The 72,089-nt window shown below is 40.2% G+C and overlaps 1 protein-coding gene across 2 annotated transcripts; it reads right to left on the reverse strand.

Moving 5' to 3' along the window:
- Positions 1–1,174: 1,174 nt before the first annotated feature.
- On the reverse strand, positions 1,175–54,093 carry LOC117554623 (anoctamin-9-like). 2 transcript variants are annotated; one of them, XM_034229071.1, is made up of 24 exons: positions 53,901–54,093; positions 52,110–52,175; positions 41,987–42,109; positions 41,654–41,793; positions 39,771–39,820; positions 39,563–39,621; positions 38,126–38,205; positions 33,713–33,847; positions 31,301–31,394; positions 30,798–30,858; positions 30,579–30,661; positions 29,191–29,295; positions 23,788–23,952; positions 22,621–22,657; positions 21,024–21,135; positions 6,971–7,025; positions 6,768–6,865; positions 6,461–6,657; positions 5,055–5,207; positions 4,405–4,549; positions 4,198–4,317; positions 4,021–4,114; positions 3,811–3,923; positions 1,175–3,316 (listed from the first exon to the last, which is right to left on the reverse strand). In XM_034229071.1, exons 1-24 carry the CDS (start codon positions 53,919–53,921, stop codon positions 3,283–3,285), a joined length of 2,340 nt encoding a protein of 779 aa, XP_034084962.1. In that variant the 5' UTR covers positions 53,922–54,093; the 3' UTR covers positions 1,175–3,282. The 2 variants fall into 2 exon arrangements, with proteins under 2 accessions (XP_034084962.1, XP_034084963.1); XM_034229072.1 differs by lacking the exons at positions 41,654–41,793; positions 53,901–54,093.
- Between the last annotated feature and the right edge of the window lie 17,996 nt (positions 54,094–72,089).

Below are 72,089 nucleotides of genomic sequence, written 5' to 3' on the forward strand. Positions count from 1 at the left end.
TTCTAATGATGGTGTACAATCTTGTGGAACTGCACATCAGTGTGAACGCTAAGAGTTCACTGTCTAAATTTCAACAATTTATCCTGAAACTAATGAAATTAAGATTAAACCAACCCCTGCAAGAGTTGGCTTATAAATACAACACATCCACGTCTACAGTATCCCGTGTGTTTACCTTAATTATCGACGTCATGTTCAAACGTATGAGTTTCCTTTTGAAGTGGCCATCTCGGGAGGAACTCCAACTGACAATGCCTATGGATTTCCGCACTCATTTTGGTACTAAAGTGGCTGTTATAATAGACTGCTTCGAAGTTTTCATTGACAGGCCATCAAATGTAATGGCACGGGCTCAGACTTGGTCAAACTACAAACATCACAACACCATAACATTTCTGATAGGAATCTGTCCGCAGGGTGTTATATCATTCATTTCAAGGGCATGGGGTGGCAGGTCCAGTGATAAGCATATTACAGAAAATGATGGCTTCTTAGATAACATTTTGCCTGGTGATTTGATTTTGGCAGACCGAGGTTTCAATATAAGTGACTCAGTGGGTTTCATGTGTGCTGAGGTTAAGGTGCCTGCATTCATCAAAGGCCGGAAACAATTATCAATGAAAGATGTTATTGACACAAGGAAAATTGCTAACGTGCGAATTCATGTTGAGCGTGTCACAGGATGTGTAAGGCAGCGATATACCATTTTGGGAGGACCAATTCCTATAGATTTTTTTACTTTCTAAAGATGTAGATGGGATTACATTGATGGATAAAATAGCTGAAGTGTGCTGCGACCTGAATCATTTGTGTGACACTGCAATACCCGTTGATTGAGCCTTTATATTGTTACATCCCAATCAACCCATATCAGATTTAAAAATATTACATGTTTGTATTATAATTATTATTGCATTATTGTCAATGTTGTACTTGGTAGATTATATTTCTTGATAATCAGAGCAGTGATTTGGGGGTTGGTTGTGTAGGGGAATGTTTGAAAACTTATTTAAGCTGTTTTCAGGCATGGAAGATTAATGTTTTTCTCAGGTTTTCTATTGTCAGATTGGACACATCCCAAATTGCTTGAATGTGGTTTCAGACCTGCACTGCGCACTGGAATAGTACTGGTAGAATATTTAAGCTTGGGTAAATACATTTTTGAAAAAAACAATTGAAAGGGCAAAGTATTATATTTATTACAGGTTTCCAATGTACCCAGTGAAAAAGGGTGAAAAACAAGTACATGCTCCTTTAACTGTAAGCTGCAGAGATCACCTCACATAACAGAGATAGATTAACATTGTGTCCATATTACAGTTTTTTTCAATGCTATAACACATTTTTTGAAAGCAGGGCTTATTTTCACAAAACACTAAACACAATTCACAAAACCATACACACAAAGTGCAAAACACCTGATATATACTGCAGAATGAAGCACTGCACCATAAACACTTACCAAAACCAAACTTTTGCACCAAATGGCACACACTTCATTCATAGCACAAGACATTTTGTAAAACCAACTACACACCATCGTGCTCAAGCACACTCATCTTTTATGGCGTTTGATATAGAGAATTCTGCAAATAAAGATTGTTCAAGTCTCCAAAATATGTGCAGAAACACAAATATACTGTTGTTATACTTTTACTTTTCTAAAAGTGGAAAGTTGAATTGCAAATTGGGTGCAGAGCTGAACATGTGTTTAGAGTTTTGGATATTTGAGCTGAGGTTTTGCTCTTTGAGTGTCAGTTTAAATAATGATGCTTTTTGTGTCATTTTAGTGTGCACAACCTTTTTTGATTGTTACACATTCATGTTCTTTATATAGATTTGATGTAAAAGAAACATGTTCAATCAAATACATATATACACTGTCATTCAGATTGATTAATACTTCTGTTTCTTTTGAGAGGGGACATGCTGATGACATTTGTCACAATACTAGCTTCCTTTGAGGGCAACTGTTATACCAACACATTCAAAATGAAACCAGGTAGTTTCACAATTTGTGTTATCACATCCTATCATGGGAAGCTTTTCCTCTCCACGACAAAGGCACCACTTGGGTATCAGTGGTTGGGTATCGGTTGGCTGAGTCAGAGTGGCACATAGAGCAGGGTCTGGTATCAGGCAGAGAGGCCTTTTTGGTGCAGTAATGGAGACTGGTGTAGTTACACTGGAAATTCTGGTGAAGAATTGCCCACTCAACTCGAGGAGAATGACCTTCTGAAAGAATTAATGAGCTTTGGGATATACCTTCTCCCAAAAGTCAATATCTGGGGTTATGCGTTCAAGATGAATCTTTCCATTCACCCACAGAACAAAGTCAGCATATTCAACATCACATAGAAATAACTGGGTCTGCACTTGATAGAAATAGACATGGGTCTTCTTCAGCCTGTCCTGTCCATCACGTGATTCCAGACATGTATGGTCTGACGGTGCAGCAACACAGTAGAGGCATTTCATTTCCAAAACCATTTCCAATTAGTCTAATAAAGTCCATAGTCTCGAGAACCATTTAAACTTGTAATTTTCATTCTACGTTAAAGTATGCGGAATCTGTATGGGGTCAAAGTGGGGTGTTTTTGAGCTCTGTTCAAATGGATTTCCCATTCATTCCTATGGGGCAAATGATCGCAGTTTTCTGCGATTTGCGTGAAAACGGCTTGGCAAATCTCTTATAAAAGACACAGCAACCCGATCCCGGTCATTCCGCACGGTTTGATGGGTTTTTTGTGTGTTTCATGTCAACGCTGCCGGACGAGTAGCATGACAACATTTGTGGCGAAAGAAGGAGAATAAGATGAGATAAGTATGTCGAATACTATACTGTGTGGCTTCGCCATCACACAGAATTACACGGGAGCATGTACAGTACACTAGGTTTACAGTACAAAACACATTGCATTTCATTTTTTCAACGGTTTCTGTCTGATAAAGATTTCAAGTTTTTTCTCATGATAAAACAATACATTATTTGTTAGTATAATAAATGCTTTAGAATGACTGTTCATTCAGTGCATTTTTCATGAAACCTGTGTTCTTTCCGGCAGTCCATGTATCAAGTGTAGGTTTTCCCTACGGAAGACATTCTTCTTGAAACAACAACAATTAATGAACAAAATAAAATGACAATACATTTACTTTCTTACACACATAAAAAACATCACATGACAGTTGTGTGTAGTGTGATGGTTGTGTAGTGAAATCTTAGCACGAGTATCACGTTTCCTATGATACTGGAAGCAGTGCGGACTCAGCTGCTGCAGGTCAGACATCTGTCGTTTTGCTGCGCTTGCTTTCACTGAAATAACAACAAAAACACACTCAGTTAGGAAAAGGAGAAAGGCCACACTATTGTGTCCAGGGTTGGGAGGGTTACTTTTAAATCTAATTAGTGCCTGTTTATTTGTTTTACTTGTGGGTTGGGAATTATTTTCATAGCATCACTTTGACATAATGTTCCATTCAAGGTATATTTATCTGGGTTCAGATAGCTTCACTGTTCTAAGTATGCTTTGTGTTGGTGTGAATCTGAATCTATCAAATGCTTCCAAAAATTAAGAGGGGAAATTGTCCCAGTTCTGCTCTGCAGCCATGGTTTGGACAGATTCTATGGACTCTCAGTATGTTTTTACAGAACTCAAGATACACTTTTTCAATTTGGTTTGAGTCCCAATGCTCTTGTTTTAATCAATCTCTCTCTTTCTCTCTCTCTCCAAAATGTATTCACTTCAGGTTTACGAAAGTAACTATAATCAGATTGGTTCATGTGTTGCTCTTGGGCACGCTGCCTACCGTAGCTCCTCTTTCAGACGGTCCAGTTTGTCGTGCAGCCGATCATTCTTCACCTGAATGGGGTTGTTGGGAACGAACCAGGCAGCAATGAACTTACACACCACCACTACATGCTACAGGAAAAACAAAAGAGAACATACACAGAAACTATTTCACTGCGTTCTTCAGTTCATATTCACAGCACTGACGAAGAAATGATGGAGTACACACCTCAAACAGGATTACGAAGGCAAAGCGCACAGCCAAAACCAACCAGAACTGAGAAGTCAGATTGTAGTCTTCATCACTCCTATAGTCTCTGTAGCTGCAGGCACACACCACACAGAGAGTCCCGTTTATCACATCTGTGACAGGTTTATATTTAATAGTTGGATTAAATCTCCTCACCTGCACTGCGTGACATTAAAGCCGCCTGTGATCATCTGATCTGGAATAAAGTCAGTTCTAACTGCCTGGTGTCTTACATAAGCCGTGGAGAGAGTGTCATTTATGTAGCCCTGCATGCAGCTGCAAAGAGATCACAAACAATCATGGTGACACACTATACAGTTGGCCGACGTGTAAACATACATTAGTCCCAGTCCCAAAACTCACTGTGTGGAAGTGCTTCCATTAGCACAGGGTCCATAACGATAACGGTAAACAAGGCGTGGAATGAAGTCTGAGGAGACTCCAATAACCAAACCATTAGCAATCACTGCTAACACACCAATGATCTCCAACACCTTTGTCCACACACCTGCAGACAGAGGACAGTGCTGTTACACTACTCACACACCTGCACACAGCATAACCAACGGCAGACTGAAGGAACTACCAGAGAGAGGTATTGTCACTTCACGTAACGTCTTGAAAAACAAGTAACTTTGTATCATCATCGAAAAAACTGACTCATCCAAATATGATTCATGCATTATGTTAGGAAGCGTGGTGAAAAGAGGATCTTTACATGAACAGCATTCAGGAGTCTTCAGATCACATGGTGGCAGATTTTCTTACCATCCTAACAATTATTCTTAGTCATTTCAATCTGTGAGATGTTTTGCTAACTGACACACAAACAGGACACACTTTCACATAGTTTGTCGTTTAATAAATACATTAGATCCCTGTACATGTTTCAGTATAGGTGAATGTTATTGCAACAGGATGTGAAACGTTTCCTGTGGACTGATCCTTTATTTAAGGTTCTTTTATGGGCTACTGCTCTCATGTATTATTACAGTAACAGACACACAGCTCACCAATGTCGTTGGTCTTTCTAGGGACCAGCCGGCGCTCCAGGCGGACCATTTTGATGGCGTCAAGACGGATCTCGAAAATGTTATTGATGAGAGCAAGCAGGGGGGCCAGGGGGAACGCTGCCACGAATATGGTGGTGAAACTGAACTGGACCACTGGAGGGGAAGGACAATAAGTAAGATAGAAAGGTAATTATTCAAGGAATGTGGAAAGTGCATTATGAATAAGTGAAAAAAGTTCTGAGAAATGGGTGTTGTTTAAATACTGTTGCATAAGAAAGAATAATAGGATTTACCACTTGAGGATTTTCTATATACAGCAGGCAACACATATTGAATTATGTTCACATATGTAAGTTCTGAAGTGATTGTACTTACCTACTTATTTGTCTATATTGTATTCTAGTACAACTAATGTGTGCTTTTCTTCTATATTAATATGTTAGCTTATTGTGTATTATTACCTGTCATGCTACTTTTGCAAGTCATTTCAAGCCTTTCATTAGCGTGAGCGTATGCAGAAGCATGCGGCCGCCTGAAAAAAAACTATTTTAGTGTGGACGTTCTAAGCACTTTAAGATGAAATGATTTCAACTTTTCAAAAAACATCAACAACGTCACTGTAGAAATTGGAGGAAAATCTGATTTGAAACGAAAAATGATCATAATTCAGATCTGCTGGGCAGACCCTGATGTGTTGCACTTTAATATGCATGACATTTACTTCAATATGCACAACATTTAGTTTAATATTTACAATCTTTATTTTCATGCAGTATGTACGACGTGAGTGAGTGTTTTACTTTTATCTCCGTATGCAGATCTTCCTCCTCGCTGTAAGGCTGTCAGACGGAGCGGTGATAACCTCATTCAAACTTAGTGTGAGACTAACAATCCTCCAGTGGATGTTCATGCAGCAATGTCAAACTAATATATAGCAGCATAAACAAACAATCCAAAGGAGCGATGCTAGTTTTTCACAGTGATGGTTCATTGTACAGATATTGTTGTCATAAAAACAGTAGAAGTGCCGGGAGTTTTTTTTCTTCTATAGGCCTGTAGTATAGGGAGAGCAAATCCAAATAGCCTTTATTTGATAATGGGTTTTAATTCCTTAATTTTGAAAGTATTATTTATTTGTGAAAAAGTGGATGGCTTTTGCTAAAGAGTCTTCTTAACAACAAATCTCATCTCTAAAGAAGAAACGTTTTTGTATAGTTCTGCCCTTGAGTCTGCTCTCGTATTATGCCCATGCACAAACAAACTCTTCAAATCAAGATAACTTAACCTAGTGCAGACATTGCAGATGTGTCAGGACTTCACAAGGATGCTGCACAAGGATACAATCCCTCGTGGAGCTAGAGAGTTGGGTTTTTGGTTGTGAGTGTCAGCGCAGACTGTGGACATACCCATCTCCAGGAACTCATTGAACAGACTGAAGGCATCCGTGTGGGCCAGGTGATAATTAGACAGCCAGTGGCGAAGTTTGCAGACGTCACATGGTTCAATGCGTCCCTGTTCGTCACGGCAGGCCTTCCTGTAACAGTGACCGCACTTCCTCTGCAGCTTCTTTGCTGTTTTTCTTCTCAGACAGCTCTTTAACCAACTGGAAAACACAACATTTTGACATGAATGCAAAGTAACTGTGATTTTCAATGGACACTATAACCATTGTTGCCTAATAGTAGATCCTAAATGAAAATACAGCACACTCACGGCACAATGAACTCAAAAATGTTGTTGAGAGTCTGTTTGAGCAGCATGATAACAGCCATCTGGATGAAGAGGTCTGTCAAACAACCGCTAGGATGGCACTACAACACACAAAATATATCGTAGAATAAGAAATGTGGTGCAAACATGCTTTATGAAAGGCAAAAAATAACTAAAATCCTAAACTAAAACTAAAGTCTCCTCACCTCCTCCAGTCTCCATCCAGCGATACGGACATAGTTCCCTGGATGGCCGTTAATCCTGTGACAACAAAACTTTAGCTTCACATCAACAAAGAGCATTTTGAAACTGGCTACAGTCCTCCTGTACTACAGTACATGAGACAGCAGTACATGCTGAGGAAAAAGGGACAATAAGAGGTTTGATTTGGAAATGTTAGCAGCGGCTTTGTCAATGCTTTATCTAAGTGTCGGATATGTGCTGGACTTCATGAGATCATTTAGAAATAGTTAAATCCAAGCTGATCTGTTATAATATCTAACCAGTCTGTTATTGGCATTTCTTCATCACAACACCACACATGTTTGTTTTATCTCCCCCCAAAATACAAGTAAATATAAGTATTTTAAACTTGTGGTTGATCATGGTTAATAACAGTATTATTGGGATTAACACATTTGTTTGCCCAATTGACACCAATAGTTTTAATCTATTATTTCAGACGGAGATATATATAATGTTTTAGCTACTCAGCTATGAGTTATTTATAAAAAGCGGGAGCAACATGGAGGAGAAGTGGACTAAGTTCACATCTCCAATGAAGTTGGGACGTTGTGTAAAACATAAATAAAAACAGAATACATGATTTGCAAATCCTTTTCGACCTACAGTATATTCAATTAAATAGACTACAAAGACCAGATATATATCTACTTTATGTTTTTATGCAAATATTTAGTCATTTTTTATTTGATTCCTGCAACACGTACAAAAAAGCTGGGACAGGGGCAAGAAAAGACTGGGAAAGTTGAGGAATGCTGACAAAACTCCTGTTTGGAGCATTCCACAGGTGAACGGGTTGATTGGAAACAGGTGAGTGTCATGATTGGGTATAAAAGGAGAAACCCAGTGGGGCTCAGTCGTTCACAAGCAAGGGTGGGCGAAGTTCACTACTTTGTGAACAACTGCGTGAGCAAAAAGTCCAACAGTTTAAGAACAATGTTTCTCAACGTACAATTGCAAGGAATTTAGGGATTTCATCATCTACAGTCCATAACGTCATCAAAAGATTCAGAGAGAGACTTCCGGTATGAAGAGTGAGGAGTAGACGTGTTTTCCTCCGCTCCCTCGCTTCCAACTTTTTTATTATGTAGAAACCTCGTTACTCACTTCATACTTACACTAGTCGATACATAACATCTGAGCAACTTTATACCTTAAGGCAGTGGTTCCCAACCTGGGGGGCGCCAAAGATCGCAGGGGGGGCACCAGGCCTCAGATGATTTGAGGCCAAATATCACATTAAACTTTTTTTTTTTTTTTTTTTTTTTTTTTTTTTACATATAATTGTAAAGCAATTGTCCCTAAAAGCCTTGTCTCTACATTACAATAATACAAACAATTGCTTAATTGATTAATTAATTTGAATAACAATTCAAGTTAGTAGCTATTAAAAAGGCATAAAAAGACAGAAATGTTCTTTCTTTCTTTAATAGAAATGTTTCTTCTGCCCGTAAAGTGTCCAAACCAGGCTTTTCTGGATAAGCACATTTTTAAAACATAGTCATGCTGGTTTCAGTTGGATTATTCGTCAGTTGCTCCGATGAGATCGTTCTCTTTTGAATCCACATAAACACATCGGCAAAATCCGGCACAGTTTAATCCATTTGTGAATTGTTTCCACTTCCGCGCCGTCATTTAATTTCCGCGCCGTCATTTAATTTCTTCATACAGCGGGAATCCAAATGAATTAATCCTGAGTCCAATAACCATCAAAGTCACTCCAATAGTGCTCCTTAATTACGCTTTCATCCTCCTTTAACAAAATACTTCACATTCATCCAGTATGTGCCAGTAGTTGTAGCATTTTTGAGACTTTAATTACCGCTGTTGCAATATCCGCATCATTGGTCTCCCGGAGTCGATTGAGGGCAAGTGACCTACTTCTCCGACCTACTACCCCAGCTTCCCTACTTCTCCGACCTACTACCCCAGCTTCTGGGGGACCAAATCCTGCCTACTTCTCCTGAACTGGTCTGGGCTCACAGGTCGTTAGGCGCGAAGCCAAAGCTTGGGGAAAGACCGAGGCCTGTCATCATCCGATTCCACAACTTCCAGACCAAAGAAAGAGTCATCCGTGAAGCCCGGAAAAAGAGAGCGGATCTACGGTACGAGGGGAAATCGATTGCCTTCTACGAAGATTATATTCCCGAGGTTGTGATGCAGCGAGCTCTTTACCGCGAGGTGATGGCGCAGCTGTATAAACTCGGACTCAGGCCTGCTCTCCAGTACTCCAAGCTGATGATTACGGTGGAGAATGGAGACAAAGTTCGACTGTCATCTGTCGAGGAAGCTAAGAAGTATCTTGCCGCTAAACACAGTGATGCAAACACAGGTATGGTGAAAAAAGAGAGAACTATTCGAAGCAGAAAAAAAACAGCGTAATATACCATCTGACAAAGGCCTGTGCTATAATGCTTCAATTAACTGCTATTCTTTATAATATACTCAGATCAATAGGAGACAGAGATGTTAAGTTATAAATCAAGGGTTTTCATTATTATTTACAGCAGGGGTGGGGAACCTTTTTCCTTTCAATTTTTACAACATCCTGCGAGGGCCGTATAAATGATTGAACTCAACCTCTGCTTAAAAAAAACTAAAATCACAGCCCATTCATTTCGCCTTTCTTTCATTCTGTGCAAAGAAAAAGCAACCTCTTAATCCAGATATCTCACCATGACTCACGTATGCATGCATGTGCACGGTTGTGGCATGACCACCAAAACAGAAAGATATGGACACAGATGTGTGCAAATGTATTTAGTATCCTATCCATGTGAAGCGGGAGGTGCCGAAAAGCGACTAATTTGCATCACTGTAAACAGAGGTAGCATGCACTGCTATAAAACACAGTAGCTATGGTCGGCCCATCTGCTAACTTGCCACATTACTGAGTGGTCTAATTTAGCTGCTCGTTAGGATAGCCCGGACTGCACTATTGCTACGCTGAACTGTACGGCAACTAGTCATGTTACTCTACGAAGGACTCCCTGTAAGCACATTTTTACTGGTCACTGTTTCTAAATATAGCACTTTAAGTTGAATGTCAGTCTCAGTGTTTACATACGTTTGTGATTAGCTGGTTGTGCTCAGATAATTGGTGTTATTCTGCCAGGTTGATGTTGGTTATGGCAGCAAACTCAGGGTTTTTTTAATGGGGAAATTGTTCACTGTTCAATGTAGAGGGAACGGAGGTTAAGTAAGGGAAGGATAGGACTGGAAGGAAGGAAGGTTTGTATCCAAGGAGATACACATGTTTGATGTTCCCAATGGGACTGGGGTTTGCTGTGTGTGTGTCTGTTTATCCCCCCCCCCCCTTTTCCTGTTTTCTCTTATTTTATTCTCTGCTCAGGTTATGCCACAACTTAAAGGACTATGTCAGTGAGTGGTAGAAATATCCGGTTTATTTCCTGGAACGTTAAAGGGATGAACATCACTAAAGCCAACAAGGTAATTTCACATTTGCAACACCTTAGACATCTGCTTTTTACAAGAGACACACCTCCATACGGCGGAAATGTCTCTCGTCAAGAGGCCATGGATGGGTCACTTGTTTCATTCAAGGTTTTCCGAGAGGGCTAGAGGGGCAGCTATCATTATACACAGGGATATTGCCTTTGAACTAAACACTACTATATCTGATCCGAACGGCCGGTACGTTATAGTATCTGGCAAATTACAAAATACTCCTGTGGTCCTGGCCTCGCTATATGCTCCGAATTGGGACGATGACAAATTAATATCCAAATTCTTTACTTCTATACCTATTCTCAATGAGCATCAAATTATAATTGGAGATGACTTTAATCTGGTCCAGGATATAGAGCTTGATATATCGTCCACTAAGCAGTCTACTCTATCTAAATCGACCAAAGTCTTAAAATTCCACGCCGACCAGCTGGGCTTGAGGGACCCGTGGAGGACTAAGTTTCCCTCCAGTAAAGTTTTCTCTTTCTTTTCACATGTCCACCACACTTACTCACGGATATACTTCTTCTTACTTGACGATAAACTATTACATAACGTTCTTTTCTGTGAATACCATAGCATAGTTATCTCCGACCATGCACCCACTTCTGTAGAAATCAATTTTTCCCATGGTAGACCACCCTCTAAATTCTGGAGATTTAGCCCTCATTTGCTGTCCGAACCCAAATGTAAGGCTTTTTCTTTGAGATAAACGACACTCCGAATATTGGTAGTGATATACTCTGAGAGTCCTTTAAGGCTTATCTTCGTGGGCAGATCATTTCTTATGTCTCACATTTCAGGAAATCGGAGCAATCCAAATTGACAGACATTTCAGCTGATATCCGAAATTTAGACAGCTGGTTAATCGCACCTCTATTTTGTATAAAAAACGGCTTCAGCTTCAATCTCAATTTGATCTGTTATTAACTGGTAAGATCGAGAGGCAACTTCTGCAAACCAGGCAACGATTTTTTGAGCAGGGAGATAAGGCAGGCAAACTGCTTGCATATCAATCGCGAGTGGCCGGTGCCTCCAGGTTGATCCCTAGAGTGAAGTCGCCAACAGGTGATATTACAACAGACCCTGCTGAAATCAGTAATATCTTTTCAGACTACTATTCTGAATTATACACCTCAGTCTTCTCCACAGGATTGGGACAACCCTAACCCCTTAGACACTCTAGCTTATCCCCAAGTTGATGGAAGAGGTTCTGGTGATCTGGGAGCTCCGTTAACCATCTCTGAAGTAACAGAGGCTATCAAATCTTTACAGAGTGGTAAATCGCCTGGTCCTGATAGCTACTCCACAGAGTTTTTTAAAAACGTTTTGTTCTGTACTTGCCCCGATCCTGCTGAGAGTATCCAATGATGCCTTTCTGAAAGGCCAGTCACCACCTACTTTGTCTGAGGCATCAATCACTCTATTGTTGAAGAAAGATAAGGACCCACTCTTGTGTGGCCTTTATAGGCCGATATCCCTTTTAAACGTAGTCTTTAAGATCATGGCTAAGGTTCTATCTAGCCGTCTCCAGAGAGTGATGCCGGGCCTGATCGATCCCGACCAGACAGGCTTTATCTCAGGACGAAAGTAATTTTTTAATACCAGAAGGTTGTTTAACATTATTTATTCTCCCTCTACTAGTTCCCCTAAAGTTGTTCTCTCTTTGGATGCGGAAAAGGCATTCGACAGAGTAGAGTGGGGATATCTGTTCTATGTACTTAACACATTTGGTTTCAGCAGGGACTTTGTTTCATGGATTCAACTCCTCTATACATCTCCGGTAGCTTCAGTTGACGTCAACGGTGTTAAGTCTGGTCTGTTCTCGCTCTCTCGCAGAAATAGGCAGGGTTGCCCTCTATCTCCGTCATTATTTGCGCTCGCCGTCGAGCCTCTAGCCTTATGGCTTCGTAGTGAGGAAGGATTTAGGGGCATCACGCGCTTCGGTTTTTTGCATAAGCTCTCTTTGTATGCAGATGACCTTTTACTGTACATTTCCAGCCCATCGTCCTCCCTTCCTATAATACTAAGCATTTTAGAGCAATTTAAGAAGCTATCTGGCTATAAACTCAACCTCCAGAAAAGCGAATATTTCCCTGTTAACACCCTCGCTGAAAAACTTCCCCAAGCTCTCTTTCCTTTTAAGAAGGTCTCAGAGGGATTCAAATACCTGGGTATTCATATTACTAAATCGTTTACAGAGCTTTTTGCCAAGAACCTTAGTCCATTAGTAGAGCGCTTCAAAGTAGACTTGGCTAGATGGTCCTCCTTGCCTTTCTCCTTAATGGGACACATTAATTTGATAAAAATGGTGGTGCTACCTCGGTTCTTATATTCCTTCCAACACATTCCAGAATGCACCAAAGTTAATGTGGCGTCGGTGTGTAGATATGCTAAAACAATGTCGGACAGCGTCCCCTCCCCAATCTGATCAATGATGACATGTATCATGCATGTCATCATTTCAGCGCTGGTTGTCTTGGTGGTGCCAAGCAAATAATGTGGGCTTCGTAAATAATTGGACAGCCTTCTGGGGAAAACATGATCTGATTAAGAGAGATGGCATTCATCCTACTTTGGAAGGTGCAGATCTCATTTCAGCAAACATTTCAGAGCTTTGTGGACTTAATCCATGACAAACTGGAGTTGAGACCAGGAGGAGGAGTCGCAGTTTTATATGTTTCTCTGCGCTCTCTGCAATAAAATACCCAATATTAACGGTGTGTGTGTCTTCCCAAGGACAATTTAAAGTAAAACCTAATAGAGATGTCCTAAATAATAACTTAATAAAAGTAAATGTAACAACTACTACAGTAAAACAAAACAGGAATATTAAATGTGGTATCTTAAACATAAGATCTAAAGCAATATTGGTAAATGATTTAATATCAGATTATAATATTGATATATGCTGTCTCACTGAAACTTGGTTGAGACATGAAGAATATGTCAGCATAAATGAGGCCACTCCACCCAGCCATATCAATACTCATATTGCTTGAGACACAGGCCGAGGAGGTGGAGTTGCAGCCATCTTTGACTCAAATTATCAATACTAAACCAAAATTAAATTATACCTCCTTTGAAAGCCTTGTTTTTAGTCTTACGCATCCGACCTGGAAAACTTTGCAGCTAATCTTATTTGCTACAGTGTACCGTGCACCAGGTCCTTATTCAGAATTCTTATCTGAATTCTCTGAGTTTTTATCAACTTTGGTTCTTAAAACAGATAAAGTAATTATCGTAGGTGACTTTAATATTCATGTTGACGATGATAAAAAATAGCCTTACTGTTGCATTTAACTCTATATTAGATTCTGTTGGTTTCTGTCAGAGTGTAAATAAACCAACCCACTGTTATAATCACACTCTCGACCTTGTTCTGACTTATGGTATTGAAATTGAGCAACTATTAGTCGAACCGCATAATCCTGCTTTATCCGACCATTTTTTGGTAACTTTTGAAGTACTGTTACTAGACTACAAAGCATTAGTCAAAAGCTCCTGCAGCAGAAACCTATCTGTTAGTGCTATAGCCAAATTTAAGGAAGAGATTCCACTAATACTTAACTCGATAGCATGTCTGCATGTAAGGGAGGAAACTTATACAAAATGTACACCACCCCAAATTGATCATGTTGTTGATAGTGCTACAGATGCGCTGCGAATAAAATTGGACTCTGTTGCTCCTATAAAAAAGAAGAAAATAAAACAACATAGACTAGCTCCATGGCATAATGCCGAAACCCGCAAAATAAAGCAAAAGTCGAGACAACTTGAAAGGATATGGCGTTCCACTAAACTTGAAGAATCTCGTTTAATTAGGCATATTACTCTCAATGAATATAAGAAAGCACTGAGTAAAGCGAGAGCAGCTTACTACTCTTCATTAATAGATGAGAATAAGAATAATACAAGATTTCTTTTCAGCACTGTAGCCAGGCTGACAGAAAGCCACAGCTCGATTGAGCCTTCTATTCCCATAGCACTCAGTAGTAATGATTTTATGTGCTTTTTTAACGATAAAATTGTTACTCTTAGAAACAAAATTAATGACCTCTTGCCTTTGACCAGTATAGTGTGATCAACAGCTCCCGGAAATGTAAGCTCTAATATTACACAAGATAGTAAATTAGAATGCTTTTCAGCCATAAACCTTGAACAATTAAATGCAATGATTCTTTCTTCTAAACCATCAACGTGTATCTTAGACCCGATTCCAACTAAGCTGTTAAAGGAAGTTTGTCCATTAATTAGCACTTCTTTATTAAATATTATGAATATGTCTTTATTATCAGGCTATGTTCCACAATAATTTAAAGTTGCAGTAATAAAACTTCTTCTTAAAAAGCACAACCTCGATCCAGAGGTTTTAGCCAATTATAGACCTATTTCTAATCTCCCATTCCTCTCAAATTCTTGAGAAAGCAGTCTCAAAACAGTTGTGTGATTACTTAAAAAACAATGATTTATTTGAAGATTTTTAGTCTGGCTTTAGAACACATAATAGCACAGAAACAGCTCTGGTTAAAGTCACAAATGACCTTCTAATAGCCTCTGACAAGGGACTTGTCTCTATTCTTGTCTTGCTCGATCTCAGTGCTGCATTTGATACTATCGACCATGATATCTTATTGCAAAGACTAGAGCACTTAGTTGGCATACAGGGAACTGCTTTAGGCTGGTTTAGGTCCTATCTATCTGAACGCTCTCAGTTTGTACGTGTCAACGATAAATCTTCCATGCAAACCAAAGTTAGCCATGGAGTGCCACAGGGCTCAGTGCTTGGACCTATTTTGTTCACACTATATATGCTTCCGTTAGGCAATATTATAAGGAATCATTCTGTAAAGTTCCACTGTTATGCGGATGATACTCAACTATATTTATCCATCAAGCCTGATGAAACCAATCACCTAAATACAATTCAAGACTGCCTCAAGGACTTAAAAACGTGGATGACCTTAAACTTTTTGATGTTAAACACGACCAAAACTGAAGTTATTGTACTCGGCCCAAAGAATCTACGAAACAAACTATCTAAAGATATACTAGTTATGGATGGCATTAATTTGGCCTCCAGTGAGACTGTAAGGAATCTTGGTGTTATATTTGATCAGGATTTATCCTTTAACGCCCACATAAAATCAATCTCAAGGACCGCCTACTTCCATCTACGCAACATTGACAAAATAAGGCATATCTTGCCTCAAAACGATGCAGAGAAACTAGTCCATGCATTTGTTACTTCTAGGCTGGATTATTGTAACTCCTTATTATCAGGGTGTACCAAGAAGTCAGTTAAGTCGCTTCAGCTGAATCAAAATGCTGCAGCTCGTGTACTAACCAGAGTTAGGAAAAGGGACCACATTACTCTTCTGGCTACCTATAGAACACAGGATATAATTTAAAATGATTCTTCTCGCCTACAAAGCCCTTAATGGGCAGGCGCCATCTTACCTTAAATAATTCATACCCTACTGTCCTACTAGGGCATTGCGTTCCAAGAATGCAGGGTTGTTGGTTGTTCCTAGAGTCTCTAAAAGTACAATGGGAGCCAGAGCCTTTTCTTATCAAGCTCCAAATTTGTGGAATCAGCTTCCTGTTTGTGTTCGGCGGCAGACACCCTATCCGTTTTTAAGAGTACGCTTAAGACCTTCCTTTTTGATAAAGCTTATAGTGATAAAATAAAAATAATCTAATAAGAGTGCATTGACGTAGATACGTTGTGCCCCTTCACCTATACATTTTAGCTCTTACTCTTTCACTTAAATCCTAAACTTAGATCTTATATTTAAAACTTTATCCAAAACCTTTCCCCTCTCTGACCTCTCGAGGTTCTAATAGAGGGTAACAAGTTGCAGAGAAGGCCTAGCCCGGCCCGGGAGTGTGGAACGTAGCCACAGACCTACTCCTTACCTCTAACCAATTCAGGTTCCAGTGGGGACCTCACTCCCTGCTTGTGCCTCTCCACCTCTGTTTCCTACTTCTTACTTGCTACCCTTTTCCCTCAACCTATCCTAAGGGAGTGCATGTATGTAGACACGTTAGTTTAGCTGCTATAGGCTTGGACTGTTGGGGGGGGCACCTTACTCCGTCTTTCTGTCTGTCTGTACCTGTGTACTCTCATGTTCCGATTAACCCAGCTTCCCCCAAATCTCTTTTTTTTGGAAGTAACTTGCCCAACACTGCACACAAGCAACTGATAAATATCCCCCATCCCCATAAGTGAATGAGTTTCAGTATGAATTGACGCTGTTTGGCATCACAACGGTGTTATGAAAGTTTCTCTGGTATGAAATGGGTGATGTTAGCATAGCAACTGCAGCTAATCTGACTTTCTTGACCACTTGTTGCTATCCTATTGTGGCATAAGCCGTTTTCTACAGGCACATTCTACCGGCATATTTTTCATTATGATTCTACTTGTGATAGACGGACATGACAACCTGTGCAGCCCATCTATTGATTCCATCCGATAGCTGCTGCAATACAAAACAAAACGTCTGCCTGCTCTCCACAATGATCAATAACAGCGAACGGATGGTCAAAGTAAGGTAAATATAAACAGAATCACACTAAGCCTGGTTAGTGTTGCCTGGCTTTATAAAGTGTGTTTTTTTTTACAAGTGTGTGGTTGCGTTCTAGTCACTTTGCTCAGCGCTACTGCTTGTTACAACTTGTATTTGACGTACTCGCCTTTAACTATTAGCTCAGGTTAATCTCGCCCCCTCTGACGTAAGCGTGACGTATTGGCTCTTGGTTCTTGGGCAGCCGAGTGGGGCCAGCTAAGAACCGGTTTTCGGTGCTTAGAGCCGGCTCCGTCTTTTTCAGGGACGTCCCTGCTTATTTCAGCCGGACAATGCCAAGCCACATTCTGCACACGTTTGACCATTATATATCTTGTCTTTGTAGGGTATTCAATTGAATATAGGTAAAAAGGGATTCGCAAATCATTGTATTCTGTTTTTATTTACGTTTTACACAAAGTCCCAACTTCATTGGAATTTGGGTTTGTAGTTCTCACCTTCATGTTATACAATGAAGGAAATAATTAATTGATCACTTTCCAATTTTGCAAGTTTACCAACTTACAAAGAAATGAACCGTTTATAATTTTAATGGTTGGTTTATTTGACTAATGAGAGACATATCAAAAAGAATATCCAGAAATGTACATTAAATAAGAGATATCAATTGATTTGCATTTAATTGTGTGAAATAAGTATTTGATCCCCTTGCAACAAAAATAATTCTGGCTTCCACAGACGGGTTACATAAGTCCTCTTCCTTTAAAAAAGTGCTCCTAATCTCAACTTGTTACCTGTATAAAAGACACCTGTCCACAGAATCAATCAATCAGATTCCAACCTCTCCACCAAGAATAAAGAGCCGTCTAACCTCTCGATTCCACCGGATCCGTCTGCGTCGCGTTACGGCTGCTTCGCGGTTTTGGTCCGGCCTCCTCCGGCGTCATACCCTACCGGGCGCGTTTCAGAAGCATTTCAGAAGTGGAGCGTCGTGCCTGCCGGCTCGCAGTTTTTGTTGATTTGGGCATATTTCCAGGACAGACTACTTTGTACAGACAAAGTTAATAATACTTGTAATATCCCAGTTATAAACGACATGAATCAAAGATGTGTTGCTGTATTTTAGTGGTTAAAAAAATGCATTCATCATCATAATTATTCTATATATATAAAATTTACACAGTGCCTGTAAACCGGAGGAGAACGCTGGCATTTATCCTCCTACTTGAAAGACTGCGGACGGATAGGGTCTGCACAATTAGTTTATTTTGGGGATGGGCCGGATTGCTCTGACCGGTCCACTTCCTGCCCGGTGCCTCTGCAACGCCTCGCGTCGAAAAATAGACTTCAATCATATTTTGAGCGGAGCCCAGCACCGAGACGCTTCTGGGACGCTTCTGAGCCGTAACGCGGCGCGTCTGGTGGAATAGCACCCATTGACTAGAGTGGCCGCGATCCTTGCGGACGCCGCGGTAACGCGACGCAGACGGAGCCGGTGGAATCTAGGGGTAAGGACCTCAGGGACCAGATTGTAGACCTGCACAAGGCTGGGATTGGCTACAACACCATCAGAAAGCAGCTTGGTGAGAAGGAGACAACTGTTGGTATGATTATTCAGAAATAGAAGAAAGACTAAATGAGCATCAATCGCCCTCGGTCTGGGGCTCCACACAAGATCTCGCCCCGTGGCGTATTGATGATCATGAGAAAGGTGAGGGGTCAGCAAAGAACTACACGGGAGGAACTTGTTAACCAGTTTAGCCCTGAGCCTGTTTTTCAGGTCTCAGGCTCGAAAATGACATTCCCAGAACAAATGACCATATCTTCCCTTCTAAAAGGGGAACATTAATAATCTTTTTTCTCAAAGTAATGATAAACCTGTGAGTTGGATGTAGAAGAGTCAGAATCAATATAGATGTTTTTTATTTTAAAGAAAATTCAGATTGAACATAGTAAAAAAACTGTAAATTATAATGTCTCTGGAACCCATTGGTCGATTTTGGTGATTGACATCTCTTTCTGACCATTAGAGCCAATAGAATCGAAGGGGAATCTCCCCACTCACACACATGGTAAAACAAAAAGGTGGGGGCTTGAATGCACACAGATACATCTGAAAACCGAAAAGCAGGTTTATTGCTCATGGATTATCAGAAATCATTTCAAGGGGACACAGACACATTGGATTAATTTATGGATTAACTTCACCAGCGTTTTTATGGTTTTAATGCCATTGAAGACCACTTTTGACCAGACTACGACACAGGTGAGCCATGTTAGCGTTTTTAGCTACCTGGCGCCATATGTTTTGATGTCTGTTCTTGTTATTATCTCAGAGAGTTCGTATAATTGAGTGATAATGAGGGTACCCCTCGATTCTGTGTCATCTCACGATGTGAAACGATGGGTTGGATGTGCAGCAAAGATAAATAATAAGGTTTTGTGAGTGAATTTCGGTGCAGTCATCTGTTAGCATTTTTCGCTCGTTGCTAGTTCAGAGGCACAGCGTTAGCATTGTGAGGTTTAAAACAAACAAAAAAGATCAGTTAGATGAGTTTCTTCCCGTTACATGGATATAAAACATTCATAGTTTATTAAATGAACATGCCCTCAGACACTGTTTCCTGCAATATGTTGCAGGAGGGCCCCGGTACCGGGGTCTCTCAGGCTTAACAGGTTAATGATCTCAAGGCAGCTGGGAGCACAGTCACCAAGAAAACTATTGGTAACACACTACACCATAATGGATAAAATCCTGCAGCGCCTGCAGGCCCCCCGCTCAAGAAGAACATGAGAAGCCCGTCTGAAGTTTGACAATGAACCTCTGAATGATTCAGAGAAGGCTTGGGAGAAGATGATGAGGTCAGATGAGCTGTTGATCTCTGGCATCAACTGGACACGCCGTGTTTGGAGGAAGAGAGATGCTGACTATAACCCCAGAACACCACCCCCCCCCGGTCAAGCATGGAGGTGGAAACATTATGCTTTGGGGTGTTTCTCTGCTAAGGGGACAAGAGCACTTCCCTGCATCAAGGAGAGGATGTACGGGGCCATGTAGCGTAAGATCTTGGCCGATCGTCTCCTTCCCTCAGCCAGGACACTGAACATGGGTCATGGAGGGGTCTTCCAGCAGGACAATACACCTGAACATACGGCCAAGGCAACACAGGAGCTGCTAAAGAAGAAGCACATTGAGGTGAGGGAGGGGCCTACCCAGTCTCCAGAACTTAATCCCATAGAAAATCTGTGGAGGGAGTTGAAGCTTCCAGAGGCCAAGCATCAGCCTCAACACCTTAAGGATTTGGAGAGGAACTTCAGAGAGGAGTGGACCAAAATCATTCCTGAGATGTGCACAGACCTGGAGACCAACTACAAGAAGCGTCTGACCTCTGTGTGTCCAACAAGGGTTTCTCCACCAAGTACTAACACATGTTCTGCAAGGGGATCACATACTTATTTCCCACAGTTAAATGCAAATCAACATTTATATTTTATATAATGTCCATTTCTGGATTCTTTTTTTTTTTATATTCTTACTCTCACTGTTAAAATAAACCTACTATTCCAATGATAGACTGTTTATCTATTTTTAAGTGGGCAAACTTACAAAATCTGCAAGGGATCAAATGTGTATTTCTAAGCCACCAGCTCCAAAGGAATGCAATCAGCCACTAGTGGCTAAATACAATATCAATTCATTGAAAGTGGCCATGCAGCACTTGGATGCTACATATAACTGTAGCCAAGTCTGTCTTGGATGTGTTAGTTCTGTTTATTCTGTCCGCTGTAAGGATGCCCAATATGCGCAGCAAATAGCTAAGCTAGGTAGGTTAGTGGTGCAAACATGCGAACAAATTAGCAGTAGTAAGATATGAAAACATAGGGATAGGTACACCTTTTGCTGATGAAATGTACATGCACACCCAAGGGGACCGTGTCCAACAGAAGGATGCAGGAAGTACATCATGAGCTTGAAAAACATACAAACAACAAAAGAACTTAGTCAGTTACTGAGTACCTGCCCAGGAAGAAGGCCACGTAGAAGAGCGATGAGAAGAGAGTGAAGAACTGGAAGGTGAACATCTTCACTGTGAAGTTCCTCTCTGTGGCAGCAAACGAGTTGGTCTTCTCTACACACACACACACACACACACACAAACAATATGTAAATATTGTTAATTCTGTGTGACTGGCGAAGCCACACACAGTCTAGTATTCGAAAATCTTATCTCATCTTATTCTTCTTCAGAAACACACAAAAAACATATCAAAAAGGTGCGGAATGACCGGGATCGTGTTGCTATGTCTTTTAAAAAAGGGATGTGCCTAGCCGTTTTTCAAATCGCTGTCTTGCCGACTCCACGCAGCAACCAGGAAACCACACCAGTAAGCCAGCTCACACTGTCCGCTCCCCGCAGCAGCGAGCCTCACAACGTCCCGCCAACACGGCACCCAGACCCCACGCAGCATTCACATCCGTTTGTCATTACTGGCGTCATTTTCTGGTTGCTAACAAACGCCATTGTAACACAATCACTGATATTTCACTGTAACGGTGGTGGACTCATCAGAACATAGTGGGCGAGTTGACCAATAAGAGCACAGTGGGCTCACAGGGAGGGGGGGGGGGGGGGGGGGGGCGAGGAGCTCCAACAAGCCGTGTAGGACAGAGAGTGAATGCACATACTATACAGAGATGCTGTATGTGAAACCAATGTGAGTTTGGAACATTGAGCAATATAAATCTATTCTAGTAGACCTCATCACTGGAAATATGATCAGTAGAAACGGCCATGACATGGGACCTTTAAGACTTAGAGTGGGTGACATCACGGCTAGAGGGGAGTGGAGCTGTAAAATCTGAAGAGGTTTTTTTCCAACTATTGCTCGGCTGGCCACAATTTTCACTCTTTATACATCATTTGGTGATCGTAATGTAGGGTAATTTGTCACGGCCGCACCGATATGCTCATTTCATCAAACGGACTTACACATATAGCAAACACGAGAATCATCAGGTGTTCATCTGGATATTTAGCTGATTGGAGTTACAGTTTTTTTTACTTAGAAGCACAATATTGTCTACACATTCTCTGACAGACTGTCTCTCGTTCACTGGCAGGGCGTTGCCGTGGAAACGCTTTGGTCTTTGAACACACCTGTCGGTCGTTAACTAAATCCAGTGGTAATCTAAAGATGTTCAGAAACGATGCAGGAATGTGGTAAAAGAATCCGAAAATGTAATAGATAAACAGTTCAAATAGTCAGCTAAAATGATTGGTTATTCTTTGTTGTACCTTAACAATACAACTAATGCTATGAATACGTACTCAGCGGGGGTAATGTTAGCATCGGGACGTGCACCCAAGTTTCAGTCACATAGTCAACATTTCTCAGAATTGTATAGTTTGTTACAATTGTCATAAAATAGTTTTTTTTTTTTTTTTTTAATAGTTGTCATAACAGTACCATTTTTATTGTATCTTTAACATATTCTTCTTTCTGTGTCTTTGTATGCACCACATGTACGAAAGCAAATACCTGGTATGTGTAAACCTGCAGGTAATAAACCGATTCTGATTCATATCAAATACAGTATTATGATTTGGTCTTACCTATGTCACAGAGCTTAAGGGACACCCATCTGTTTACCTACAGGTGAAAGAGAAACAGAAATATGTGATGGTTCCGTTGCTGGCAGGCAGACCTACAACAGCTGAATGGTGTTCCTTTATCTCAGCTGTTTCCTCTGAAGTGACAGAAACATCGTGAAATCACAATCACCACGAACTAAGCTCATAAGCACATGAAATATAAATATACCATATTAAATCTGTAATTCTGAGGTTTGATTTCTCCAGCAGGACAATGACACAGTGCATCGTCAATCATTTTCAGAAGGTTGGAAAATAAAATCATTTTGTTTCGTTTTACTCAACCAAAAGACTAAGTAGTAAAACTACAGAAACTCCATTTTGCAGTGATCACTGTTATTTTATTTCATGGCTGTAAGTGTTTAAAGGTATAATTATTGATTAATGAATCAAGTTGTCATCATTTTAATGTTGCATCGGTAGAGGTAAAGGTGAAGCTCATTTTATTGATGCTTTATACATTAGGGTGGCACAATTTCAAATAATATCCAAGGCCTAAATCATTATAAAAAATATGAAGATATTAACTATCCATAGTACTCTCTGGCGGGGGTCTAAGAAATAGTTTGCAAGAAATAAGTGCTTTACCCTAACAAGTGCATTCCTTTTCGTTTTAAATGTCTGAATTTATTGTCACTCTTGCTTTAATATTCATTAAAAGCTTGGACGGATACATAACTTTCAAATAAAAAATTATGTTGAGCCCAAATGAAATGTTATTAAAATGAATCTCTGCTTAGAAGTGGTATAACATTGTGTATTTGTTCTGGTCATCAGTTTGAAATAGGTCTGAAGTTTTAGAATACAAACAATTTCATGCCATCTTAGAGTACAAATTGTAATAAGCTAAATCTCTGTTCAAGCAACTGTGTAGGACTTCTCATGTCAGTCAATAACCTGAAGCTTCAATGTTTCAACAAATATGTCAGAAAAGGTTTTATTCTATTTAGATAAATATGCACATAGCACATCAAAATGCACAGGAGCTACAGTGTCATTATGTAGTTTACATTTTCTTACAGAATAAGCAATGATCTGTTGAATGATGTGGTATATCTTAGCGCTAGCAATTATTCCTGTTCTTCAGTGTGTGAATGCACGATGAAGAGAGGGGGGATGTATACGTACCCGGGTCATTATCTGCATGGTGAGGTAGTGCAGCACTGCTCCCAGCATCACAGCCACAGTGTTGGCATGATCCCTGATGAACTCCCAGCTGCCCTCAGACATTAAGGGTGCAGCCACCACTCGAAACACCACCAGGGCATGAGCCAGGCCGATGATCAGCATGAGCTAGAGCACAAAATACACACACTGTTTATCACAGCCTCTATAGTGCTCATCTTGCTTTATTTTCTGTTCTGTCAATGTGATTTTGCAATCTGCCTTTACATTTGTTTTTTTATTGGAGTCACGTGGGTGCGGCAAAAAAAAATGGCGGTAAGGGGCTCTCTCTATTCCGAAGAGTCCCTCCCGAAGCAGTTATTTCAGTCACACCAAAACCAGGAAGGCATAAAGAACACTGTGGGAACTATAGACCCATCTCTATATTGAATGTGGACTATAAAATATACACAAAAAAAAACACTTTTTTGACAGAATTAATCGAAGATTATACAGGATTCGTAAACCAACGTCAAACACAGGATAATATCAAAAAGAACTCTACACATAGTGGACAAAACACATAAGACTAAACATAGTACATTTAGTAAGCATTGACGCAGAAAAGCATTTGATCGGCTAAATTAGGAATTTTTGTATCACATTTTGGAACGATTTGGAAGTATACCAAATCAACACAATGTATAAGAATCAATAGCCAAATGCTAGAATAAAATCAATGGTAACCTGACTGATAAAAGTAGCTTTCAGAGATCACCCACTTTATTTGCAGATTGTATGGGCACCTTTCGGATACAAAATGAATATTTCCAAAACACAGATACTAGCTCTAAATTACACACCATCAACAACGATTAGGGAATCATTTAATCTTAATTGGAATTTAAAGCAAATACAAATATCTTGGGGTTATCATCACCACCAGGGCCGTTTCTTCCTATAGGCGGACTATGCTGGGGCATAGGGCCCCCGCGGCCACTAGGGGGCCCCCAAGCTGAAAGTATTTTTTTTTTTTTATTCATCCGAAAAACAAAAAAAAAAGTTTAATTCATACACACAAAGATGAACAAAATTAGTAGAAGCGGGAGGCCTGAAGCAAAGCTTGTGGAAAGTAGCCCTCCCGTGCATCATCCTAATACAGCGGCATTATTGCGTCAAAAACGTATAGAAATGAAGGAGTACAAAGAAATAAAGAAAACAGGAGAACAAATTAAATAAAAGTTAGTGCAGGAAAACAATAAATGCATATATATATATATATAAAAACTAGATATAGGGTCATTTTCTGCACATGTCAATAGCAGTTTCAACTATCTTTTTTTGGAAATTAAAAAAAATATATAAATACATAGGTACACATCCACTTGGCAAATGAATAATAATAATAATAATAATAATATATGCATAATTGCATATAAACATTGTGAACACTTATTTTCAAGTGACTTTTTTTACATTCATATGTTCACGCTGTGGTTTGGAACTGCTTTTAAATATTATTAGGCATTTTCTTATGGAAAATGTTGTGCATAATCAGTACTGTTTTAAGCTGTACTATCTGAACATATTTTAATAGATTGAGTTTTTTTTTAAATATGGGAGTTGTGTGCTCATATTTACCAACACCACAGTCTATTCGTAATACTTTTTTGTGGGATGTTATTATTTGTTGTAGATTTGTTGAGTACGTGTTTCCCTATATTTCGGAGCAGTATTAAAGGTAAGGGAGAAATAGACTGTTATAAAGAGTATATTTTCTTCAAGAATGTTCTTAGTATGATACAACATACCTATTGTTTTTGACAGTTTAGTCTGTACATAATTTATATGGTGCTTCCAATTGAGTTTTTCGTCAACAAGCAGTCCTAAAAATGTACATGCACCAACTTTTTCTATCTCTGTATTGCAAATCCGTATAATGCAGTCATTTCTACTCTCAGACTTTGTATTGAATAACATGTAATTTGTTTTGGCCACATTAAGGGATAATTTATTAACTGCAAAGCAGTTACATAGTATTTCTAATTCTGCATTCACAATTTGAACAAGATTGCCAAGATTATGATGGGAGCAGAGAATTCAAAGTTCAGGTTCAGCCTCAATATATTTGGGGAGAATTAAAATGAGCCATCTTTATTTGTAGACAGCCAAGCCCTCCTGTGTTCGCAGTGGCGTTTTTATATGTACAAAAGTGGTGGGGCACAAACAACGTAGATGTCTATATATAAGCTTCTGCAGTGAGGTTCATGGCTGGTGAGGCACTGGCACTGACTCTTCAGGTTTACAAATATTATATTTTGACCTAAATCAAAATATAATATTATTTTCAAAACTTTTTTTGTCTGATGCTTCGATTAATTTTAAACAGACAGTTCAACAAAAGGATACCCAAAAAATGTAATGTTATCATTTAAATATTGAATTGTTCTCTCTTAGTAAGATCCCATTTTCAATACAATTACGGTCTTACCTTGACTTGAAGATGAAGTCCATTTGCCTATCCTTCTGGACAAAAATCTCTATTACTTTTTTGTAAAAGTCCTCCTTATCTTCTTGTAGTTTCAAAAGTCTATCATAAATCTAATCGATAGATTTATGATTAGAAAATTATAAAAAGTAGGGTAGACATGTGGATATTATCCGGCTGAACAAAACGTGCATTTATCTAACAGCTACGTTTCCCACAGATCTTATTTTGAGCTATTTTCTAAAATCCCATGGAGAAATATCATTGCTTTTTTGTGGAGGGAAGCCATGTGCAGCTTACTTCCAGGTTTTAGGACGCGTCTCTCTCCTCCTCTTCACACACCACACTTTTTGCGGCACACGTACTTACAGCCAATCAGCTCTGAATTATGTGAGATGACGTATGGTGGGGATGGCAGCTCTATGCCCCTATGGTCATTATTTTTTTGCCACACACATTAAATAGGACAATACTCTGAGCATGCGCAGTGTAGTTTTTATAGTCACCGTTCACTTAGACAGTGAGAGGGAGGGGCATGATCGGGTTTTGTCCCACATGGCTCTAAACAGCTCAATAGGCACACACTGTAGACACGAATTAGAAGAACACAGACTAAAACAGCAATGTACAGACGAATCAGATGATCAACCATGATCTTAAAATATATTTTATATATTTTGTTATTTATTTTTTGCATTTTATTGTAATCATTATTTGTAATACTTTCTGCTGACACTAGGTGGGGCTGTGACCCCCCATTGTAGTTAAAAAAAAACTGTCAAAACTAGGGCCCCCAAACAGCATCTTGCATAGGGCCCCCAAAAAGCTAGAAACGGCCCTGATCATCACTAAGAGAAAATCTAAAATATATAGAGCAAACTATAACAAGATAAATCAAGAAATACAAAAAGGTGTTCTAATCTACCACTAGATTTTACCTCAAGTATTGAGACAAAATGAATCTTCGGCCTATATGTCTTTATCTTTTCCGGTCCCTGCCAGTAGAGGTTCCCCAAACTAAATGTGTGACATGGGATAGGTTTAAATCAAGGATTATCTGGGAGGGCAAAAAACCTTGAGTCAGATACGAAATTCTCCAGCTACCGGAAAATAAAGGAGGCATGGGCCTTCCAAAACTAAAGGAATACTTCATTGCTGCCCAGTTAAGATATGTTGTGTGTTGTGCAAACCAGATTACACAGTAAAGTAGAATGAAATTGAAAAAGAGTTTGTAGATAAACCAATCCAAAACATCATTGGCGATAAAGAAACATGCAAGAAAATTCTAAACTAACTATATACAATTACACTGTTCACTCTAAAAAGTATGGTTCGAAATAATCAACAAGAAGAAGTTAGAGAAAAGTGCACGTTTACTAAAATGGGTAGCATTCAATAGTAATTTAAAACCAGCTGGGAACGATAAGGGATTCAAACAATGGGTATTACAGCATGGTGCACCTAGAGAAGGATGGGGAGCCTGAGAGTTTCCAGCATTTGAAAGATAAATATGATCTAGACAAACATGACTTCTACAGGTACTTACAACGAAGGGATTAGTTTAAGAAGCAAATCAAAAGAGACCCCTCTGGAGTTTGGGCAGAGCATCAGATTGGGAAGAAATGGGATTTAAGTGACTTTGAACGTGGCATGGCCGTTGGTGCCAGGCGGCTGGTCTGAGTATTTCAGAAACTGCTGATCTACTGGGATTTTTACACACAACCATCTTTAGGGTTTCCAGAGAATGGTCTGTGAGCGGCAGTTCTCTGGGAGAAGGCTGACTGGTTCAAGGTGATAAGAGGCAACAGTTACTCAAATAACCACTGGTTACAGCCAAGGTATGCAGAAGACCACCTCTGAACCACAACACCTTGTGCAGACGGGCCACAGCAGCAGAGACCCCACCGGGTGCCCCTCCTGTCAGATAAGAACAGGAAACTGAGGCTACAATTCTCACAAGCTCACCAAAACTGAACAAAAGAAGGTTAGAAACATTTTGCCTGGTCTGATGAGTCTCCATTTCTGCTGCGACATTCGGACGGTGGGGTCAGAATTTGGCGTAAAAAACACGAGAGCATGGATCCATCCTGCCTTGTATCAACGGTTCAGGCTGGTGGGGGTTAATAGTTTGGGGGATAGGTGATGATTTTTCATAAACAAGGTACTTCATCAATATTACGATACGGTATATACAGCAACAGTACCCGACAGTGATAATGATGAGGAACAACAGCTACTCTTCTAATATCATTTGCCCAAGCTACATTCCGCAGGCAGAGTTGGAGTCACCAATAATTGAGGGTGAAATAAGAAGAGCAAATTTAAAAAACGAAAACTGGTAAATCACGAGGGTAAGATGGGTTTCCAGTGGAATATTATGAGGAATATGTGGAAATCTTGGCTCTGGTTTTGCAGGTTTATCAAGAGGCTTTTGAAAAAAGGCCACATGCCACCAACATTTAGTGATGCTTTAATATCTCTAACTTCTCACAGAGATCGAGACAAAGCAGACCCATATCATTTAATATAATATATAAAGAAACAAAGTCTATAGTGATAACCAACAGGGTTAGTTCTCACTTTTTCAGCTTGTCTAGTTGGACTTGTCAAGGGTGTCCTTTGAACCCCTTAATGTTCATCATTTTCTTTCAGAAACATTAGCTGTTAGGATCAGGAAGGAACACAGGCTACGCAGATGACATTTAAGATGTGGTGACGTCTGTACCAAACTTAATAGACACTATTGAGTCCTACTCTAGACTTTTAGGGTACATATCATACATACACATGATTTGTAGATAGCAGGAGAGTTGCATAAAGATGGTAAAATCATGTCTTATACAGTCTTAATTTGTCAATTTGTTGATGCAGTGTTCCGCCAGTATTTCACTGTTGAAAAATAGAAAGTGTTTTTTTGTGTGTGTATGTGTTTCTCTCACCATGACAGTAACCAAGAAGAGGACCAAGGTGCTGCGCAGGTAGGAGTGTCTGAACTGTTTGGGTTTACAGTTTGGGTCATTGACTATTTCAAGAATGAGTTCTTCCTGTCAAAACACACACAAAACCCACAAATAATAATTTACACAAAATGGAGTCAACTGAAACGTATCTAAAATAACAATAATCAGATTTGTTCCAGACAACAGTAATTAAATATCCAATAATACTTTGATAAGTGAACAATTGGCTCTGCTGTTTCTTTCCCACACTAAATATTTGGAGTCGGTTGTCCGTCCTTGTATGTTAAACACATTGTTTGGATGAGGGTAAAGGTACTCTGTTTTTACTTTTTGACTGCATATTATACTTCATATTTTGGATACACTTTACTCTACAAAGCCTGTTGCAGCAACTCTCCGTGTGTGCTTCGAATGTGCTTCTTTTTGACATTTTATTCGGGATACATTTAATCTAATCTTATCTAATCTAATCTAATATTGTCTATACTCTTTACTGCAAATTAGCAGAATACTGTGTAGACTTAATAACTATTCTTTCTACTTAAAGTTTTTGGGTTTCTGTTTATGACTTCTTTGTAAATATTGGTCAAGAGTTATCTCCCAAAATAGCAGCTTGTCAATGCAATCCACTAGTTTATTCCAAGAAATGTTCCGACCATTTATTCTCTTAAACCCCCTCATGTCCAAGAAATAAGTGAAATAATAGATTAACTAAAATGATCTTCAGCTGGTCATGACAATATTTCTGCACAGGTGAAGCATTCAGTTATGCAGCCACTTGCTCACATCTGGTCTTTGTAAAACAGGCGTTCCATTGTTTAAAAGTGATGATCCATGTTGCTTTAATAACTTTAGACCCATATGTAGTTGGCCATGTTTTTCCACAATATAAACATTTACATAGGATTGTTTTTCATGTAGATTCCAATTCAATGTACACACACCGAAGAGTTGCATGAATATGGTTTCCATATACTACGTACAAATGGTTGAAATATTGTGTTTCCCACAGAAGACAATTTGTTTGTGGTAAGGGTTTTAATTCCAGCAAAGCCAGACTACTCTAGGGGTCCCACAGGGGTCCTTTTAGGAACCATTATTATTCCTTTTCTACGTTTATGATTAGTCAAATGTCTCAAACATTCTTTCTCCAATAATGTCTGCAGATGACACAACCCTAGTTCTCTTCTCATTAAACTGATTCACTAATTATGGATGCTCATTTAGTCTAAAACAATTGCCTATGCCAATTGGTTTAGATTTAATAAACTATCGTTAAAACAACCCATCTAAAATGTATTATTAAATTAAACGGAACACTACAGACAACCACACACAGGATCTAGATTTAAATGTGACTTATGTACCTCCTCCTCACACCAGTCGTAGACCTTCCACTGAGAAACATGTCTGGCTCGATGTCTCTTCCACAGCTCTAGGAACAGAGTGGCTGAAAAGAGTCAACCAGTTAAAGAGGGAACACGTTAGATTATATATAAGAGTAGAACATGTTAGATAAGACTTATAGTAAAAAACATTGAGTTGGATATCATAATACATTGAATGAAATCTAATTAGAAACTCACCCCAGATTGCCATGCACATAGCAAAAGCCACAGTTCCTTCATTGTCAAACAGGTGGCTGACCTGTGTGGATATAAACACTTCATGATAAGGGCTGCCCTTTTAATGATGTTTTTGGAAACATCCAATGTCATCTTCACACATACACATTTCAGTAGAAAAAACTACATATTTTATTCATGCAAATCCAGCATGGGTTAATATCTCCCATGATTATTCTGTTTACAAGATTAGATTAGTGTGGTGAAGTGTCTGCACAGAGCCAACAAAGAAGACACCAAACACCTGCCTACTGTTCAGCATAATACCATCTGGCATAAAACACAGCTCCTCCACTGTCATCCTCCACACCCCACCATAAAATAATTTAAGATTTGTATTGTGTAGCATAAAAGGAGCACAACTTGCAATGTAAACAACGGATCAAGTTGTGTGGTCCTTACCATTGCTCTTTTCAATGTGAGTGATCAAATCAACAGAATGACATGACATAAGAAGAGCTTACCTTAGCGTAGGCGCAGGTGTCTGACAGCTGCCACACGACACACCTCTTATCACAGCGAGGACACATAATGATGCTGGACTGGCACACTTCCATACTAAGGACACACAGAGAGTCAAAGTCTAAAGGGTTTTCAGAATAAAATGTCATTCAGAAGATTCTTTTTTCAGAACAAGCTTAGGTAACAGAAAGTGTTATTGTCACTCATCACAGAGACTTAGAGACATTTCGACCTCATGCAACAACCAGTCTCAAAATCATATTAGTTCCAAAGTGGCCAATAAAGGTAATTTAGGAGAACCTGTGGCGTTCATCAATATTTGTATTTGAAATGGGTGATGAAATTCATGAGACCTACCCAAACCAACCTAAAGTTAACACAATACAACTTGAACTGGGGTAGGGCATTGAAATTGAACTTGTTAGTCTGACCACATACATTTTGTTACCACACTAAGCTGGGTTAAGTCCTTTTTATCTGTACTATCTCAGTTAGTACGTGTCAACGATGAATCTTCCATGCAAACTAAAGTTGGTCATGGAGTGCCACAGGGCTCTGTACTATTCTTCTGTTAGGCAATATTATAAGGAATCACTCTGTTACATTTAGTAGTTTGTATGCGGATAATACTCAATTATATTTATCAATCAAGCCTGATGAAACCAATCAACTAAATACAATTCAAGAATACCTCAAGAACTTAAAAACTTAGATAACCTGCATGTATTTGATGTTAAAAACAGACAACTGAAGTTATTGTGAACTCTGAAACAAACTATCTAAAGATATACTCACTGTTGGAGCCACAATGTATGTGTCTTTGTTTTTATTTTAACTGCACAAGTTTAATGTAACATGCAGTTATGCCATTGAACACAAGATGGAGCATTCACTTGGTATTCACAAAGTTCTCCCGCTCCAATCCCTCAGTGGCTTAAGTATAGACTAGGTTAAAAAGTCACTACACTCACTCTGGATGGCATTAACTTGGCCTCCAGCACCACCGTAAGGAGTCTTGGCTTTATCTTTGATCAGAATTTGTCCTTATCATTATACCCATTATATCCCTGCATTCTAGGAATGGTTATTCCAGTTTGTGTTCGGGCGGCCGACACCCTCTCCACATTTAGGAGTAGGCTAAAGACTTTCCTTTTTGATAAAGCGTATAGTTAGGGCCGGCTCAGGCTTGCCTTGAACCAGACCCTAGTTATGCTGCTAAAGACTTCCACTGTTGGGGGACATTCGACGTTCACTTTTCCTCCCTTTCTCTTCCTCTTTTGAATGCACTCACGTTCTCTCTATACATTCATGTCCCAAAACATGATGGCATAATAGCCTATAAGTTAAGAATGCTCACTCTGATGGTCATCATATTTGGAGAGGGAACTACCAGTTGGCTGACCTACATCACCAAATAGTCAGAATAAGAGTAACCCAATAAAATAAAGTGTATTAGTTCTAAATTGCAAGCCTCTAAAACATAGGTGTAAATAGTACAGGTGTTATTGAAACTGGAACCTTAATTCAAAGTACAGTATACAATTCATCAAATCATTCTGTGAGAGGTCAAGTATATAGATACTAGAATATAATGTTAAATGTCAGGTTCCTCAGAAGCGTTAGGGGACACATTTTGACATTCTGCACAGCAGGTGCAGAACTCCGTACAGGGAAGGCCAACAGAGAGGCACTGGCACTTTCCACTCTCTCCACACTTTGCATCTTTGCAATACAAGTGAGTAATGTCTCTCACTTCTCTAGGTGCTGGGGTTTTGTAAATAGCACTGGTTGAATGGCCCCATCTCTGACAATCCACCGCTTGCCAACAGGACTCCATAACAAGGGTTTGGGTTCGGCCTGTGATATCGCTGTCTGAAACATTGCTCTTTGTACATGTTGTTGAAATGCATCCTCTGTTGGCGGCAGATTTTCCGAGGCTGCATCTGTTGTTGATGCAATTATGAACCTCAGTTCATCCAAGTTTGTGCACATCAGTCCTTTTTCTTTTTTGATTTGACAACAATCAATTTCATTAATGGGAGACCCCAAAGATAAGAAAAATCATTGTTGTGTTTTGTTCTACCTCGGGTAGGGGTATCTCAAAATCTGAGGGCCCTTCCTGCTAGACTATAACTCAACATCTGGGGCATGATTCCCAGAGTGTTTGTGTCTCTGCCAATAGTTAAGTAGTATAAAAATGTAATTTGATTGGTTGTTTATTGATAGATTGATTGGTCTAAACTTTCCCACACACAGATCAGAAATAATTACATGGAGTGATTTACAACAACTACAGATGTCCAGAATATTCCAAATCAAAAGAAATCCTTAAAGTGTATGACCAAAAAAGACCAGTGTTTCCCACGTTTAAGTTCATTTACCATATAATATTACCTTCTCAGCTTCTGACTCACATTAGAGGGTTGGAGTTGAAAAAGGCAAGTCCATAAAGGAAAACGACCACGCCCAGAGCAGCAGCCGGGACCAGCAGTTTCGTATAAAAGCCCAGCCACAGGTAGTACAAAGCCACTTTCTCTCCGAAGTAATTCCTGCAGGGAGAAAACACACAGGCAGACATGAAGTAAAAAAACATTGGCGACTATAAAAATAGTTTGGTCACCTGGGACTTTCTCATGTTTTATTGGTTTACAGTGTTTAATCAGATATTTTCATAAACAAAATCCATTTTGATTAATGTTTGTTAACAGGTCTCTTGTCAGGTTTAACAAGTAGTGAGGGTATACTGGGAATATCTGATCGAGTCCCCATATCTCCAAGGTTATCAAATTCAAATCTCAATCATTTTCAATGACGCTTTTAGAGAAGTGCCCTTTCTCCATTTTCACACATTTTACGAATCAATAACATTATCTACATAAAACACCACAAAATGTGATGCCTGCAACACGTACAAAAAAGCTGGGACAGGGGAAACAAAAGACTGGGAAAGTTGAGGAATGCTGAAAAAAACTCCTGTTTGGAACCTTCCACAGGTGAACAGAGGTGGGAAGTAATGAAGTAGAAATACTTTGTTACTGTAATTAAGTCGATTTTTCAGGTATCTGTACTTTACTTAAGTATTTATTTTTCTGACCACTTTTTACTTCCTACATTTTAAAAACACAAATATCTGTACTTTCTACTTCTTACATTTACAAAACAGGCTCGTTACTTTCCTTTTAATGCATGTGAGGTGAATTACGAATTATTTTTGCATCATTGCGGGCCTTCCCCGACATCAAGACTGATTTCAAACTAAATGGATGTGACAAGTAGAGAAGACGAGCCATGGTGTGCAGATCATGCCCGACAGACGAAAACAACGTAAAAGACGTATGACGAAGCAGCTTGGCAGAGACGGGAGAAAGGTCTAACGGCGTAATGTCCAAGAGTAACGCTAGTACAGTCAGCGACAGGACTGAAAATGAAGATAACATCGACAGAGGCGATTCATCAGACCACCAGCAAGACATCCCGCATCCATGGCCTTACTTAAGGAAGAGGTTTGAAGTTGTGGGTGCAAAAAATGCACTATAATCATTTTAGTTTGATTTGTTTAGGCCTATATTAAGGCAAAGGAACCCATCTACAATGTTGGCTACAGCAAATACAGGTACTTTGTTTTTGTTGTTCACACTGAATACATTCAGAATGGCAGTAATACAAGTATATTAATATGATGTAAGGTTCAGTTCGTTTTGCACAAAAACAGCCAGCTTAAAAGTTACTTTTTACTGTGAGTACATTTCAGAGACTGTACTTTTACCTAAATAAAATGTTGAATCAGCACTTCTACTTTTAGCAAAGTATTTTTTTACACAAGTATCTGTACTTCTACTTAAGTAAAGAGTGTGTACTTTTGTACTTTTACTTAAGTAAAAAGTTGAATCAGTACTTCTACCAAAGTATTTTTTTACACAAGTATCTATACTTCTACTTGAATAAAGAGAGTGTGTACTTTTGCCACCTCTGCAGGTGAACAGGTTGATTGGAAACAGGTGAGTGTCATGATTGGGTATAAAAGGATCATCCCTGAAATCAGTCGTTCACAAGCAAGGTAGGGCGAGGTTGACCACTTTGTGAACAACTGCGTGAGCAAAAGGTCCAACAGTTTAATAACAATGTTTCTCAACGTACAATTGCAAGGAATTTAGGGATTTCATCATCTACAGTCCATAACCTCATCAAAAGATTCAGAGAATCCGGAGAAATCTCTGCACGTAAGGGGGGGTTGAAAACCAACACTGTATTTCCGTGACCATCGACCCCTCAGCCAGCACTGCATTTTAAACCGACCTCATCCTGTAAAGCAGGGGTCGGCAACAGGCGGACCGTGGTCCGGATCCGGACTCAGACCTACAGTATACGGACCCGGACCTATAATCAATACATTAATAGGGGATTTCAAATTGACGGGGCGATTCTATTTGAACCGCCGCCGACAGGGGGCGAAAGAGATGAGAGCGATACAGGGAGAGAAACACAGAAGAACAGACGAGAGCGCGGCAGAGAGAAGAGGAGAGGAAAGTGAGTGAAGAGAATAATTAGCGATACAGGGAGAGAAGCGGAGAGGAGAGAGAACAGGCGTGTTAGCGGCAGACAGGGAGAGACAAATAATTACACATGGCGCTCTCCAAGAAGAGGAAAGTGGACAGTGAGAACAGAGCTTTTAACCCTGAGTGGACTCATTCATGTTCATCCTGCCCACTGGGAGCACAGAGCCAGTGTGTCTCATATGTTCAGAGGCCGTGGCGCTCATTAAAAGTGCCAAAACGCCACTATGAGACAAAGCACAAAGTGTTTGACCAAACATTCCCTCTCAAGTCAGAACTGAGGTCACAACAAATAAGCAGTCTCAGAGCCCAATATGATCAGTCCACCAGGATCAAAATTAAAACTAAATATCGTTCCAGAGCAGGCTAACCGAGGCTAACCAATGAGCACCTGCATGTGTATGAGAATGGCCCCGACTCCATTTCAGCCCAGATTTAAACTCCTGGCAGGACAAGCTCGAGCTCAATTCTCACACTGAATAAAAAAAAAGTGAGTGAGGGACTGCAATATAAGAGGGAAATAAAGAGAAACTTTGAAACTGTTCAATTGTTATGATGTGTAAAGACTGATATTGTTCTATAATTGGCTGAAACTGTTAAGTCATGATGTGAAACGGTTAACAAAGAAAAAAGGGACACTCAAGCTGCTGCTACACTTTATTTTATTCATCTAAAATTAAGCACTTTTAAGATGCACATATTTTCAAAAGCTATTTTATTTATTTTCTCTATTTTATTTGTAAATGCAGCCCGAGAGGAACATTACACATATCCACGGTATTTACTGTATATATGTATAGTTCAATGCTAATTGACAATAAATATTGTTGTTTTTGAATTGTACTTTCTTTATTTGATTGGCAGTCAGTTGTTGATTACATGCAGACGTTGATAAAGCTACAGCTACTTCAATATATATCACACTAATTCATAAAGCAAGTTAGACATTTTAATGTTCCGGACCTTTGCATGGGGACATTTTCTCTAACTGGACCTCGCTGAATTTGAGTTGAATACCCCTGCTGTAAAGGATATTACCACGTGGGCTGCTCAGGAACACCATACTGAATACATACACGTTGACTGGCGAAAAACTCTGCCCGGTTCCCTCGCCCCCACCGCGGAGAAGGGCAACCATGACAACCATGCTTCTTCGCTGCTTTCGTGGAGGAAGTTACAGCGCCACGTACAGGCTCGGCATATGTACTGCAGCTTCTCCATCGGTTGGAGCTAAACGGAGCTGTCTCGTGTGGACAGAAATTTTCCGGTGTCTATTGCGTGTGGACGGAAGCCTTTTTTGCGATTGCGTTTGCGTATGCGTTTTACCGTTATCGTCCTTGTGTGGCCGGGGCCTCAGTGAGTGTCTGCTCGGTTAGTGATAACGTAGATGCATACTATGCACAGATCATTTGACGACCAAATACTGCAATAAACAAGCATTAAGACACAAACGTTGTTAGAACATGTTTGTGTAGCGGAGGTTAATGTAACGTTAGTTTAATATGCTCGTGAAATGCAAATCTCAAGTGGCAATACAAATACACAAACAGTGGACTGCCGCCCTCACTAGTAGCTCTAAAATGTATTTGAAGTTGGAGACTATGGGCTCCTATTTCACCGGTAGGATTTCTACGCTCTTGGTGATGCTGACTCATGACTCAAAGGACTCGTATGATTTGCCATCTCTACCCAGAAACTCTGCCGGCTCCTCTGGGCCGAGCTCATCTGAGATGGACTGTTGCAGAGTGGAAAAGTGTTCTGTGGTCTGATGAGTCCACATTCCTAATAGTTTTTAGAAATCATGGACGTCGTGTCGGCTAAAGAGGAACAGGACCATCCAGATTGTTATCAGCGCACAGATCAAAGCCCGCATCTGTGATAGTGTGGGGGGGTGTTCGTGCCCATTAATGCTGAAAGGTACAGACAGGTTTTGGAGCAACGTATGCTGCCCTCCAAGCGACATCTTTTTCAGGAACGTCCCTGCTTATTTCAGCAGGAAAATGCCAAGCCACATTCACACGTTACAACAGCTTGACTCCGTAGTGAAAGAGTGGGGGTACTAGACTGTTCTCCATTGAACATGTGGGGTGCATTATGAAGCACAAAATACAACAAAGGAGACCCTGGACTATTGAGCAACTGAAGGTGTACATCAAGCAAGAATGGGAAATAATTCCACCTACAAAGCTCCAACAATTAGTGTCACACACACACACACACACACACACACATACACACATACATACACACACGGACAGACAGACAGACACTGACTTGACATCGTTGACTGGTTGTCCTGTAAACAGACCCGACCATCGAGCCCACTTCTTCTTCAGCTGCTTCTGCTTCTTTCTCTGTGAACCATGGTCAAATATCAGCACATACATCGGGTGTTTATCCTACTCAATATGCATTTACACTTTGTAACATTAATATTACACATGGGCGGTGCCAGAGATTTTCTTTTTGGGGTGCTGTGGGGTAGCTTGACGTTTCATTGAGGGTGCTCAAACATGTAGGGTTTCCCATTAATGTACTGGGCACTACAGTTGAATTTTCTAATGCAACACTCCCCACACGCATATACACAGTGTACCCGCGACTCTTACAATGAAGGCTCGATGATTAGCTCAAGGCATGTAGGCTAGGTGTAAGCAGGGGTAAAGTGCTATTTTATAAGTGGGTGGTGGACCTAACCTCCTCTAGGGGGGTCCGGGGGCATGCTCCCACGGGAAGATTTTTTATATTGAAGTTAAATGCATCAATCTGGTGCACTTTGAGAGCAACATTAGGAGATCTATGGATACATCTCTCAGCACCCATATGAAACAGAACTGTACACAGATTTACTTTTTCTTTATGGTTATTTTAATAATCACTCTCCTTTTAAACTGCATTCTTGTTTTACTGTCATATAGTATTTGATACCAGTTTTTCATTTATTCTCTTTTTTTTTTTTTATACCTATAGTGATCATATAAAGGTGTGCCTTGGACATACTGGTTTACATAAATGGTGATCAAATAATTTGAGTCCCACTGAGATAACTTAGACTAAAGTGAACAATCTAAACACTCAGAGTGCTTTAGCTCACCTGAGTCTCTCAGTCTGACAGGAGAGGACTTTCCCTCCACATTGTTGTAAAAACAGCTTCTAATATCCGTTAGTTAAGTTATCCGGTTTTTCAGCGGTTTATACCAGGCTCAAACATAATACACCAGCAGTTATGTGTGCAAGTGTATCACATGATGATGTCCAATACATTTCAGTTTGCTGACAAATCTTTCTTTCTCTTCCGTCTTCCTTATAATACAAAACACTTTTAGGTAGGAGCTTTGCATTTTCAGCTGACTGCCACTTCAGTGATTGTTTCTTTAGTTCATACACTTTGACAGAGGGAAACATCTCCTCACTTCCTCTCAGGAAACACATTCTGCCAGTAAAACCTTTTCTTATAAGATCAAATATGTATTAACCTTAGTTTTCAATCAGCACCTTCAATATCTGGATTAAGATGGGGAAATACGTGTTTTTATATATATATTTAATAATATAGTTTGGCACATTGTCAGGTGATAGTTAAGTGTGCAGATGTGTCATTCCGGTCAATATAACCATCAGATGGTACCAGCAGGTGATCAATCCTGAAGGACTAAAAACCTGATTTTGCAATTGTCCCAGCAAAAATAATAAGATTGAAGGAGGACTTACTTCATGGAGGCAGAACATGGTTTCAAACACACCCTTCTTTATCAGTTCCTCCAGGTTTTCTGATCAATAGCCATACCAAAAGCAGGAAAAATCAGCATCAGGGAACTCAAAATATCAAAACATGGTTAATTATCAATTTGCATGGCTGCCTGTGAATAGTCAAAATAGAGGTGATAATATAGAGTTCTTTGAAATAAATCACACTCACCTCCTGTGTTGATGAAGGTCTGAAGAAGGATGAAATGGACAATTCGGATCCTGGAGGAATAATAAATGTTGCAGTAAGAGAAAAAACCCCGGGCAGGATCCGAATGAGTAGTTTTAAACGGCATGAATAATGCTGACTGCACAGGTGTTAGTATGCACCACCCACAGACCCACCTGGCTCCCACACAGAACACAACATTTTTACATAAAACAGTTTGGTTGAATCCACATTTCCCAGTTCCAACATACTATAATATACTACATATATTGTGTTGAGGTCAGGACATAAGTCACCAGGGCTTGAATGAACACTTTCATTCACGTAGACAGTGAGGTGACTGGTGATGAATCTGCATCAGCTCCAGAAAGTGTGTTCAGCCTTATTTTTAAATCAAGTTGTATTTGGCTTGTTGCATTATTGCATGGTAGGGTACACAGAGCAGCAGAGGTGGGACCAAGTCATTGTTTTGCAAGTCCGAGTCAAGTCTCTAGTCTTTGCGCTCAAGTCTGAGTCAAGTCAGGATGGGCAAGTTCAAGTCAAGTCCAAGTCCTAAACTTTGACAAAACGAGTCTTAAACAAGTCCTTATGTGTTTTTCACCAAATGTAATGACATCCATCAACAGAATAATACTTAATAATCAAACTGCTCTTTATTAGTCACATTAATAATGTAATAATCCATTTTCTCTCTGCTGGTAAAGTAACGTGTTTTTTTCTATTTTAAGAGGGAACAATAAGGTAAGGCTACCGTGACGGTTTGATTCAGAAGGAGTTTAATGTATAAGATCCCTGATGTTGAGGTAACCATTTATTTCCACTGTGTACAACATGTTGTAAGGGACCACAATATATCTTTATGCAAGGGATAATGTGCAGCGAGGCGGTCTCTATGGGGAAGAGAACACCTGAGTCTAGATCCCTCTGCAGGTGGTACTTTAAGTATATTTTGATGATAATACTTTTGTACTTTTACTTGTAACATTTTGAATGCAGGACTTTTTATTGTAACCGAGTATTCCTACACTCTGGTACTTCTACTCAAGTACAAGATCTGAACTTCTCCCACCTCTGACAATCAATCCTGAGTGGTTATCAAAAAAAAACCCTGCTCTGAAGGTTATTTTCATTTTACAAATCCTGCACTCAGCTTTGCTTTCTCCAATATCATTGAAATGCAGCCAGATGCTGCTTCTTTTTCGGTTTTCGCAAATGTCTTGACCCACGCGCTTGCATTTAAATCCGGCTCCCCGTCTCCCTGTCGCTCTGTAGCTGGCCTGTACCACTACACCTGCTGTCTTTGGAGCGTCTGCCCCCCACCCTTCTTTCACATAATGGTATGATCCTACTGTGTCCTCGCATATTATTGGCCCGGCAAAATAAAGTCCCGCCCCTGCCTGCAAGGATTCTCAGCAAGAGTAGGAGCGGCTGAAGAGTCTGCTCTCCCCGACGGGAGTCTTCTCTTCTAGCGGCATCTCGCGATCGGCGTGTTGGAGACCTCTGAATTAAATGATCAAGTCACCTCAAGTCAGAAGGCTCAAGTCCAAGTCAAGTCCCGAGTCATTGGTGTTCAAGTCCAAGTCGAGTCGCAAGTGTTTTGTGATTTTGTCAAGTCGAGTCCAAAGTCATCAAATTGGTGACTCGAGTCTGACTCCACACCTCTGCAGAGCAGTACTATCTGTTTAAGAAAAAAAGCAAGGCAGTTGAAGTGGTGTTATTGCTCAAAGTTGCTGCAGACTTTCATGTGGAAGAATTTTATGAAGCAGCATTCATCTGATGCCCTCTGATCAGTGTGCATACAGGAACAAATATGCTGTTTCTCCTTAAACAAGGACTTCGGTCAGAGCAGTGATACAATCAAATCTATATTTATATGTTTATATTACCTGGTAGCCTGGGTGACAGAGCCCCTTACATCTCCACACCAGTTGCAGGAGTCAGAGACTTTGAGCAGGTACTGGTAGTCTTTGAACATCTCATTGGGAGCACGGATGCCAAAAAACATTTTGTCATCATGTTCAATCCTCTAACACACAAAAACAGCACACACAATAAAGGACACTTTGTCTTCTTTGATTCATACAATCCTTATCAGTACATCGAGTCAGGTGTCAGGTCACAGTGTTTTAAAGAATTGTCTACGGTGTTGAGTGTATGTAAGTCACTTTGGGTAAAAGCCTCAGATAATGATATGTAATGTGTAACGGAGGCAGACTCACTTTAACTGTGATGTTTTTCTCTTCTAGCTTCTGGATGAAGGCTCTCTGTCTCTGAGCCTTCTGGTCCCTTTCATCATCCACCTGATGGGCCACCAGTACATAGTCATATGTCTTCTGGGTGGGCTGTTCAAAAAACAACATATTGTTCAACATTATTAAGCAGCTCAAAATAAGTATTAGACTTAGTTTGGTCCAGATAAAGGAAAGAGAAAAATAAAACAAATGAAAGATCAATGCAATCAGTCAAATGCACTACAGATCTTTGCAAAACAGGTTTTGGTCAAACATCTCTGCATTGCTTAATGGAATACTCACGTCTGACTGGTCCATTTGGACATTCTATGGTGCAGCAGACTGTTACTAGAGATGCTGTAGGACCATATACAGTCAGCTGAGAGAGATTTGGAAAATGTAACGTTTAATAAAATAAACTAATGTTAACATTTGACCAGGGTGAGCTTGCGCTGATATTCTTTCTAACGACCATTTGGTCCAACCTGGTATCACGGCTAGACGTGAACATGTCCCGTTGGTCCACTGGGAAACGTCAGGATGACACGATTTCACCACCTCAAAACGTCACAGGATTGTCAACCATTGGAGAAATACCCGGATGTTGACAAGCAAGCCTCCATCACGACTTTTGGTTCACTATAACACAACATTTTGTGGAGAATACGAAGATTTGTTCAGGTCTCACCAGGGAAATGTTTATATACTACATATGTTACTAAAGAGGTTTTGGATTGGCCAGTGTCCATGTAAAGTTATCGTCATCTCTTGGAGTGAAAACAGTATTTCCGGTGTTGGCGTTTTCATAGTAACGTGGTTGCTAGGGATGTAGCTCTCGCTGCAAAGCACGGAAATTAGTAATCTCATCACTGTCGGTTGATTTTACAGTGATATCTGCAGTACTCATCAAATAAAAAAACACCAGTGTGTCCTTACTGTAATTACACAACATTCATTGGTTTTAATTGTGTTCAATGCTTTTGTGTTTTTCCCTTTCGACGAGACAAAAATGTCCCTCTGAGTTTTGGATAGAACAAAGACATTACACTACCCATGACTTTAGCCCCGGATGCCTACCCCAGACGACGCCCATGGTTATTCCGCGTGATTGCTTTTCTCTTTGGAAGTCATCACATTACGGCATTGTAATACACGGTTCGGCTGCATTAAATATTACATATCTGCCGTAGTTCTCTATTTATAGAGCCCTGATGAGAAGACAATTTGGAAAAACTGGAAGCCCTCTGACAACAAAACTGAATGCATGAAGTGGATCATAAATATAACGCATTTAAACAACATCTTTCATTTCTCTTCACACAATACGTCTCCTTGCAGTATCAATAGTAATTTGGCTTATTTTCATATTGATCAAATTGATAGATAGGCTTTTCTAAAACCCTTATCACAACAGCTCTTTGCATACCAAAAATAAACTACAAATATGTTGTCGTTTTGCATCACGGTACAAAGCTGATATAATGGTACTTGTAGTTTTTAAGGATATTATTGATTTTCTTTAGAATGTAAACACTGAGTTGAGAGAATAGTCAGTGGTGTTAGGTGATGGGAGACACATCTATGGAATCAGAATTACAATATCTAACCGTTAAATGCCTGAAAGTCATTTTTCAACCTATTTTAAGGAAATAAATAAAGCTTCGCCAGTTTGGGTCCTTATCACAACTGATCAAGATGGCCAAACAATTCTCTGCTCAGAGGGCCTTGCAAATGATTTAGGAAGAGAACCATTTGATGATGATGTAGAGCAGGGGTGCCCAACCAGTCGATCGCGATCGGAGATTCCGAGTCGATCGCGAGATTTGTCTAAAAATAGAACAACAATATTCTGTTTTATCGTTAATGTTCTATAACCAGGGGTGCACATAACTTTCTCAGTGAGGTACTCAGATGAGTACCTGGAGTCAGTGTTGGGTACTCCAACTTCTGGCTCCACTCAAAGTTATTTGATGAAGCCCTCTGTATCGCGAACATCAAGGGCTAGTGGAGTACTTCATGACCACAGAGCTTGAACGTTGTGATCAGCGGTTTTAGCGCAGTTCTCCAGTGAAGGGCAGGAGTCTCCCTCCGCTGCCGGTTGGCGTAGTTTCGGCACAATTCCGTTGTACAGACCGACGTTAAAAGCAGCCCGTCTGTGCACACGGAGACCGACTCTGTCGTCCAGTGATCTAACCGCCTTCTGGAAAAGCTTCACAAGTACGTCGGTACGCAAATGCGCTTTGTGACACAAGTGACGGTACGCATTTCAGATTGTTGCCGTGCATGCGTACCAGTTATGTGCACCCCTGTCTATAACATAATCTTCCTGTGCCAGAATAATGCACTTGAACGCATCAAAGCTTTGTGATTGGCGTGACCCCATGTGTCGGGGCGTGGCTGGTGGGCAGTGGGCACTATTTTGCTGACGTTGTCCGTGTCAACAGGAGTGACAGTCCGCACACACACACAAGACCGCAATTATGGCAGAAGCAAAAAAGCCCAAAATATATAATTTTCACTCCGAGTGGGAGGATGATTATTTTTGTATCTATTCCAATTCAAAGTCCATCTGTCTCATCTGCAATGCGAGCGTGGCTTTATCGAAGAAGGGTAATTTAGGAGCGGCATTTCAAAACAGTGCACAAACGCTACGAGACGGAATTCCCTCCTAATTCTGCCCTACGCTCCCAAAAGGGGAGGGGCCTGAAAGGACAGCTAAATGCACAGCAGTCCATTTCCACCAGGCCCAACAACAAGAGCAAGGCTGCTACCATAGCATCTTATCGTGTCAGGCACGTTCTTGCTAAACAAATGAAGTCTTTCAAAGACGGCGAAGTTGTGAAAGAAGCATTCCTGGATAAACGATCTGATAAAAAACGAGTTGGAAATCGAAGGGGTTTTGGCATCAAAGGTGATATGCCTCGGGACTCAAGAACCGGAAAAAAACAGACCAATGCTGATTACCACAAATTCCACTTTCGAGAAAGGAAAAATAATGTCAAGTCTCCACAAATTGAAGAACGCATCAGCAAAGTTCAAGTTATAAGTGTGGCAAACAACCTCTCCAAAGAAGAACGGGAACAGAGGAACGACCTTGTCAAGAAAGCAAAAATCAAAATGGAAGAGGACGGAACGAAAATGTGGCGGTTCAAAATACAAGGACCAGTGTGGGATGAAAGTTGTTTTCAAACCAAATTAAAACAAGACAGAACCCACACATACATAAATAATAACAACTCAGAGAGTAGTAGAGGACTTTCTAAGGGCATTCAATATCTTTAGACTAACGCAGATTCTGTTATGAATAAGAGAAATGAACTGGTAGCAAACATTGATAAAAATGACCCAGATATTATAGCTATTAGTGAAGCACTTCCAAAAAACCCACAAGTACCAATCCAGTTATGTGAATTGAAAATCAGTGGATATGACATTTTCAGCAATCTAGATGAGGGTAGAAGAGGTGTCTGTATCTACACTAAATCCTACCTCAGAGCAGTACCTAAGAACTTGAAGGGCTGTACATCTACAGAATCTGTGTGGTGTGAAATACAACTCTGCAATACGGACCGTCTTCTGGTTGGATGTGTTTACCGGTCACTAAACTGTCAAAAATATCGGCAACTCTGAAACTAGAAGTTTAGTTGAAGAATCTTCCTCACTAAACCGCAGCCACGTTTTAATTATGGGAGACTTTAACTATCCTGAAATTGGTTGGCAACCCATACGGGCACCAGAGAGTGAAAACCACCCTGCATCCATGTTCCTTGAATGCTTGAGAGACCACTACGTATTTCAACATGTAACAAAACCAACTCATGCAAGAGGAAACCAAACCCCACACGTGCTTGACCTAATTATCACAAATGAGGAGGGAATGGTTGAGGATCTAAGCCATGAAGCACCACTAGGAAAAAGTCACCATGACTGCCTGTCTTTCAAATGTCTATGCTACCATGAGATATGGGATAATCCAAACCGCAAGCTCATCCTTGATAAAGGAAATTATGAAGGCCTGAAACAGGAAATGATTGGGACAGACTGGGCACAGACCTTTGAAAACAAGTCAGCTTCAGCACAGTGGGATGCCATGGAAGAAAAAATCCTAACAAGTTGCAAGAGGCACATCCCTATGTCATCGGGAAAAAGTAAGAAAAATTGCTCTACTCCAGAATGGATAAATGATAGAATCAAACATCAAATCAAATCAAAAAGTGCAGCTTACACCTTACAAAGGTTATCTGGTACAGAGAGTGACCGTTGTTCCTATGCAAAATTGTGCAACCAAGTTAAATGGGAATGTCGGAAAGCTAAAAGAGAGCATGAAAGAAAAATTGCAAAGGAAGCCAAAGAGAATCCGAAAGCTTTTTATAAATATGCCAGAAGCAAGCTAAAAGTCAATGCCACAGTCGGAGATCTGAAAAAGGCTAATGGCAGCCTGGCTCAAAATGACAAGGACAAAGCCAATACACTAAATTCCTTCTTTGCTAGTGTGTTCACAAAGGAGGATACCTCATCAATACCAGACTTCCAGGACAGGCTATTTAACACTACACTCAATAAATTGGACTTCATATCAAAGGACATCCATAAAAAACTATCGAACTTAGATGCCTCAAAAGCATCAGGACCGGATGGCATCTATCCCAGGATTCTCAAAGAACTGTGTGACGAACTAGATAAACCCTTACTTACTATATTTAAAAAAATCGCTTGATGAAGGTGTGGTACCACAGCCTTGGAAGGATGGTCATGTAACTCCTATATTCAAAAAATGTGACCGAAACAATCCTGGAAACTATAGGCCCGTCAGCCTTACAGCAGTAGTATGCAAACTCCTTGAATCCTTGGTGCGTGACGCTGTCATAGAACATCTTGACTCAAACAACCTATTATCAGACCGCCAACACGGCTTCGTCAAGGGCAGATCCTATTCAACCCAGCTCCTGGCCTGCCTTGACATATGGTCTCGTACCCTGGACGAGAGAGGAAGTCTCGATGCCATTTATTTGGATTTCCAGAAAGCATTTGATATTGTACCTCACAAAAGAATACTGAAGAAGCTCAATGGATATGGTATCCGTGAAGACATACTCACCTGGATCTCAGACTTTCTCAAAAACAGGCGACAGAGAGTCTTTGTTAACGGGAAACCATCTGGATGGTGCCCAGTTCTCAGTGGAATTCCACAAGGTAGTGTCCTGGGTCGTGCGATGTTTGTCCTCTATATCAACGACCTACCCGATAATGTGAGCTCCATGGTCCAGATGTTTGCAGATGATACTAAAGTCTTCAAGGAAATTAAGTGTAAAGAGGATGCAGAAAAACTCCAGTCAGATCTCAGAGAAATGCAAAGATGGTCCGAGTGTTGGCAGCTCAAATTCAATGCAGCAAAGTGCAAAGTAATGCACTTAGGTTTTCTGAATCAAAAATATGAGTGATAATTCAAACACTATAAACCTATCCGAGATGCAGAATGAAAAGGACCTTGGTGTGAATGTTGATAATACCCTGACATTTAGTGACCATATCCTTTGGGCAAGTAACAAAGCGAATGGTATCCTAGCAATGATCCGCAGATCATACACTTATTTGGACTCTGACGTAGTTTATACATCTCTCTTGTACGGCCACTCCTCGAGTATGGGAATGTCGCTTGGTCCCCCATGTACAAAAAGGATGCTGAGCTCATCGAGAAAATACAGAGAAGGGCAACGAAGCTGGTTCCAGAACTAAAGGACCTACCATATCAAGAACGACTGCAAAGTCTTAAAATCCCAAGTATGTATTATAGAAGGGCGAGGGGAGATATGATCGACGTTTTCAAATATCTCCACAACATCTACAAAACATCATGCCCACTACAACGGGATTATAACACCGGGACTCGTGGACACTGCCTCAAGTTGAAGAAACAGTACTCAAGACTGGCTATCCGCCGCAACTTTTTCAGCCTGTGTGTGGTTGACTTGTGGAATGATCTACCAGAAAGCGTTGTCACATCCAAGACTGTTAACTGTCTCAAATCCTGTCAAACATCACCAATCACTTTGTGACTGTTGCCAGCATCCATAGTAAATAAAGAATCAGTGATCTACTTATTTATTTATGAGCGACTAAAAGGCCTTAGGCCTATTACAGCCGTATCCTATTGATTGAAAGAGACGAGAGAGCGATACAGGGAGAGAAACACAGAAGAAGAGAAACACAGAAGAAGAGATGAGAGCGCGGCAGAGAGAAGTGGAGAGGAAAGTGAGTGAAGAGAATAGTTAGCGATACAGGGAGAGAAGCGGAGAAGAGAGCGAACAGGCGTGTTAGCGGCAGACAGGGAGAGACAAATAATTACACATAGCGCTCTCCAAGAAAAGGAAAGTGGACAGTGAGAACAGAGCTTTTAACCCTGAGTGGACGGACTCATTCATGTTCATCCTGCCCACTGGGAGCACAGAGCCAGTGTGTCTCATTTGTTCAGAGACCGTGGCGCTCATTAAAAGTGCCAAAACGCCACTATGAGACAAAACACTCCCTCTCAAGTCAGAACTGAGGTCACAACAAATAAGCAGTCTCAGAGCCCAATATGATCAGTCCACCAGGATCAAAATTAAAACTAATTATTGTTCCTGGGTAGGCTAACCGAGGCTAACCAATGAGCACCTGCATGTGTGTATGAGAATGGCCCTGACTCCATTTCAGTCCAGATCTAAACTCCTGGCAGGACAAGCTCAATTCTCGCACTGAACAAAAACAAGTGAGTGAGGGACTGCAATATGTGACGACCCCTGCCTTGTTATCTCTGGTGTGTGTATGTTCCTTTAAGGTTTACCCTTTGGTCTATCAGCTGGGATTGAGGACACCTGGCGGCTGGAGCTAGCTGGATAAAGGACCGGGCCGGATCTCGCTCTCTCTCTCTCTGGCAGGAGGATACAACGCGATCAGCCACGACCAGCTGACCTCTTGTTTCGTCGTTTGTTTCGCCTGTTTGTGTCCTTCAGCAGCAGTGAATAAACTCTTTTTTCTATTCACGCCCTCGTTTTCTGTCGCGCGTTTGTTGTGGCTGAGAGCCAAGCCATGACAAATATAAGAGGGAAAGAAAGAGAAACTTTAAAACTGTTCAATTGTTATGATTTGTAAAGACTGATATTGTTCTATAATCGGCTGAAACTGTTAAGTCATGATGTGAAACGGTTAACAAAGAAAAAGGGAAACTCAAGCTGCTGCTACACTTTATTTTATTTATCTAAAATTAAGCACTTTTAAGATGCACATATTTTCAAAAGCTATTTTATTTATTTTTAAATGCAGCCCGAGAGGAACATTACACATATCCACAGTATTTTACTGTATATCTGTAGAGTTCAATGTTAATTGACAATAAATATTGTGTTTATGAATTGTACTTTCTTTATTTGATTGGCAGTCAGTTGTTGATGACATGCAGACGTTGATAAGCTACAGCTACTTCAATATATATCACACTAATTCATAAAGCAAGTTAGACATTTAGATGTTCCGACCTTTGCATGGGGAGATTTTCTCTAACTGGACCTCGTTGGATTTGAGTTGAATACCCCTGATATAGAGGAAGAGGTTTCAGAATGTAAGGATCTGACAGTGACTTTGAAGAAGAGGATGAGATTGAGCATCAGGTAGTTACGGGAAAAAAAGACGAGCCACAGGACCAGCGGGCAACAAAACGAGTAGCACTTTAATTAATTAATGTGATCTAACAAATGTAAAAGGGCAAATATTAACCATATATGCTGTTTATAATGCTTTTAATTGGGATGAAGTAAACATATGTTGAGTATTTTAACATAAAATGGTTTGATTGTGTTGAATTGAAACCCAAAAAGGCAGCGGGTCCACCACACCCACGAACACTGGCTGAATAACAAAAATATAAACACCACACAAGGGTTAATCATATTAAGATTGGCTTAAATCAATTTTTGCAAATGGATTCTTCACATATGATAAATGAGAGGTAACATTTTATTTATGTTATTATTTTCACATATTTCTCTCCATTCTTCCAACGTCTCATCTCTCTTTTGTGCGTATGCGTGGGTCAAGAGTTTGCGTGGAGGAACGCACATTTTCCAGTCAAGTTTGTTTTTTATAAATCGCAAAGATTGCTTTATAAATGAAGCCCCAAGGCCCTATAAATAAAGAAACCACGTCAGATGTGTAATATTTAATGCAGCCGAACCGTTTATTACAATGCATTTATGTGATGACTTTCAAAGGGAAAAGCAATCACATTAAGTATGATTTTCTTTTCAACACATTTTTTTGTTCTATTTATCGTTTCAACTACGTCTCCCGAAATGCATTGCGAGTAACACATCCAATCACAGAGCTTCAACGATTCCAGAGGATCATGGGTAGTGTAATGTCTTCGTTCTATCCACAACTTTTTTTTATTTGATGAGTACTGCAGATATCACTGTAAAATCAACCGACAGTGATGAGATTACTAATTTCCGGGTATATGAAGCGTGAGCTACGCCCCTAGAAACGACGTTACTATGAAAACGCCAACACCGGAAATACTGTTTTCACTCCGAGAGATGACGATACTTTACATGGACACTGGCCAATCTAAAACTTCTTTAGTAACATACATAGTATATAAACATTTCCCTGGTGAGACCTGAACAAATCTTCGTATTCTCCACAAACTGTTGTGTTATAGTGAACCAAAAATCGTGATGGAGGCTTGCTTGTCAACACCCGGGTATTTCTCCAAATACCCAGGTGGAAACTTCTGTGTAGCAATGCAGTGGGAGTCACCGACTCATGAAGGAGACACGGGACGAGCAGGAGTTCTGATGTCAAACACTGATATTTAATACAAGCATCGGCCGGAGAAATTCACATCACAAGTCACACAGTCAAAGGTTCTGACTGCACGGGTGGTTTGCAATGTCAAATCTGATCAGCCTCGCATCTTGGTAGACCTTTTAACTAGTTTACAGAGAGTCAAATCCACATATTGGGGATGGGCGTAAACACATCTGCAGACACAGGAGATGTCTCTCACGTCTCTGGAGCTTAGAAAACCCCCCTTGTGCCCACTGGTGTCAGGCCATAAACCCTAGTATCAACATACGACAGCATTAACACATTCCTTACGGGAGATTAGAAGCAGGGATGGTCGTACATGGTCACACCACAAAATAATGTTAAATGTCTAGGAGTAAAGACAAAATGAATCCCTAACACTGACGTCTCCCAGTGGACCAACGGGACATGTTCACGTCTAGCCGTGATACCAGGTTGGTTTGGTCCTACATAAGTTATTGTGGATTTAATTGTCTAATTAACGCCATCAACTTTTCAACTTCTTGAAAACACGTCAAAGCATAAAGCCAAGTTTAGACTCTTGGTGACTCAATTAATGGGAATTTAGCCGCCACAGTGAATACATAATATGTAAAATAATGTGTGATAAAAGTATTATTTCAGGACTGTTATTCATTAGATATACTCGCTGGTAACACGAGAGAAACTCACATTTTATAAGCCTTTATCTACGGTGCTATGTTGCCAGATCAATTACTGAAAAATATCAAATGTAAAAAAATATATATTTATGGAGAAATGTGCATATGTTACTAGTGGGACAGTCAGACTGTAATACTTTCAAACAGCAAACCGTTTAGTTGGTTTGCTAGTTCAACTAACCAGGGCCGCCCCTCCCTACACGCAGGCTGTGTTGGGCCTCATCTTAAGTATATCCTGTCTGATGTATGTGTCATAGCGTGGTGCTAGCAAGCATACCCACTCATCGAAGCTGGGCTCTGTCCCAAGAAGCAGGTTTGGATGTTTACACATGTTTAGTTGTGTGCAGGTCCATGTTTCAGATTTGGGGTCTGTCAGGTTTAACTCAGCTCAAAGTTACACCATGATAGAACAGAGAGCACAATCAATAAGATGCAAAGACAGAGCCCGGTCTAATGTATGATGACGGAAGGGCCTTTAGGATGACACTCTCTGTTTGTCTAACAGCACCACACGCAGGTTTCTCTGTCCATGCAGGGTCAAAGAATCCTTTCATATGAGCAGATATATTCTCTGTTTGCATGTTACTGATGACGCTTATACTTACCAATGAAGGAAGTAAAGGCTCAGTGCTGTAACCCTCCTTTTGTCTGTCCGACAGCTCCAAACTTTCCTGTAACACACACACAGAAAATAAATAACACAATCATCCTCAAGTGAAATTCATTATAGTTGAAGCACACTGCTCTGGTGTGACAAGTGAGCTTATGATGGCTAATGGTATTGCTCCATAACACACCTTACCGACTATCTTTTCTAACTTCATGACTCTTCTCCCCTTATGCTGTTGTTCAATTAGGTAAGCCATGGATCTCACAATTAAGAATATTTGATATATGACGGGTCACAATCATCTTTCAGAAGTAAAACTAGTGAGCTGGACTTTTCAAGAAACCTTTTAAATTTACAAATCTCTACAAAGATCTGTAGAAAGTAATTATGAGCCTGCTATATAATATGTTTTTTTCCCCCCATACTGCTCCGACGTTATCGGTACTGGAGAAATGTAAAATATATATAAAACAGCTTTCATATTTATTATTGCTACATAAAAGTTACCTACATTTAATCGAACCAACTCTGTTTCTAACTTGCAATCTCATTATTCTTGCTCTGTGTGCGCGGCAGCTCTCTCTCACGCTGCAGCGTCGTGCACACAGAGATCTGCGCAGCGTTCTGGAGTTACCCTAACTAAGGCTCCATGTGGACAATGCTCGTTTGCCATTTGTTTTTCTGCGTTAGCTCGGAAACACAAGCAATTATCCGAACAATCTGTCCGAACACTTGGCCAAACATCTGGCCAAGAGGCATCACATTCATTTGGAGAAATGCACAGTTTCCCACTTCCATAATTTGTAGCTCTAATGTCTATTGTGTGTCTAATTTGAGTAACGTAATCACGTCAGGTGTGCAGTGGTGGGAGAAGTCAAGTACTCAGATCTAGTACTAATGTAAAAGTAAAAGTACCAGAGTGAAGGAATACTCTGTTAAAAAGTTAAATATTGCATCCTGCATTCAAAATGTTACTCAATTTAAAGTAGAAAAGTAAAAAGTCAAAGTAGTCATGGAGCAGATTGGTCCATTTCAGAGTAATATATAATGTATGATGTGTTTTGTTATGAAGCCTGGTAAAGGTGGAAAGTAACTAAAGGTATTAAATAAATGTGGGTCTTAAAGTAGGGCCTACATGATTTATTGAATTCAAGTGGAATAGAAGTGCAAAGTAACACAAATGTAAATACTCAAGTAAAGTACAAGTACCTCAAATGTGTACTTAAGTATAGTGTATTTGCACATTGAATTTATTGTCGAAATCTTAACTCATCCTTTGGGTTGGTCACAGCTTGTTTTTGGTTCGTTGGAACTCTTTACAGTTTGAGATCTCTCTCTCTCTCTCTCTCTCTCTCTCGAAACTCAAGCAGGGTGTGTACACTGCTCCTGCTGATAAACGGGTTCCATTTCTGACCCACTGCACACACGCAGTGTTCATCTGCTTCGTTATTACATTACATGTCATGTCATTTGTTAGTCGCTTTACATACATTCAGTAGGCTACTGTGGACAGTAAATAAAATATGTTTTCTTAGTATTTTAAGGAGATTTCTTGTTGAAAATAAAGAGAAGTTCCTGAGTGATTCAAATATTCTACAGTGTTCCTCTTTTTAATTCTTAAACCGGAATGACTGGTCAGTGCTTCTCGGTTAGACAGAAGAATACACGTCCTTTAAATCAGAACTACTGAAGTCCGTGATCTCGGACAGGGACACGCAATGGTCAGCAGTGTAACTGTAACGTTTCAATACAAGTGTAAGCAGCCGTTTCCCGGGCCAGGGCCTACCTCGGCGGTCCTGAAGAACATGTTGTGTCCCGGGTTGAAAGGCAGTATTCTCCCTCACATGTTCACCATCCCTCGGCTCACTGCTCCAACAGGAACTCTGGCTGCTGGCGTTCACTTCCGCATGTCCACGCGTAACTGCTGTTCGTGAGCGCGCACACAGGTAAAGGTGAGCCGAGCCGCTGACGTCACATTTGTCATCAACGGACCCATTTAATGCTGCATTCAATGTTCCACGGGAAAGATAGGAAACATTACTTCTAACTTCTACACTCTAAAATATGTTAATACGCTAAGGAGAAGAGGTGGGTTTTAAGAAGCGCTTTAAAATCAGGCAGTGTGACGGCTAGCCCCGGACAATAATATAATATAACAGGCCTAGGGTACATTGACCGTGCTTTACGTGAACTTCATCATGACACAAGAGAGGACGGTAGGAGTGTAATTTCCCGTGTTCAGTGAATGCAACGGAGGCATGACACCAGACCAATCAGAGAGTTGCATGGAAATAAACGTGTGATTGTGTCATTCAAGCTCGGCTCTGTGTGTGTGTGTGTGTGTGTGTGTGTGTGTGTGTGGTGTGTGTGTGTGTGTGTGTGTGTGTGTGTGTGTGTGCGTGTGTGTGTGTGTGTGTGTGCGTGTGTGTGTGTGTGGTGTGTGGTGTGTGTGTGTGTGTGTGTGTGTGTGTGTGTGTGTGTGTTGTGTGTGTGTGTGTGTGTGTGTGTGTGTGTGTGTGACAATAGCTAGTGATGGCAAAATGACGCTTTGAATGAAGCATCGAACCTTGGACAATTGTGTCGGAAATAGGTTCATTGAAAATATCATATTCTATTTGCAATTAAAGATTGACAATTGTGTGTATTGGGTTATTGAGAAGAGACTAGATAGTGGTGGACATTTTTTTGGGAGGAGAGGGCCTTTTATCAGTTATTAAAGTTGAAAAACAATGATTAAAATACATCCATTCCGGGCTTTGAACCAGTTGCGCGGAGGACATCGCCGCATTCGGGCCGCCGGCTCTACCCACTGGGCTATCTATTCCCTAAAATATTGAGCTGTTTTTATTAGGGCTGTCAAACGATTCCAATTTTTAATCAGATTAATCACAGTTCAAAAATGTATTAATCATGATTAATCACCATTCGAACTATGTCCAAAATATGTCATTTCTTTATGTATATTGTTGTGGGAATGGAAAGATAAATGAAAGAAGGCGGATATATTATTTATTATTATTATTATTATATTATTATATTATTTATTATAACATTTTTCTGCGTGTCAAAATGAAAGACAGCGCACACACCTATCAACAGGGCCGTTTCTTCCTATATGCGGACTATGCGGGGCATAGGGCCCCCGCGGCCACTAGGGGACCCCAAGCTGAAAGTATTATTTTTTTGTATTCATCCAAAAAACAAAAAAAGTTTAATTCATACAAACAAAGATGAACAAAATTAGTAGACGCTTGTGGAAAGTAGCCCTCCCGTGCATCATCCTAATACAGCGGCATTATTGCGTCAAAAACGTATAGAAATGAAGGAGTACAAAGAAATAAAGAAAACAGGAGAAAAAATGTAATAAAAGTTTAGTGCAGGAAACAATAAATGCATATATATTTATATATATATATATATACGAAAACTATATATAGGGTCATTTTCTGCACATGTCAATAGCAGTTTCAACTATATTTTTTTGGAAATTAAAATACTATATATAAATATATACATAGGTACTTGGCAAATGAATAATAATAATAATAATATATGCATAATTGCATATAAACATTGTGAACACTTATTTTCAAATGACTTTTTTTACATTCATATGTTCACGCTGTGGTTTCCTTATGGAAAATGTTGTGCATAATCAGTACTGTTTTAAGCTGTACTATGTCAACACATTTTAATCGATTGAGTTTTTTTAAATATGGGAGTTGTGTGTTCATATTTACCAACACCACAGGCTATTCGTAATACTTTTTTTTGGGATGTTATTATTTTTTGTAGATTTGTTGAGTACGTGTTTCCCCATATTTCGGAGCAGTAGTAAAGGTAAGGGAGAAATAGACTGTTATAAAGAGTATATTTTCTTCAAGAATGTTCTTAGTATGATACAACATACCTATTGTTTTTGACAGTTTAGTCTGTACATAATTGATTATGGTGCTTCCAATTGAGTTTTTCGTCAACAAGCAGTCCTAAAAATGTACATGCACCAACTTTTTCTATCTCTGTATTGCAAATCCGTATAATGCAGTCATTTCTACTCTCAGACTTTGTATTGAATAACATGTAATTTGTTTTGGCCACATTAAGGGATAATGTATTAACTGCAAACCAGTTTCATAGTATTTTTAATTCTGCATTCACAATTTTAACAAGATTTCCAAGATTATGATGGGAGCAGAGAATTCAAAGTTCAGGTTCAGCCTCAATATATTTGGGGAGAATTAAAATGAGCCGTCTTTATTTGTAGACAGCCAATCCCTCCTGTGTTCGCAGTGGCGTTTCTTTATGTACAAAAAGTGGTGGGGCACAAAAAACTTAGATGTCTATATATAAGCTTCTGCAGTGAGGTGCATGGCTGGTGAGGCACTGGCACTGACTCTTTAGGTTTACAAATATTATATTTTGACCTAAATCTAAATATAGTATTATTTTCAAAAGCTTTTTTGTCTGATGCTTCGATTAATTTTAAACAGACAGTTCAACAAAAGGATACCCAAAAAATGTAATTTTATCATTTAAATATTGAATTGTTCTCTCTTAGTAAGATCCCATTTTCAATAAAATTGCGGTCTTACCTTGACTTGAAGATGAAGTCCATTTGCCTATCCTTCTGGACAAAAATCTCTATTACTTTTTTGTAAAAGTCCTCCTTATCTTCTTGTAGTTTCAAAAGTATATCATAAATCTAATCGATAGATTTATGATTACAAAATTATAAAAAATAGGGTAGACATGTGGATATTATCCGGCTGAACAAAACATGCATTTATCTAACAGCTACGTTTCCCACAGATCTTATTTTGAGCTATTTTCTAAAATCCCATGGAGAAATCTCATTGCTTTTTTTTGTGGAGGGAAGCCATGCACAGCTTACTTCCTGGTTTTAGGACGCGTCTCTCTCCTCCTCTTCCCACATAGTGCTGCGTACCTGGACTCACATTCAGGTTCAGGTCCGGACTCAAGTCCAGAGGTTCAGGTTCAGGTCCGGACTTATAAGTCCGGACCTGAACCCATGGCTTGTGTCAAGTTGTGTGAGTAACTAAAGTGAACTTATTGTGAGCTAATTATCAATTGAAAATTAACTCATAATCAACTCAAATTCAAACTCGTCAGGTTTATTGTGCTCCCTTCCAACTTGTGTCTACATTTCTCAACAAAGTACAAATGTAAAAAAAACACTTTTTGCCTCTTAGTCTACAAATGACTTATGACAGCAACTACAGTGAACTACTACAAAGTTCAAACATGTATTTCATTTACCAAACTAAAGTAACCAAACAGTCCCTGAGCTGACTGAGCCTAAATCCCTAAAACGTTGCTGAAAGGTAGAGTGTAGACTATACGCATTAAGGCCCTGACACACCAAGCAGTCACCAGAGGACTCGCCGACGCCGACGTCGGCTGTTGCGTTGCTGTGTTCTCCTGCGTCTTGGCCATGTGTCGCACGGGAACACACCGCAAAGACTTCAGTGCGTGAGTGGCAATAACTCTCCTTACCAGCAGGCGGCGGTAGTGTGTATTCGTCATTAAAAATAGGCAACAACCGGAAGACAGAGAAGAAGAACAGACTGCGTGATATAAACAACAACAAATAGCGTGTGCAAACTGCAGCCTGGTTATGATCCACTGCTGTCTGCCCGTCTTTGGTGCTCCACAACCACCCGAAGGGGCAAGTCTCCTGTACCGGGTGTACTGGGTTCGCAGAGAATCCCACTTCTTCCTCAGCTCTTTCTCTGAAGCACACAAATAAACGATGTAAGCATTGTGGCTAGTTAGCATGTCCAATTCATATCTATATGCAGTGCCAAACTGCACAGCTAGCAACAGCTAGCAACAAGATAACAAGAAAACACAAGGTTGAAATAACAAATTACATTTCACGTTAACGTCACTGTACGCTGGCAAACAATAAAAAGCCAACAATATCTGCTAAAGAGCTCAATTGATGAAAAAGATAATCTTACCCGAGAAACCAAGTTGCGTTTCAATCTCTGGCCAGAGTCGGGTTTCACTACTCGGTTCGAGTACCTTTTCTCTGTGATGTCGTACAGAGCTGGCCTCTCCTGGATCAATGTGATGAGCAGGTCTTCGTTTCCGTCATTCCAGATCGCCATAATGAGATGAAAATGAATAGCAGTCTGTGTGTGCCTTCTTAAATCGTTTGTTTACGTCCCTCACTTCCGTTTCGCTTCTCATGCACTGATTCGCTAGCTGAACAGCCAATCAGAGTGATTGTTTGGTCCGACTGCCTGTCCTGATGCATGGCCGATTCAACATCGGGTCTGGCAGTCCAAATAAGGCGTGTCACGGTCGACGGTGCGGGACACACCAAATTGAGTTTGGGCGACAGGACACGCTTCGTCTCCCGACTTACGAGAACAGCCGATATCGGCCTGGTGTGTCAGGGCATTTACACTGTTACACACCTACTATACAGTATACACTGTAGTGACTGTAGCCTACAGTCATAATAAGTCCCTGTAGCTTATTATTGCACTAAGAAGCTTATTGCACTGTGTATATATATAAATATATATATATATATACGGTGCAATAACTCTTTCCTGCTAAATGAAGCTCTGTTGGATATCACTAGATCCTGTTACAGCGTAATATAAGTACATAACGATTGATGTGTACATTAGCATAATTACTAGCTAGCCGCTAGCTGCTAACTGCTCGTTAATATCAAATCCATCATAATAACAATCCATTCCCATGCTGTCATGAACGCGCGGTGCTGTTACGTGTACGCAAATTGACGTGCTTGATGTGAACGAGCATTTTGGTTAAAGTTGCGCATGCGCTATGAGCGCACATACGGGTACTTCTCAGGCATGCCGGGTAATCTGTGACGTTTCACTCTCTCAAAAGTTGGGCCATTTTATCATCATGCGCTAATGAGCAACTCTCATAGGAATGAATGAGGCCCCACCTCCCACGCTGTATCCAGTTCTTATTATACATCCATGCTTCTACCTGCTGACCTGGGCTGACGGGAGATGAGGACAGCGCCTCCTTTTGCAATTTCATTTGTACACCACCGCATCTTTTGTGTAATTAAATGCTGTTAACTTTTATAAGCTTCCCTTGACTCTTTTCAGTCTCTCCTGCCTTCAGGGAGGTTTTAGATGGTTTAGAACAAGAAGGAGAATATACGTAAGTGCTAGTTTTTTTGCGAGTCCAAGTACCGGTTCCCGACGTTCCGGTTTTAGCGGGCTTTCCACTGGATAATAACTGCAGCGATGTGTATATGTTTTAGCTGAATACACGTTTTTTAACCCTAATTGATGCAGTTAGTCACTTCTTTAATGTTTGTTCTTTCTGATGTTAAGTCAAGGTTGTAACTGTTTGCAATGAAGTTTTGGGGCGCTGAACTGTTCTGTTGATTCTTTTGATTTATGATAGTAATTACTTGTCTTTCAAATTTGAAGGAGGGTGAGCAAGCATCTTGAGGAACATTCATCATTAACTCCACCAAAAAATATAGTTTATTCAATAATAACACTGAATATGTGAATCATAACAGCGATTGACAGCTGATAGGAATAATATGATTGTTAATAGTATCATATTCATACAGACACACATCGATGAGACAGTTAATTAATGTACTTATTGCAGCAGTCTGCATAGATTCGTACCCCTGCTGGTCTAAGAGTGAAACCAACTCATTCAGTTATTGTTTAGTTAAAATTCATTAAATTAAGTCTGCCATCTTATATATTTATATGTAAGGCTTTACTGATGTGCCACAATAATGCAACAACACCACGCCGTTATCTTGATTCTGATTGGCCAGAAGACATATTCAAAGATGTTCTATTGAGAAGACGATCACTACGTGACAAAAGTTTTCAAAACCGTTTCTAGTCTTCGGTATTTCCAGACAAGTGGCTACTGAAATCAATCTTACTAACTGCTGTCTGTGCAATTTACTCCGCGCGAGTTGGCGGACTTTATTTTGCTTACTTTAACATCATTTTTCATGGTGGGGCTAAGGTGGGGCTAAGCCATTTCTTGGTATGGCTGTAGCCTACCCCAGCATACCCTGACCGCAAATACCTCATTCCTTCCGTCTACTTGGATTCGAAATGCTTCTCGTTTTGAGCTGTCCCCCCGTTCAAATGAAATCGCCGCCAATCATATTTCCACGCTCGCGCCAGGGGGGGAGGGGTTACAAGGCTCGTCTTGTGCTGCATTCACTTGCACTCGGACATTAGAGATGTTCTCTCATAAATGTCTGATGAGCCACAACTTTTCTTTAAAACAAAGCTGCCAAATGGGGTGGCAGCTGGGGTGGCAAGGCCTTTTTCTGAGGTGGCAGCTGCCACCCCGTGCCACCTCGTAGAACCGCCACTGCCCCTCCCTGTATTTAGTCTTGTCTCTTCCTGTGTTCAGTGTTGGTTCGTCTTTTGTTTGTGACTGAGTTCACCGTGGAGTGTTTTGTTTGTCCATGTTAGATATTAGCCCTTGAAATAAAGGTATTATCAGTGTTTTCTGCGTTTGGGTCCTACCTGCTTCACTCCTCGTATCACGTCCACTGTATTGGACAGGTGGTTAACCATGATTTCCTGCAAACATAAAATCAATACTTTGATCATTTATGAATTATATGATTCCTTAGTTGTTACTTGATGTCATTGTCACCACATTTGTTATACCTGCAGGGGACGCTTTCCATAAAAGGATTGGCAATATATAGATGGGTGACTTGGTCCATGTGGCTTTCTGTCGTCCATCTTGGTTTAGAGACATGTATCATGCACTTACACTGACTTGGCACTGAGTAGCAGTGTATGGGATGATGCAATAGGGTCCTATATAGTGGCTGATTGTGCAACTATGCAAAAAAAATGCATATACAAGAAAACACATTTTGAATAGCTGTCCACTGTAGTGACCTCTATGCATGAAAGGGATCATTACTCGTTATTCTCTACTACTAGTTTTTTTTTTTTATTGATCTCCTAATGTTGCTCTCAAAGTGCATCAGATTGAAGCTTTTAACTTCAACATTTAAAAAAAAATCTCAGGACCCCGGACCCCCCTAGAGGAGGTTAGGTCCCCCCCCCCCCACTTAAATCATGTTCACATGGATAGGAAACTAAATACATTGGCACACATCTTGTGTCCATATCTTTCTGTTTTGGTGGTCCTGCCTCAACCGTGCACGTGAATGCATGCGCGTGCCATGGTAAGATATCTGGATTAAGGGGTTGCTTTTTCTTTGCACAGCATGAAAGAAAATTAAGCCACGACTCCAGGGCTCGTGATCCAGGACTCAGGACCACAGCAACAGGATCAGCCACGACTCAGGATCCCGGCGTATATAGACACCAAAAAGAAATTTGGGGAAGCTGGGTTATTCGGAACAAGAGAGTACACAGGTACAGACAGAGACGAGGAAGAAGTAAGGTCCCCCCCGACAGTCCAAGCCTATAGCAGCAAAACTAGGGGCTGAATCTAATCAGCCCTAACTATAAGATTGATCAAAAAAGAAGGTCTTAAGCGCACTCTTAAAAACGGATAGGGTGTCTGCCGCCCGAACACAAACTGGAAGCTGATTCCACAAAAGTGGAGGTTGATAAGAAAAGTCTCTGGCTCCCATTGTACTTTTAGAGACTAGGAACAACCAACAACCCTGCATTCTTGGAACGTAATGCCCTAGTAGGACAGTAGTAGGGTATAATGAGTTATTTAAGGTAAGATGGTGCCTGCCCATTTTCAGATAGGAAAAGCTGGAAGTGGTTCGACCTGTTGGACGCTATTTATGGCCATAGACCGGCCAACGTTGGGAGGGAGGGAGGCCTGGACTCTGCTACCGCGTTACTGGAGTCCCTGCATGGTAAGTATTTGCTAACGCTCTGTTATTTGCTGGAAAGCGTTGTGTCCCTATCTATTCTAAAGCTCACTTCTAACAAACAAGTTGGCGAGAAGAAGAATTTTAAATTCTATCCTGTGTTCTATAGGGAGCCAGTGTAAGGCAGCCAAAACAGGAGTAATGTGGTCCCTTTTCCTAACTCTGGTTAGTACACGTGCTGCAGCATTTTGAATCAGCTGAAGCGACTTAACTGACTTCTTGGTACACCCTGATAATAAAGAGTTACAATAATCCAGCCATGAAGTAACAAATGCATGGACTAGTTTCTCTGCATCGTTTTGAGGCAAGACATGCCTGATTTTTGCAATGTTACGTAGATGAAAGAAGGCGGTCCTAGAGATTGAATTTATGAGGGCGTTAAAGGATAAATCCTGATCAAATATAACACCAAGATTCCATCACTGGAGGCCAAATGAATGCCATCCATAGTTAGTAATTTGTTTCGTAGATTATTTGGGCCAAGTACAATAACTTAAAAAAAATGTAAGGTCATCCACGTTTTTCAGTCCTTGAGGCAGTCTTGAATTTTATTTAGATGATTGGTTTTATCAGGCTTGATTGATAAATATAGTTGAGTATCATCCGCATAGCAATGAAAATGTACAGAGTGATTTAGTGGGAATGCTGATACAGCATTCCCACTATCTGTTATGCTGCCCACGAAATGCTTTATCATTCCGCCGGGTTATTTTGCACCTCTTCTTCTCCCACATTCCACATCGCAGAAACTCCGTTCAAACATCAAAACGTTCAGCTCGGTCGGGAATCGATGGCTATTACTTTTCTTATTCATAACTTTCATAATCCCAGAGATACATCCCATAATTCATCACATTTTTAACATGGAAGTCAATGGAGAAACTTTTCAGACTTCAACAATCTTCATGCAACTTCAACTGCAACTGCAGAACTTCAACTGCAACTCAGAAACCTCATTCCAACTTTAAAATGTTACACATCTTTCTGATATTATTCGTGTAACACAACTTTTAAATCTGATTCATACTTTTAGAGATATTAAACATTGTTCAGACCTTGGTAAAGAGGCCTTCTTCAGATTTTAGAGTGTGTGATGTCACAGCTAGAGTGCAGGACAGATGTAATGTTGCCTTCATATTTTCTTTTAAACCTGCCATAACTCCCAAACCCTACATTCCTGAGACATAATTCCTCATGAGAAACGTAGGAAAACATCTCGTAGCTTGAAATATTAAAAGAAATTAAGCAAAATAATTAAACAAAATGCCTCTTGAGGGCATGAAGTGACAAAAACTTTCAACATGTCTCCATTAAACCCCATTGTAAGTTCAGCCTCATCTTTCCCCACCACAGCAGCCGCACACCTTTAGTTAATCTGCCAAAAAGGCCACATTATTAACCCGAAAGTACACAAAAAGATGCTCAAGTTCCTTGACATGCTTCACACTTTGAAATTGTACCGATATCTGTTACAGTTCTTCAACAAAACGTTCACATGTAAGAGGTTTATCTCTCATTCAGAACAATGAAAATGCTCTCCTCTCACTGATTACTGCACATCACCATGGAAACCTTTGATCTCTGGACACGTCGTTAGCTCAAATATAAACACCTGTGTCATGAAACACGATGATGTCATAACTCCAACTGACATGCTCAGAGCAGCAGACTTCAGATAATGGTTAATGGTCCTGCCCTCAACAGCTCTACGTCAATTATGGGGTGTCATCATATGCCGTTTCCATGGAAATGCATCCCTCACTATAAAACCCGATGTCGCTGTAACTCCAATGGTCACGGTCCGATCGTCCCCCAAACTTCGCTTGTATATCACCGGTCCATGCCTCAAAAGCTCCACACCAAATCTGAGATCTCACCATAGGCTGTTGCCATGGAAACGCATCCCTCGCCATAAAACACGATATTGTCGTGATACCTATGCAAATGGTCTAAAACAGCACCAGACTTCAGATAATGGTTAATGGTCAAGCTCTCAACAGCTCTATGTCAATTATGGGGTGTAATCATATGCCGTTTCCATTGAAACGCATCCCTCGCCATGAAACACGATGTCGCTGTAACTCCAATGGACAGTCCGATCGTCCCCAAACTTCGCTTGTATATCACCGGTCCATGCCTCAACAGCTCTACGCCAAATCTGAAATCTCACCATAGGCTGTTTCCATGGAACCGCATCCCTTGCCAAAAAACACGATGTTGTCGTAACTGATATGAAAATGGTCAAAAGACCACCAGACTTCAGATGACATTTAATGCTCCAGCCCTCAACATGTCTACGTGCCATTAGTGAGTTTTCCTCAAAAGCTGTTGCCATGGCAACACATCCCTTGCAATAAAACACGATATTGCTATAACTCCTATGAAAATTGTCAAAAAGTGCTAAAACTTCACATGTGTGCTAACAGTCCAGCCGTGAAGACATCAACAGGACAGTTTTGAGATTTCTTCAAATGCTGTTGCCATGGCAACACAATGCTCGCCATGAAACACGGTTTTCTCATAACTTCAGTGAAAATGCTCCAAACAGCCAAAAACTAAACAGGTTTGGTAACGATGCAGCCATCAACATATCTAAGCGTATTATGGGGTGTCATCAAATACCGTTGCCATGGCGACAGATCATTCGCCATCAAGTTAGTTCAATAGTTTGCAGTTCAAATATTCTGTTGCTTTTCCAACCCTTTTTACTTTCTTTTCTTATCTTATCACACATTCAAGCCCCCAGTGTTCATGTATAGTTCCAATCTAAATTCTTCACTTTCTTCTTACACATTACATTTCAGCATAGCAATTCAGCGTCAGCTTTTCAGCATAAAGCATTCCCACTAGCAATTTTTTCAGGAATTGCATTCTCTAGTTCCTTATAATATTGCATAACGGAAGCATATATAATGTGAACAAAATAGGTCCAAGTACTGAGCCCTGTGGCACTCCATGGCTAACTTTGGTTTGCATGGAAGATTCATCTTTGACACACACAAACTGAGAGCGTTCAGATAGATAGGACCTAAACCAGCCTAAAGCAGTTCCCTTTATGCCAACTAAGTGCTCTAGTCTTTGCAATAGGATATCATGGTCGATAGTATCAAATGCAGCACTGAGATCGAGCAAAACAAGAATAGAGACAAGTCCCTTGTCTGAGGCTATTAGAATGTAATTTGTGACTTTAACCAGAGCTGTCTCTGTGCTAGGATGTGTTCTAAAGCCAGACTGAAAATCTTCAAATAAATCATTGTTTTTTAAGTAATCACACAACTGTTTTGCTTCTGCTTTCTCAATAATTTTTGAGAGGAACAGAAGATTAGAAATAGGTTGGTTGGCTAAAACCTCTGGATCGAGGTTGTGCTTTTTAAGAAGAGGTTTTATCACTGCTACTTTAAATGATTGTGGAACATAGCCTGATAATAAAGACATATTCATAATATTTAATAAAGAAGTGTTAATTAATGGAAAAACTTCCTTTAATAGCTTAGTTGGAATCGGGTCTAAGATACACGTTGATGATTCAGAAGAATGAATCATTGAATTCAGTTGTTCAAGGTTTATGGTTGAGAAGCATTCTAATTTACTATCTAGTGCAGGGCTATTCAATTACAAATTTAGTTGGGCCAGATTTGATAACTACTAAATTCAGCTGGGCCAGACATTCAGTGGCCTGTAAAAAGCGGGTAAACCAACACATATTACTGCGATAAAAAACATGACATTTTTATTCATCCTTCATCTAACAAAGGCACTTCAAAAAGTGCATAAAAACACAATAAATTAGCATTAATTTAACAGAATCTGAGGATTCTCAAAGTGCATACAAAACAAAAAGTGCTAAGACATTGGTGAAGAGTGCTGTCAGTCAGGGAGCAGCGAGTGCTACTTTTTATTGAGTTCATGTGTGAAAAGCTTGATTCACATGTGTATGTTGATCCAAACATACTGAGCACACAAATCGCTACTTTCTGAACGTTAGGGAACTGCTGTTTGTTGACGTCACTCCAAAACTTCGCTGGCCCATTAGTGCGCTGCTCTTGTGCCATGGTTACGGATGAATGCATGTCAATAAGTTCCAGTATACATTTCCCCGGGTCGATGGAGGGGACCACTTCCTTTGCTCTGGTGGATACGTCCCCCTCTATTGCAATAGTGAAGGGGTCTCTGACAAAGCCCATCACCTCTGTGGGCAGAGCAAGTCCATCCAAGCGACCGGCAAAGTTCTCTTTCAAACTCGCAATGAAATCTGTCATCACATCCGTGATTTGTGCCGGGGATGTGATGTGTTTGGGGAGCGTCGAGAAATGCAGCATCCGACCCGTGCTCAAGTCGGTCGCGAAAAGGTCCAGCTTGACTTGGAATGCGCACATCTGCTCCACAAGTTCAATGACCGTTTTGTCTCTGCCTTCCACATTTAGCTCATTCAGATGTTTGAATATGTTGCTAAACCACTTATTTTCCCTGCCATGGATGAAGCCCCATCTGTCACAAGCATGCACACACGCTCCATATCCAGACCATTGTCTTTGAAAAAGGCTGAAATTCTCTCAAAGACTATCTCACCAGTTGTGTGTCCTTCTAACGGCAGTAAGCCAAGCAATTCCTCTCGGAAGCATTTGCCGTCGAAAACACTGACATATATGCACAATTGTGCAGTATCACTTTTTTTTTTTTTTTTTTGACATATTTTTATTGGTATTTCGTTTTTTCAGCATAAGACATTGTACAAGTATATATCCCATAAAGGAAAATCAAAAACAAAATAATACAAGAAAATACAAGAAAGAAATAAAAAATAATAATAAGAAAGACATATATATACACATATACATACATACACATATATATATATATATACATATACATATACATACACGCAAGTGGACATGTGGTAAATATTGTAATTTAAACATTGCAAGTTACTAGGCCGGTAGACAAGCAACCATATCACATCCAACCATTATAGAGGACAAGGTCAATTAGGAGGCACATTTATTTCCAGAAACTCCAAGAATTCCCCCCATATTTGATGGAACACTTCAGGCTTTCCCTTTATGGCAAATGTCAATTTTTCTAAGGCTAGACAATGAGAGAGATTTTTTAACCAGTGACTGGTCGAGGGGTTTTCTGGGTTTTTCCAAAAAACAGCTATTGTGTGTTTAGCTTGGAGAAGAGAAAAGACTACCAGTCTTTTCTTAGTGATATTAAGTCTGGGAGATAGAGGGAAAACCCCAAGAATACAGAGTTTTGGGCATACTGGTAATGTGGCGGAAATTATTTTTGATAATGTGCCCAGAACATCTTTCCAAAATGATTTAATATTTGGGCAGTCCCATAAGCAGTGGAACAATGTTCCCTTATCATTATCACACTTTACACATTGATCTGGAATATTTGCATCAAAATGGTGTAGTAGGGATGGAGTTATATAGGTACGCATAATCCATTTGTACTGTAGGAGTCTAAACCTTGTGTTAATAGTTTGAACCTGGGCTTTGTGGCATATCTGCCCCCATTCCTCAATTGTTACCTCTGCATTCAAATCAGTAGACCAAGCAAGTCTTTTATTCTCTGAGGACTCTCCTGATTCAGTTTTGCAAAGGTCATAGATAAAAGACACCTGTCTATGACCAGAGGAGTGATGTACTATAATTGTTTCCAGCTTTGACAGAGGTGGACATAATAGTGAGTGATCTTGTGCCTTAGATATATAACTCCTTAGCTGCAGATACTTAAAGAAATGTGTTGAGGGAATATGATGTTTATTTCTTAGCATCTCAAAGGTCATCAATTTGTTGTCATCATATAGATCACTGATCTTATTGATGCCTCTGTTGGCCCACATTTTAAACCCTGAGTCATATGTTCCTGGTATAAATCTTCTATTACCCCATACAGGAGTAAAAGAGGATATCTGTGACTTTAAACCTAAGTGGCTTTGTACTTTGAACCAGACATCAATTGTGTTCCTGACAAAAGGGTTTTTTGTATTCTTTTTAAGCTGTTTTGGAGAGTCAGAGAACAAATACAAATTCAGTGGTAGTGGAGTTGTTGTATAACGTTCAATTTCAACCCATGGTATGGGGGTTCCGTCCAAGAACCAACACATTGCTGCTCTTATTTGGGCTGCCCAGTAATACCAGGACATATTGGGTACCTGGAGTCCTCCTCTCTCATAAGGTAGATATAAAAGGGATAGCCGTAACCTTGGTCTCTGATTGTTCCAGATAAAATTTGTAAAGATTTTCTACATTTTGGGAAAAAATGAGGATGGTGGGTGCAATGGCAGGGATTGAAATAGATACAGAAATGTAGGTAGGACATTCATCTTGATAATATTGATGCGTCCGATTAGGGATAGAGGGAGTGATGTCCACCTGTTAATAGAATCTGTCACAGAAGCTATTATGGGGTCATAGTTTGTTGGAACAAGGTCTTCTATTTCAGGTGTAATCTGTATTCCTAAATATTTAAAGCCTTCCTGGGAATTTTGGAAATCTGTTTGAAGAGGTGGATTAAGTCTTTCCGATTTTTTAAGTAGAAGAATGTTAGATTTCGAACTATTCACCTTATACCCTGAGAACGTACCAAAATCCTTTATCAGTTTATTGAGTGCTGGCAATGACACATTTTTTATAAATAGAACGATATCATCAGCGTAAAGGGCCAGGCGATTTTCAATGCCCCCAACTGTTATTCCTGTGATATGAGAATGAGTTCTAACCACGATAGCCAGGGGCTCAATTGCCAGTACAAATAGTAATGGAGATAGAGGGCACCCCTGACGTGTACCTCTCGATAGTGCAAATGGTGCAGACACTATGCTATTGGTTAATACTTATGCATTTGGGGTGCTATACAAAATTTGTATCCACCTACAAAAATCCTCCCCGAACCCAAATCGGGATAATATTTCGAATAGATACGGCCATTCCACCCTGTGAAAAGCCTTTTCAGCATCCAGGGACAGAATGGCTGTATCTGGAGCCCCCCTTTCTGTATGTAAAATATTGATCAACCTCCTAATATTGTGGAAGGCCTGTCTGCCCTTGACAAAGCCATTCTGTTCCAGGCCCACCAGTGTAGGCAGGTGATTTTCAAGTCTTAAAGCCAGTGCTTTAGCGATCAATTTTGTATCTGAATTAAGCAATGATATAGGCCTATAAGGGCCACACCTGGAGGGGTCTTTTCCTGGTTTTAGGATAACTGTTATTAATGCACCCTGTAAGGTTGGGGGAAGACAACCCTTTTCGAATATCTCCTCGACCATATTCAGGAGCGGTGGCCGCAGTTTGTTTTTAAAGGCTTTATAGATGTCTATGGGGATCCCATCAGGACCCGCTGCCTTTCCACCCTTCATGTTAGTCATGGGCCTCAGACAATTCTAATAGTTGTATTGGTTTATCTAAATTAGCTTTTCGTTCCTCAGACAAACATGGAAAGTGTATCCCGTCCAAAAACACTGACTGAATCTTTGGGTCGCCAGGGGGCTCAGACTTGTATAGGTGATTATAAAATGTTTTAAATGATTCATTAATTTCTTTAGGATCTGATGTAATATTTCCAGCATTGTTTTGAATTTCGTTTATCGCTCTTTCGCCATGTAATGCCTTAATTCGCCAGGCTAGTAATTTGCCTGCTTTCTCCCCTTGGTCGTAAAATGACTGTTTGAGTCTGTTGATACTTGCCAAGGATTTATTGGACGATAGTTCATTGTAGTGGGCTCTTTGTAATGTCAATTTGCATTGTAGATCAGGTGTGTCGTTAAGGGCTATGTCCCTTTCTAGTTGTTTTATTTCTTTTTCTAAATCAGACATTTGACGACGGAATTTGTTCGATTTAGAGCTTGTGTAGCTAATTATCTGACCTCTAATGTACGCCTTAAATGCCTCCCACCTGATAGAGGGAGAGGTCTGCGTAGTGTTTATTTGAAAGTACATATCTATGTGAGAATCCAGGAAGCTTACAAAACTTGGGTCATGCAGCTACTTTGTATCAAAACGCCATCTCAGTGTACCCTTAAATGGCTTTACTGCAATGTAGTCCAAGGTTAATGGGGCATGATCCGAGATTACTATGCTGCCGTAGGTACAATTCTTAATATTTGGCATTAGGTTTTTGGAGATTAAGAAATAATCAATGCGTGAGTAAGTATGGTACGTGGAAGAGTGGCATGACAATTCCTTCTTGTCAGGGTTTAGGACTCTCCATATGTCACATAGACTCATATCCGTCATGAACTGTGAGATCACCCTCCTTGTCTGTATGTGGGAGGCATCTATGCCTGAAGATCGGTCTACAAGAGGGTTGAGGGTGCAATTAAAATCGCCACCCATTATAATGTTACCTCTAAGTGAAGAGATATTTAGAAAAAGATTATTGTAAAAAAGTTGGTCGTCAATATTTGGCCCATAAACATTTATTAAATTAAGTTGTTCACCCAATAAGGTACCTTGTATTATTATATATCTACCCCCTATGTCCGCATTGATGTCCGTCACTTGAAAAGGGACCGATTTATGAATGAGTATTGCCACTCCCCTTGAGTGTGACGAAAATGACGCAGTTATGACCTGTCCCTGCCATCGTCTTCTCAAACGCAAAATCTCAGTGGATGTTAGGTGGGTCTCTTGCAGGTATACTACCTTGGATTGCAAAATTTTAATTCTAGTCATTACTTGTTTTATTTTAGATAATCCCCCTAGCCCTTTAACATTCCATGATGATATTTTAAAAAGTTTATCAAGTGTCATTAACCCATCTCTCCAAAATGATCAAAAGGGACCTCATTGTAAATATTGAAACAGCAACTACTCGTCTACCAAACCACATTGTCACATCAAGGATCACATATAAACAAACATAAAAATACAAAAACACACCATAAGAAAACATGAACCCTCCGTCTCCCCAAACGAGATGTGAAACACTCTCACCAACGGCCTTAACGAAACGCGCCGTCCTCCTCACCTCTTCCATGTAAGAGCTCCTAGGCTATTTAACCGATCCTTTAAGAGGAGCAGCTAAACCAATAACTAACCACTGCAAGAACCCCTCATCTTCGACCAATATATATTCGAGGGATGAAAGAGACCAAAAGCAACATCAAATCCGAAATATTGCAAAAACATCAAGACAAATTAAACATCCATTCAGTATTTTTAACACACCCTAAACATGAAATGTGGTGCATTCAACACTGTTTTAAATCACGACCACAGATCGAGATAACGGAGATAAGCTCAAAAGTTAGTTGGGCGTTACAATGCATGAATGAGCTGTAATAAGCCTGAACAGAGATATGAATGCAGATGAACCTTCAAACGACGTAATGTGGATCGTATCATTTCCAAGTGAAAACTAGTGACCAATAGTATTAGCTTTGTATCTTAATTCCAGCAGAGCATCATTATTCCGTCCGGAACAAACTAGGGGAATAGCGGAGTGTCAAACCTAGTGAAATTACAGTGCTTTCTTCATCAGTAACGCCAGGATATATCCATAGGCTTGAAGCGTTGAAGTCGGTACAAACCATAGTTCAAGTTGTACAGTCAGTATAGGAACAAAAAAACAAAACAAAAATGCTCCGCTGGATGATCCAAATTATGTAAACTCACCACATCTAGCCGTTGTCTGTATCCTTTCCATCTCGAAGAAATGACTCAACCTCTTCAGGAGTATTGAACACACGTCTTTTCCCGTTGTGCAGCGTGTACATCCTGGCAGGGAAAATAAGGCCGAATTGTATTCCCCGGGTACGGAGATGTTGCTTCACTTCGCCATACTTCATACGCCGCTTCGTCACCTCCGCTGAGAAGTCAGGGAAAAACATGATATGGCGAGTCCCGTATATCACCTTTCCTTTGGCTCGTGCCGCCTGCATCACCCTGACTTTATCCCTAAAGTTAAAAAACTTTACGATGAGAGGTCTCGGGGGAAGAGGGGAGTTGGGCTTCGGTCTGCCACCCGGGATTCTGTGAGCTCGCTCGATTACCAACGGTGTTGGGAAGTTTTCGGGACCGAGTACTTCTGGTATCCATTTCTCCAAAAACGATTCCACGTCTCTACCTTCGGCGTTTTCTGGGAGAC

The sequence above is a fragment of the Gymnodraco acuticeps genome, unplaced genomic scaffold, assembly GCF_902827175.1.
Source record: "Gymnodraco acuticeps unplaced genomic scaffold, fGymAcu1.1, whole genome shotgun sequence".
Lineage (NCBI taxonomy): Eukaryota > Metazoa > Chordata > Actinopteri > Perciformes > Bathydraconidae > Gymnodraco > Gymnodraco acuticeps.

Excerpts from the sequence above, each read along its gene's own strand:
- LOC117554623 (XM_034229071.1), bottom strand. The coding sequence starts at position 53,921 with ATGTTCTTCAGGACCGCCGAG. Across the intron at positions 52,176-53,900 it reads TGTTCTTCAGGACCGCCGAG|GAAAGTTTGGAGCTGTCGGA; the intron begins GTAGGCCCTGGC and ends TGTGTGTTACAG. Across the intron at positions 39,821-41,653 it reads TCTGTCACCCAGGCTACCAG|GATCCGAATTGTCCATTTCA; the intron begins GTAATATAAACA and ends TTATTCCTCCAG.